Genomic DNA, 72089 nt, shown 5'->3' with positions numbered 1-72089 from the left:
TTGACCCAGAGTCTTGCGAGTGGTGTTCCTTACATGTACTCCAGTTCACCCAGTTTGATAATACTGTTGATTGGGTGCAGGCAGCATCTGCGTTGCATGCGCAGTTTAAGTTGCTGCATCGCTCTAGGTTAATTTCCATACAAATACTATGACTGTAGGTATGATTAGCCCGCAAGACTTGAAAACCTGTACACCAGTCGACCAAAGGTTTAGAGGTGGGATCCGAGTGCTTATGCTCAATCTCCTCTGTACACACAAGCACAACTAGATGAGTACAGTACACAACAAACAAATCTATGGAAACTGTCTAGCTGCTGAAGCAGACAATGCCTGGAGAGTACAGAATCAATGGAAGGAGACCTTTCAAGGTAAGGTAAGATAATTATCAAGAGAAAGCGTTAAGCCATTAAACATAATTACCGGTGAATTATTCTTAAGTTATGCAGTTCCTTTTTATACAGTTGTTACATTCCATAATCTATACATGTTCCTATCGACTTATTTAACCTATTTACACATCCTGATACAGTAGTTACATTCCTTAACTCCTGAACTGTGCAACTACCTGTATTTAAAATTGTTACATCTAGGGGCTCATGACTAAAAAATAGTTAACGTATCAGATGGGGAAAAAATGCACATGACAATTGGAACAGTGTAAGGGGTTAAACTATGTACCTATTTTTAGTCGTATTCATGTTTACTAGAACTGTTTTATTTACTTATAGCATCCTCTATTATTTCATCATTTATTGCAATGTGTAAATACTATCCCAGTCAGAAGTCTTTAGTTGGTCAAATTATTTTGTTTGTGCCTTAGTATATATACAGTACAGTTATCTAGACGATTTTAATAATTGCAATATAAATTATAATCCACAAAGTCCAATACTGGAAGAAAATTTAGTAAAGTGTAGTATTACACTAGCATAATTTTAAAGCCTAGTGCATGTTTTGACCAAAAATTTAAGTTACATTAAGTACTCTACAAGATTGTAATAGTGAAAATATAATGGAAAGTAAAGGGATGTAATAATTTAATATTGCACAACTAGTTGTTAAAATAATTCACAATGCAGGTGTGAAGACAAGTGAATTGTTTTATGAAGCAGCATTATAAATCAAATTTATAATGACATGAGATACAAATCAGATCTGTTTTGTTTTAAGTTGTTTATATAAAGTAAGATTTAATGAATGGTATATTTATAGTTTTATTTTGAAAACAAAAACTACTATTGTAGACATACGGTATTAGAATATCCATTTTAAAATATTGTTACAGTATAATTATAAAGAAAATACTATTAAAATTAAATGCTCTTTTTGTTTGTTTATATTCACAAACCTTACACAATCTTTTAACAGTTTGGGAGGAATAAACATACTAAATGAATTTAGTGTTGTAATAATGAAATATTAGTAAACATATTGAAACAAACTGTACTTAAAACATAGTTTTAGAAACTTCAAAATTTAAAAATGTTTAAATTTTTAGTTTTAAAGTTTTTAAAAGGTTAAAGTTTTAAACTTTTAAAACTTAAAACTTATTAAACTTGATTCTTTAACAGTTTAGAAGGACTAAACTTACTATATTCATTTAGTGTTGAAGTAATGAAACTTTTAGCAGCATTAATAAACATAAAGAAACAAACAAACTACACTTAAGTCATAGTTTTAAAAAACTTTAAAAAAAGTAAAACAGTTTTAAAAACTTAGTTTTAAAAATGTGTTAATTTTTAAAGTTTAAAGTTTTAAACTTTTATAACTTAAAAACCTAATAACTTAAAAACTTTAAACTTAAAGTCTTAGTTTTAGAAATGTTTTAAAAACTTCAAATATAGTTTTAAAGGACTGGGAAACAAAAAAAATATTTGAATAATAAGAAAATTACTTGGAAAATGTCTTGCAAATCTCAAATTATTTGGCATCAGTATCGTGAAAATTTCATCCCAATATGTTAAGAAATAGATTTTATACGAATTAAAAAAAAAAGTGATGATAAGGAGAACAGCTCCTATTAACTGGAACTGAGGAATAATGCAGTAATAAAGAGATGCAAGCACCTGTCCAACACACTAAGAAGAATAGTAGTAAGAAGTGTCCACAAGTGTATATGCAGCTAGCAACCCATCCTCCGAATTGACAGTACGATTTAATACTAAGTGTAATAAGTACACTTTCGTACTGTCATAACCAGTGCATAATTGTACTTATGGGGCTGTTACATTTACCCAACTCTGCAGCTAGTGCCTTTCTTATCATATAAATATATCATATAAATACATTGCCCAATGCCAATATCTTATTTCCACCAATGTCCAACAATTTATTTTCTCTTTATTTATAAATCTGATTTTGTTGTAGCTTCTACATCTTGGAGAATGCATACCTGTCGCTGTGTATGTGAAATCTGAACGAAATTGGTCAACAAGTAAATCGGTCACAGGTGGCAGAAGTTGTGATTTAGAATTTATTTGGCCAATTTTTTTTTACAGATTTCAAACTATTTTCTTTGTTTCATTAGGTTGTTTTGATGAATTGGGACCAGATTAGGGATTTATCACTTATATAAAGTATACATTTACATCCCCCAACTCATAATAATTATCATTATTTTTTTTTTTTTTTGGGTTATTTTTTCTTGACTTTATTTCAACACATATTGACCTACAACTTTCACATATTCGTGTATGAATGCAAGGCAATTTTTATTAAAACATACAAGAACATTAATAAATTAGGACTACTATATTTGTTGTATTCGATAATTTTAACTATCTTTAAAACTGGAATTTCAACTTTGAGACAGCTTCAAAACTCCAGTTTCTGACCGATTCTCACCATTTTCACATACTGTATGTGCAAAGCTGTTCATTTTACAATATTAATCTTCTTCTTTTTTTCGTATATGCCTAACTTTGCAAGTTATAAATATTTGTGTCTAAATTTGGTGCATATTTAAAATGCCACATTGACAAATTTTTGTACAGTAAACTATACTGCAAAATTAAATTCTAAAAGATAAAAAGGGAAGATCATATGTTATTCTTGGACCATAATAATACCAAAAGAATAAGTTATGATTTTTTTATATATTTAAAGTTCGTTTGAAACCTTAAAATTTTATAATTATTATTTTTTTAATTCTTTGCATGTTCATTTTACGATGTTGATCCATTAAAAAAAGTTGAAGCATTTACCATGTAGATTGAGCAGATATTTCGAGAGTGTGAGGAAATTTAAGAAAACCATTTCCCGGTCCTGTGAAGTGAAATAAATCACTATCTGGAAACTATTTAATATTGTAATGTACAGTATGGATTCATTTAATATCTTTTTGACTAGTTGTTAAGGATTGATGGTCCGATATGTGGGGTCTAGTATTATTCTGGAGTAGGGTCGGCAGTTAGAATTAAGATGTATCACCATTAAGGGAGATTATAAAGGCCCGGCCCCCAATAAAATATAAACAGTGTTACTAATTGGCTACAAGACAATGTCAGCCTAGAGGTAGATCATTGATCTCCTACATAGGAAGAATAGATACTCCTTTAAAACTAACTTATTTATTAAACCCTCTTAACAACCCCCCATATACATTCACAACAATAACAATAATTACTTTACCACACTATCTTACGTTAAAAGCCTTGGTCCACATAAGCAGGATACAAGGTTTTACAAAGCACAAGCTAGGGTAAAGTCTACTAGTGAAGAACTTGAAGCTTGAGGCAGCTTAGGGTAGGGAGCCTACGTGGGGTACCCTAACACAACACAACACTTAGGGGTACCCAAAACACTGGCAAATACTACCCAAGGTCTACACAAGTCTTACAGTTCCAGAGTAGGCACGATTATTTACAAAATACAGTACTTATCTTAGTGGTTACAGGAAATTAAGGTAAGGGAAAGAAGTAGGAGGAAGGGTAGAGGGGTGCAGAGCAACTCAGTAGAGATGATGACACCATGAACGCCAGCCAGAGAAGGAGGATCGTCTCCAGTTTCAGCTTCCTCCAGCCGACTACTCAGCTAATCGTACAGCAGCCCTATATCCAAGTTTACTTAGATCTACTTTACTAATACTTTCTAATCATTTGTAAACATAGTTGATGCCTATTTTATTAATTAATAATCAACCACAAGCTCAGTCTTTAAATGCTCTGTGAGAAACAAGAATCGTCTTACGTCTGGCAGGGAAGATACAAACAACACACGTCGACAAGCACATCAAATAATATAAAGTAGTTTATTTAGCTCAATTTGACTTCTGGTTTCCAACTGAGGAACCCAGGGTCGTAACACTAGTCCATATGATCTCCAATTTTGTTGATGAGAAACTTATAATAAACTGCTTCTCCCTTCAACCACTTGGGCTGGACGGTAGAGCGACAGTCTTGCTTCATGCAGGTTGGCGTTCAATTCCCGACCGTCCCCAAGGAGATGGCCACCATTCCTTTTCCTTGTCCCATTCCAAATAATTATCCTGACCCCTTCCAAGTGTTATATAGTCGTAATTGCTTGGCGCTTTCTCCCTGATAATTCCCTCCCTCCCTTTATGTAATACAGCATTGCAGTTTGCAACTCGTACAATATTCCAGCTGTGCTACTCTTAGTACAGTTTCAAGCTGTGCCACATGTAATACGATTTCAAGCTGTGCCACATGTAGTACAGTATTCCAGCTTTGTCAAGCGTAGAATAGTATTCCAGTATTCTAACTATGCCACTCATATTTAAGTATTTCTAGCAGTTACAAGAGCCAACATAAGGGAGGAACTGAAACTCTCCACTATATACACAAAAAAAACCTGTGCAGCTGAACACGACCATCTGTACCATAATTCATGAGATATTTAACATCATCACGTCTGCTTATGGACACATTGTCTGGTGTTGTTGGCAGGCCGCTAACTACTGTAAACACACCATCAGGTAGTCTACTCGGGTAGTACTGTTCTTTCAGATACAGCATCCACATCAGCATCCACTCCTGCAATGCCAGCCACTAGTACTGTTCCTTCAGATATAGCATCCACTTCTACATCTATTTCTGCTACCAATTATCCAGTTTCAGCAGACATACTATCAATGCCTGTTGCTGCTGCTGGTGACATTTTACAAGAGGAAATACCCAAATCTTTAACGGTAAAGGAGTTTGCAATCTAGGAGACAGATCCGGGGCTATGGAACATTAATGATACTAACACAATAGATTACTGGATTCGTAGTGGTCCCTCATTATGTCAGAATCATGATAACAACCTTTCAAACTCATGCAGAGTGTATAAAACAACTAGGGTAGAGAATATGAAGGCAAGGCATATTTTTCAATTTTTGTCTTATTTATTTATTTTTATTTTATTTATTTATTTATATACAAGAAGGTACATTGGGTTTGTGAGAATACATAGCATATTACAGTAATTGCACTCTTGTAAAGTCACTAGTACGTGCAGCGTTTCGGGCAGGTCCTTAATCTAACAGATAATTTTAAGTAGGTAAATTCTATCAGAATTAATAAAATGATAACAAATACATTGCAAGAAAAAGAAAATGAGATGAGAGAGATTAGTAAGTATATTAAATCACATTGGTATATTAAAGCTCTGGGTGATTACATTGACAGCTTGATTGGTAATTTAAACAAGATTAATAGACACCATACAGCAGATTGACAGTACATATAAGAAGACAGCAATGATTGCAATGATAAAGATGTTCAGATTGGGTACATAAAGATTGGGAGATTGGGTAGCAATAGATACAGTGTAGTTTTAAAGCAAAAGGTAAAAAAGCTATGAAGATGAAATTAGGTACTTTTTAGTATTGTTTTTGATGATGCAAAAGTTGGACAGCTTTCAATTCAATAGGGAGTGAGTTCCATAGACTGGGTCCCTTTATTTGCATAGAGTGTTTACACAAATTAAGTTTGACTCTGGGGATATCAAAGAGATATTTATTTCTGGTGTGGTGATAATGGGTCCTATTACATCTGTCCAGGGAGAGTTTCAGAACAGGATTTGCATTTAAGAACAGGGTTTTGTAAATGTAGTTGACACAAGAGAATTTGTGGAGTGAGATCATGTTTAGCATATTTAGGGAGTTAAACAAGGGGGCTGAATGTAGTCTGAAAGCAGAATTTGTTATTATTCTGATAGCAGATTTTTGCTGGGTAATGATGGACTTGAGGTGGTTTGCAGTGGTTGAACCCCATGCACAGATACCATAATTAAGATAGGGATAGATTAGTGCATAATATAGAGAGATGAGAGCAGAGTTAGGTACATAATAACTGATTTTGGAGAGTATACCAACTGTTTTAGAGACTTTCTTAGTTATGTGTTGTATGTGGATACTGAAGTTGAGTCTCTTGTCTAGGAATAGGCCAAGAAACTTTCCATCATTTTTATTGCTAATGTTTACGTTGTCTATCTGAAGCTGAATTGCATTTGTAGATTTACTTCCAAATAAGATGTAGTAGGTCTTTTCTATGTTAAGTGTTAGTTTGTTGGTTGACATCCATAAGTGGACTTTTTTTAGTTCATTATTAACAACATTATTTAGTGTATGTGGGTTGGGGTTAGAGTAGATGAGGGTAGTATCATCAGCAAACAAAATAGGTTTCAGAATGTTAGAGACGTTAGGCAGATCATTGATGTAAATAAGAAATAAGAGAGGTCCCAAAATGCTGCCCTGTGGCACTCCAACGGTTATTGGTAGAGTGGGAGAGGTTATATTATTGATGGCTACACATTGGTGTCTATCACTAAGATAGGATTGGATATAGTCCAGTGTATGGCCTCGAATTCCATAATGATGGAGTTTACCTAAGAGGTAATTGTGATTAACAGTATCAAAGGCCTTTCTCAGGTCAATGAAGAGTCCAATCGGAAACTCATTTTTGTCAAGGGCTGAGTAAATTATATCAAGGAGACTAATAATTGCATCGTTGGTACTCTTTTGGAAGCGGAAGCGAAACTGACAGGGGCTAAGAATGTCAAATTTTATGAGGTAGGAGTAAAGCTGTTTGTAGATAATGTTTTCAAATATTTTTGATAGTATGGGTAGGTTTGATATTGGTCTATAATTGTTTATGTCTGCCAGATTACCTCCTTTATGAACTGGTGTTACTCTTGCTTTTTTAAGGATATCAGGGAAGGTATGACACTCAAGGGATTTGTTGAACAGCAGAGCTATAGGTGGGGCAAGGGCGTGGGAGGCGCTCTTGTATATAATGGATGGTATTTCACTGATGTTCCCAGCTTTGGTTTTTAGTGAGTGTATGATGGACACAACATCTGTCGGGCTGACTGGTGAGAGGAGAAGAGAGTTTGGATATCTGCCTGAGAGATATGTGTTGATATGTGTCTGAGTCTGTGGGATTTTACTGGCAAGGTTAGCACCAACCGATGAAAAGAAGCTATTAAATTCATTTGCCATTTCTAAATCAGATGACGGTGTAAGGCCATCCTTAGAGAGTGTTATCTGGTTGTGGGAGTATTGTTTAGTTCCTAGGATATTAGAGATGGTTTTCCATGTACTTTTCATGTTGCCTTTTGCTTCTTTGAATCTAGTCTCATATATGAAAGTTTAGCTTTTCTTATGATACTGGTAAGCACTGATGAGTACCTCTTAACTACTTCCTTTGTAACTAGGCCACACCTAAATTTCTTTTCACATTCGTGTTTTTTGTTGATTGATTTGATTATGCCACTTGTGAGCCACGGGTTCTTTTTTCTTTTTTCAGTTACTTGTTTGGTAAGGGGGGGACAGTGAGTGTTGTGGAGGCTTGTAGAGTTTTGGAGAGAAAGAGGTTAGTTAATGAGTTTATATCCTGTGTATTATTAAGTTCAGATTCCCAGTTAACATTGCGAAGTGCATTAGAAAGATTGCCTAAAGCTGATTCACTGTGTAGCCTGAATGAGAGTTTCTTGCTTTCTGGTGGTGCTGTGTCCATGTTATTTATTTATATACAAGAAGGTGCATTGGGGGTTAAGAGAGAACATAGAAATGATGTTGATTTTACATTTTTGTAAAGCCACTAGCACGCATAGTGTTTCGAGCAAGTCCTTAAACTAACAGATAATTTTAAGTTAATAATTTACAGTAAAATTGACAAAAAATGTTTACAGGTACTTTAAAGCTTTACTTTACAGGTACAGGTACAGGTAATTTTAAGTAGATAAATTACAGTAAAACTGAAAAAAAATGTTTACAGGTACATTGTCAAAAAATTTGACACAAAAACAAAGATTAGAATAATACACAATAATAACAATACAATATAATGAACAAGGATTACTAGGTACATTAGGATCAAATTTCAGGATTATACATGGGTTTACTGTAGCACAATTTGAGGATCATTTCAAGGAATAATGCAGTAGAATATGCACTCAATATAACCCATGATATCAGATGATATCAAAGATTACAATGGTAAAGTAATATGGTTTAGGCACATATAGTGGGGGATTGAGTAGCACTAGATACAGTGCGAGTTAAAACACTAGGTAGGAAACTAGGAAGATGAAATTAGCTACTTTTTGGTTTTATTTTTGAATAAGGCAAAAGTTGGACAGCTTTTCAATTCATTAGGGAGTGAGTTCCATAGACTAGGTCCCTTTATTTGCATAGAGTATTTACACAGATTAAGTTTGACTCTGGGGATATCAAAGAGATATTTATGTCTGGTGTGGTGAGTATGTGTTCTATTACATCTGTCCAGGAAAAGTTTCAGAACAGGGTTTAGACTTAAGAAAAGGGTTTTATAAAGGTGATTGACACAAGAGAATGTATGGAGTGAATTTATGTTTAGCATGTTTAGGGATTTAAACAGCTGTGTGTTGTCTGAAAGCAGAGTTTGTTATTGTCCTGATAGCAGATTTTTGCTGGGTGATGATGGGCTTGAGGTAATTTGCAGAGGTTGAACCCCATGCACAGATACCATAAGTTAGATAGGAATAGATAAGTGCATAATAGAGTGAGAGGAGAGCAGAGCAGGGTACATAATATCCATACTATCTGATCTTAGTGAGTATACCAACTGTTTTAGAAACATTTTTAGTTATGTGTTGTATGTGGGTGCTGAAGTTGAGTCTCTTATCTAAGTATAGGCCAAGGAACTTTCCATCATTTTTATTGCTAATGTTAACATTGTCTATCTGAAGCTGAATTGCATTTATTGATTTGCTTCCAAATAAGATGTAGTAGGTCTTTTCTATGTTTGTGTGAGTTTGTTGGTCGACATCCACAAGTGGACTTTTTTTAATTCATTGTTTACAACATTATTTAATATGAGGGGGTTGTGGTCAGAGTAGATGAGGGTAGTATCATCAGCAAACAATATAGGTTTAAGCATGTTAGAGACATAGGCAGATCATTGATGTATATAAGAAATAGGAGAGGTCCTAGGATGCTGCCCTGTGGCACCCCTATGATTAATGGTAGAGTGGGAGAGGTTATATCATTGATGGCTACATATTGGTGTCTGTCACTAAGATAGGATCGGATATAGTTCAAGACAAGGCCTCGGATTCCATAATGGCGGAGTGTAAGTGCTAATTATGGTTAACAGTATAAAAAGCCTTTCTCAGGTCAATGAAGAGTCCAATTGGAAACTCACTTTTGTCAAGGGCTGAGTAGATTAAGTCAAGCAGACTAACAGTTGCATCATTGGTACTCTTTTGGGAGCGGAATCCGAACTGACAGGGACTTAGTATATTGAATTTTACGAGATAGGTGTAGAGCTGTTTGTAAATAATTTTTTCAAATATTTTTGATAATAATGGTAGATTTGATATGGGTCTGTAATTATTTATTTATGTCTACAGGATTGCATCATTTATGAACTGGCGTTACTCTTGCCTTTATAAGGATATCAGGGAAGGTATGACACTCTAGAGATTTATTGAATAGCTAAGCTATGGGTGGCGCAAGGGCATGGGAGGCACTCTCGTATTCCATGGATGGTATACGTATCACTAATGTTCCCAGCTTTGGTTTTTAGTGAGTGAATGATGGACACAACATCTGTAGGGCTGATCGGTGAGAGGAGAAAAGAGTTTGGATAGCTGCCTGAAAGATATGTGGTGACATGTGTCTGAGTCTGTGGGATTTTTTGGGCAAGGTTTGCACCAATCAATGAAAAGAAGCTGTTTCTATGCTATTTCTTATGAAATGATAAAGCTATCCATTTCACTATGTATGAGTTATTTTTTTTTAATTTGAGTTAAAACTAATGTAGATATATGACCGAACCTAACCAACCCTACCTAACCTAACCTATCTTAACCTAACATAAACTAACTTAACGAAGTTAAGTTAGTGTACTATACACTATGTGTACTTGTGTACACATATGTGTACTTGGATGAAAAAACGATTCTTCGCGGCAGGGGATCGTATTCCAGGGACCATAGGATTAAGGACTTGCCCGAAACGCTACGCGTACTAGTGGCTGTACAAGAATGTAACAACTCTTGTATATATCTCAAAAAAAAAAAAAAAAAAAAAAAAAAAAAAAAGAAGTCAACATTTTATGTTCTTAATATAATATAATAATAATATTTCGAATAAACCAATTGGAAACAAATTTTTTTAAAGAAAATCACTCGGTCTATTAGGCAAATCGGGCTCTACATAGTAGGCCGAGAAGTGTGTTCTGGCTACTAGGTACGACATATATAGTACGCTACTATAGGTATGAACAAAGGGTTTTGTTCATACCTAGTAGCGTACTATATAGCTAAGGTATGAACATATATAAAAGTGCATAATAGCATATTTGATAAGTTGTAAAGAAACTGGAAGTATAGATTCTTTATTACTTGAGCAACATAGCTCAGAGCATCTTGCAGATATATTGGTATGAAATGTTGACAAATGTGGTTTCTGTAATTCACTTTCTTGCCTCTGGAGGTTTGCCATTTTGTGGAGAAAATCAGATTATTAGTCAGCAAAAAATGGCAACTATTTAGGAATACTAGAGCTGCTGAGTGAATTTGACCAATCATGTCGTGGTCAGTCATACGATAATGCCTCAGATATGTCTGGACGATATACTGGATTACAAGCACAGATTCATCAACTCAATGAGTTTGTCATCTGTCTTCTCCACTACATCATTTGATAATCTTAACAAGTCTGAGCAAGTGAGTCTAACATAACGGCCTATCTTGAGATGATTTCGGGGCTTTAGTGTCCCCGCGGCCCGGTCCTCGACCAGGCCTCCACCCCCAGGAAGCAGCCCGTGACAGCTGACTAACTCCCAGGTACCTATTTACTGCTAGGTAACAGGGGCATTCAGGGTGAAAGAAACTTTGCCCATTTGTTTCTGCCTCGTGCGGGAATCGAACCCGCGCCACAGAATTACGAGTCCTGCGCGCTATCCACCAGGCTACGAGGCCTACTCAACAATGCGTCCAATAAGTACCATTATGGTACTTATAATGTGTATAGTATATAATCTAAACTTCACCGTATTGGCGTCAAAACCAGGAAGTAGTCAGTTTCCTTCACCCTGATGATCCTGTTCACCTAGCAGTAAATAGGTACCTGGGAGTTCGACCGGGCCGCGGGGACGCTAAGCCCCGAAATCCTCTCAAGATAACCTCAAGATGGAATCTATTTAATTATGGACTAAGTGAGTGAAGTTTAAATATTTTGAATAATAAGGCCCAATTTAATGGGCCAAGAAAAAATTATTTAAGACTCATTGAGTTGTTCCCCTCCACGGAAATCTTTAGTAAAAGGCGAAAGATTTATGCGTTTTGAAGGGAAACCAGAGTTACCATGTTGAGAAAGTTTGCGATACCGGCGACACAGCGCTGAGGCAAAAGATGTAAGAGTATTTCGGGACTAGAAGGGCATTGACCGGTAACTATAACAAATAATAATTTTTATTTTTTTTGATAATTTGATTTTTTTATTTCACATACGTCATCTGAAAGTTAAAAACTTAACCGTACTTTAACATCAGATCTTTAGTGGATTATGCTGCACCTCTGCTTGTTTTGATGCCTGAAAGAAAGCTTGGAGGGCTTGAAAAATTGCAGAACGAAGCCTTGAGGATAATCCTTGGGTGCCCTAGTTCGTACCACAAAGATACTTAATATGAGAAAGGAACTTAATATTCTGAGCGTTGTTGATCGTGTTACTGAAATTAACTGTCAAATTGGTATAAAAATGCTTAGGCTAACTCATCCTAATCCTTGCACAGAAGCCCTCCAGAATTTCTTTATTGAAGATCAGCATTGTTCCAAATGGATAACAAAAACTGGAACTCAACTCAGAATGTATGGGGTTCATGATTTGTACCAAGAGAAACAACAACGGCACTTTCCTGCACCGTGGGAGGTTACACCCTTTCCAGTTTTAATCCCTCCCTTTCCACCCAAGAAGCAAATTAGAGATCAGCCCAAGCTTCGTCTTGAGGCAAAGCTCAACGCCTTAAGCCATATTGATGCTCTGTCCACAGAGCATTCTCTCTCTCAAATTATATACACTGATGGTTCCCTACACCGCACCACGGGTGCAGCTGGAAGTGCAGTTGTCCTGACAATGGGCGATGGCCTATACTTTGAGTGGGGAGTCCGTATAAACAACTGGGCCTCTACCCTTCAGACTGAACTATTTGCCTTGATCCTTGCACTGAAATGTGTACAAGTCTCAAAACTTGATACATTAATTGTAAGTGACTCCTTATCATCCTTAAATGCTCTCAACTCTTTAAGACATAACTGTAACATATATGCTCGTGTCCGAAGCTAGACACAAATACAACAAAATTATTAAGGATGGTAACAGAGTCCATTTCATGTGGTCTCCATCTCATGTTGGCCTCCGAATGCATGATAGAGCTGATAAGTTAGCCAAAGATTCTGCCTTTAAAGGAGCCGTTGAGTGTAACCTTGGATTGTCAATGAGCTATCTGAGAGCAGCAGTACACCGAGAACTTCAACAAGATCTTGTAGATCTGAGGCAAAGTGAAATTGACACCAGTAATTCCATCTATCATCATACTATCATGCAAGAAAGGTTACACCCTTTCCAAGGGTGTTACACCCTTAACCAAGGTTACACCCTTAACCAAGGTTACACCCTTAACCAAGGTTACACCCTTGTATGTAATAATACAATTTCTCCCACCCTACCCATCAACATTGGTGTTCCTCAGGGCAGCATACTTGGCCCTCTCCTCTTTCTCATCTACATTAATGACCTTCCAAATGCCTCCCAACACCTCAAACCAATTCTATTTGCTGACGACACAACCTTCATTTACTCCAGTCCTGACCCTCTTGCTCTAAATGCCACAGTAAATACTGAGCTAAATAAAGTCCATCTTTGGCTAACTGCCAACAAACTCACCCTTAACATTGACAAAACCTTCTATATTCTGTTTGGCAATAAATCCTCTAGTCTTATAAATCTCAAAATAAACAATACCCAAATTTGTAACAAATTAGATGGCAAATTCCTTGGCATTCTCATTGACCACAAGCTGAATTTCCAGGGACACATTCTAAATATATCAAAAAAAGTTTCAAAAACTGTGGGCATTCTTTCTAAGATCAGATATTATGTACCACGCCCTGCTCTGGTGACTCTCTATTACTCCCTTATCTATCCTTATCTCAACTATGGTATTTGTGCTTGGGGTTCTACTACCCAAAATCACTTACGTCCTCTAATTACCCAACACAAAGCCGCTATTAGAACAATATCCAACTCTGGCCCCAGACATCACTCGGTACCCCTACTCAAATCTCTTAATATGTTAGATATTAAGTCACTGCACATTCTCTCATGTGTATTATACATATATAAAACACTAAACTATAATGCCAATCCTGATCTTAAAAGCTTCATAGAAGGTTGTAACAGAACCCATGAGCACCACACCAGAAATAAATACAGTTTTGATATTCCTAGAGTACGTCTTAATCAAACTAGAAATGCTCTGCAAATCAAGGGGCCCAGAATGTGGAATGACCTTCCCAACCATGTTAAAGACTGTACCTCTCTCAACCAGTTTAAGATAAAAACTAAACACTACCTAATAAATTCCCTGTAATCTACCTCACTCCTCTATTGTCAACCCATGTCTGTTATTTTCTTTTTTTTTCTTTTTTTTTAATCAACACTGTTTGTCAACCTATTGTATTTGTGCTGCTTTTTCAGTCATGTTCCCCCTTTTTTTTTATCTTTATTTGTATTTGTTCTCAACATCTTTTATTCTTTATGCTCGCAGCACTCGAAACTGCGCCGCGCTGCGCCTCAAGTGACACGTGGACCAGTACTCAGTCCTGCATTCATCAGTCTGTCGATACGGCAGGGGCCCCCTGCCCTACTCATCCTACTCTAAGGTAATGTAAAAATTTTCTGTTAAAGTTTAGTCAGGACTGTCCACGTGTCTGGCGTGTGTTGGCGCCTTCCCCCCGCGGTCCGTGTGGGCCGCCTTAGTTCCCTAGGGCCTTCTGCACGTTCGCCTGTCTTGAGGTATGGATGCGCGCCTTTCAGTCTGTGCCAGGTGCTGCAGAGGCTGCTTTTTGCTTGGAGGCGCCCCCACGTGGACAGGTTGCTGTGGTCCTATGCCAAGGGCCATGGAGCATGCCGCGCGCGGACGTGCGTGCACGGCGGGCTCCCTGTGAGCGGCCTCCAAAGGATACCTGATCAACCAGGCTGTGACTCATACGTCAGGCTGCGAGCAGCCGCGTCAAACAGCCTGGTTGATCAGTCCGGCTACCAGGAGGCTTGGTCGACGACCGGGCCGCGGGGACGCTAAGCCCCGGAAGCACCTCAAGGTAGGCCCTTGGCGGGGGCGCCACGAGGCCAGGTTGCAGTGGTCCTATGCTCCTTGGGCCCGACCATTGGGGCCCATGCCCGGTCGGGGTCGCCCTCGTGGCATGGCGCTCAGAGGAGCGCTTGCCCTGGGTTGTGTCTCGCTTCCTTCCTGTCCCTCTTGGGTGCTAAGCCACGCGGATTAGCGGCGTGGCCTTCCCCGGGGCGGGGGTCTGTCTGCATTCATGTCATACCCGGGCGTGCCCGATTGTGGGGGCCTGCCTCACGCCCACGGGCTGGAGACGCCCACGCCTGGTGGCGGTGTCCCGGTCGGCAGGCCCTGAGGCTTCTTTGCCTAGGGGCTGCCTCGACGTCAGGTTGGGCTTAGCCGCGTGCCTCCCCGTCTGCTGTTTTGGCCCAGGCTGTCCACCGTTCTATGGTCCGTTCTGTTCTGTTTGGGGGTGTCTTGGTGAGCCAGGGCGCGCTCAGGCGTGTTTTGCATTCATCAGGTATGCAGGTATGTTTGTATGGTAGGTATGGTAACATACCTGCAGGTTTGTTTGTCTCCAGACGTCTCGTCTGGCCGGTGTAGCCCGGCACGTTCGTACCCAGATGTTTTCGCCTGGCCGGTTTAGCCAGCACGTTTGTACCCAGACGTTGTCGTCTGGCCGGTGTAGCCCGGTACATTTGTTCCCAGACATTTCGTCTGGCCGGTGTAGCCCGGCACGTTCGTACCCAGACGTTTCGTCCGGCTGGTATAGCCGGCACGTTCATACCCAGACGTTTTCGTCTGGCCGGTGTAGCCCGGTACGTCAATTCCACCACGTTTCGTTCGAACGCTGTAGCACAGTACTCCCGTGGTTTTCCTCGGTTGCGTGTACCAGATGTTGGTCTGCCTGGAGTGCCCGGTTATGCGGCCCCTTCCCCATCACAAGTTTTCAGCGTCCAGCCCAACGCCTGGCCGTGCGGTTTGCCGCTTGAGCGACTTCAAATCAAATGTTTATTTAGGTAAGGTACATACATACAAGAGATTTTACAAAGAGTGATGGATTTAATTCTAATTATTGCAATCATTTATTATTTAATTCTGTTCAATTTTAATACATTCCTTTATTTAGACTTTCAGCTTGATTAGTTTCATTACGCGGCAAATTTAGGAAATTTATAGCATTGCTTACACCTCTTGCCTTAAAAAAAAAATCTATTTTCGTAAAAGAATTCGTATTTTCATGTCAATTTAGTGAATGGGAGCCCGCTCCTGTTTTGGTGATTTATGTTCCTCCATCATTAACTATACGCTTACTTATATAGCTTGTTATATTCTTAGTCTTTCAGTCATGACGCATATTAAGACTTGCCTCATTTATTCCTCAATTTAGCATTGTGCAAGTAAGTAAGTAATTATCAAAAGAAGGCACCAAACCGGGAAGGCTATGTAGCACCATCAAATACGCAAAATAATCAGAGGGCGCTAAATATCACCAAGGATGCCAATACGAGAACAAAAACGCATAAGGCGAACGATATCAAAAGTAGCCGAGTCACCAAGAATTCTACCGAGGGACAGGTGACCGCGAGGGGCGGTCGGAAAGCAAGACACACGCTCGTCCTGGAAGTCAGGACATTCAAGAAGGACATGCACGACCGTAAGAGGGACAATGCAACTAGGACAATAAGGAGCAGGGCGGCGCTCCATCAAGTGACCATGGGTTAAGCGAGTATGGCCAATACGCAACCTCGCCAGAGCTGTTTCCCACCGCCGGTTACGGTGGAAGGAGGACGGCCACGAGGAAACACAACATTTAAGAGTACGCAGCTTGTTACCAGTAACAGACAACCAAGAAGCCTGCCAACGGGTAAGGACTGAGGAATGGATAACCTGGTAAAAGTCGGAATACGGAATGCCTTTACGAGAGATGGGACAAGAGCGGACAGCTTCCTTAGCGGCAGCATCCGCACGCTCATTTAAAGACACACCAATATGGCTGGGAACCCAACAAAACTCAACCGACTTAAATTTACTGTGAACGAGAAACAGCCAATGCTGGATCTCGACAACTACTGGATGAACCGGATTAAAGGACCCGAGAGCCATGAGGGCACTACGAGAGTCAACAACAACCACAAAGGAAGACTGACAACGAGAAAGCAGGAGACGAAGAGCATAGAGAATAGCATAAAGTTCCGCTGTAAAGATGCTAGTCTCCGGAGGCAAGCGACACATATAAGTGCGATCAGGAAAAACAACAGAGTAGCCAACACCGTCCGCTGACTTAGATCCATCGGTGAAGACAGAAACGGAGCGGGAGTGAGAAGAAAAGTGCTCGAGGAAAAGGCGTTTTAGAACCGTAGGAGCTTTAGTGATACGGGTCAAGGAAGCACAAAACCGCGGAAGAGGGACCCTCCACGGGGGCAAAGAAGGAACAACACGAGGAGAAACATCAGAAATACGAACGGAGAGAGAATCCTGTAGGCGAGATAACCGGACAGAAAGAGGGAGGTGGTGAAGAGGAACAGGAACCGCAGGAGGGGTAAAAGTTAAAGCACGACAGAGGCGAGAGGAAGGATGTTGCAAGGACCGCGCAAGATAGCGAAGACAGTAGCGATCACGGCGGTCCTGGAGAGACAGGAAGCCAGTGTCAACATATAAGCTAAGGATGGGAGTCGAACGAAAGGCACCAGAACTGAGGCGCAACCCAGTATGGTGCAAAGCATCAAGACGGCGAAGAGTAGAAGGAGAAGCAGACGAGTAAGCAGGGCAACCATAATCGAGCTTAGACAGGACGAGAGAGGAATGTAAAGCAAGGAGAGTGCGCCTATCTGCCCCCCAAGAAGTATGGGACAAGACCCGAAGGAGGGTAAGGGCCTTAGAGCACTCAACACGGAGGTAAGAGATATGGGGAGACCAAGACAAACGAGTGTCAAGGAATAACCCCAAAAGCTTCGCGGAATCTTTGTATTCAAGGGGATGACCATAAAGTGACAAAGAGGGACGAAGAACAACTCGTTTCCGCGTAAAAGTCATGGCACAAGTCTTAGAAGTAGAGAACTTGAAGCCATGACCTGTGGCCCAAGACGACACGGCATCAATTGCAAGTTGAAGCCGGCGTTGAAGGAGAGGCGAATCATCACCCTGACAACAAAGGGTAAGATCATCGACATAGAGAGCGGAGAAGACACCAGAAGGAAGAAAGGAAAGAAGACCATTGAGGGCAACAAGAAAAAGAGTAGTGCTCAGAACACTACCCTGGGGCACACCTTCGTATTGCTGAAAAGAGGGAGAGAGAGCGGTACCAAGGCGCACCCGAAAGGAACGACGAGAGAGGAAGCTGCGGAGAAAGAGAGGGAGATGACCACGAAGGCCAAAAGAATGAAGTTGAGACAGGATATGATAACGCCAAGTGGTGTCGTAAGCCTTTTCTAGGTCAAAAAGGACGGCAACAACGGAGGTCTCCGCAGCAAAAGCAGTACGAATATAGACCTCCAAGTTCACCAGGACATCTGTCGTGCTGCGGCACTTGCGGAAACCAAATTGAGAAGGGGAGAGGAGGTGATGGTGTTCCAGGAACCACATCAGACGAACGTTAACCATACGTTCAAAGAGTTTGCAGACACAACTTGTGAGAGCAATAGGGCGAAAGTCCTTAGGGGAAGTACCCAGAGACCCCGGTTTGCGAACAGGGAGGACAACGGCATCGAGCCAGTCCTCAGGGATTGACGACGACTCCCAGATCCGATTATACAGACTCAGTAAATACTGAGACGTGCTCGGAGGGAGATGGCGAAGCATCTCATAATGAATACCATCGGAGCCCGCCGCCGTAGAACCGCAGAGGGCCAGGGCAGAACGAAGTTCAGAGAGAGAGAAGGGATCATTATAGGGAAGCTGAAGATGAGTGCAGAAATCTAAAGGACGAGACTCAAGGACAGGTTTACGAAGAAGGAAAGATTGGGGAAGATGAAGACCAGAGCTAACAGAAGAAAAGTGGGAACCCAGTTCGGAAGCGACCTGCAACGGGTCTGCCACAAGAGTATCATGGAGGTGAAGGACCGGTGAAACATCGGGAACGAACTTACCCGCTATCTTGCGGATACGCTTCCAGATCTGGGCCAGAGGGGTCTCGGACGTAATTGTTGAGACATAAGATGCCCAACATTCACGTTTAGCCGTACGGATGGCCCTACGGGCCACCGCACTCGCTTTCCGAAAGAAAAGAAAAGAATCGGTCGTCTGCCTACGGCGGTGCCTCTTCCAGGCTGCACGCTTACAGCGGACAGCCCGAGCACAGTCCGCATTCCACCAGGGAACGCACTTCCGTGGACCCCGAGAGGAAGAGCGAGGAATAGAGCGGAGGGCAGCGTTGAAGACAGTGTCATGAAAAAGGAGGAGAGCGCGAGAGAGAGGCAGAAGGGAGAGGTCAGGGAGAGCAGCACTGAGGGTAAATAGGGTCCAGTCTGCCTTAGCAAACTGCCACCTAGGGAAAGAGAGGGAAGGGCGAAAAGAGAAAAAGGAAACAAGGATGGGGAAATGATCACTTCCATGGAGGTCATCAAGAACCTGCCACGTGAAGTCTAAGTAAAGAGAAGAAGAGCAGAGAGAAAGATCAAGACAAGAAAGGGTGCGAGTCCGAGAGTCCAAATGAGTGGGCTCACCAGAATTCAGAAGAGACAGGGAAGAAGAGAGGAGAAACGGCTCAAGGAGGCGACCCCGGGTATTCGTCAGAACGTCACCCCAAAGAGAATGACGACAATTGAAGTCACCCAGCAGGAGCACAGGCTCCGGCAAGGAGTCCAGGAGGTGTTTCAAATCAGGAAGAGAGAGCGGGACACTCGGGGGGAGATAAATGGAACAAACTGTGTACCATTTCCCCACAAAGATACGAGCAGCAGAACAATGGAGAGGCGAAGGAAAAAGTAAAGGAACAAAGGGAACATCAGCCCGAATCAAGAGAGCAGAAGAATTAGAAGCCCCAGCAATGGCTGGGGGGGGGGAGAGAAAGGAATAGCCACGAAAACGACCAGGACGAGCACCAAGCATTGGCTCCTGGAGACAGACACAAAGGGGCGAAAACCGCGAAATCAGAAGTTGGAGTTCGAGGAAATTGGCGTAATAACCTCGAACGTTCCATTGAAGAATGGACAACGACGAGAAGAGAAAGGACAAAAACAGAGAACAAGGAAGAAACAAAGGCGAAAGAGCAACAGAGCACGTTAAAGAATATCAGGGTCGGGATCAGGGTCAGCAAAGTCAGGGTTAGGGGGCATGGGTAAACTGAGCAAAGACGGAGGGAAGGAAACGGGAGAACAGATCGGAGGTGGGCGGGCAGGGTCCGGAGGAGGAGGAGGAGGAGGAGGAAGAGGAGGAGACAACGGAGAGGAGCCGTCAAGGACAGCAGCAGGAGGAGGGGGAGTAGAAAGAGGGGAGCGCACCCCAGCAAGAGCAGCAACCGAAAGGGAAGCAGGGGCCAAAGAAACCTCCATAGCAGGAACAGGGGGCGCAAGCACTGAAACGGGAGGGGAAGGAGCAACAGAGCCAGAAGGAGGAGCTGAGGAAGAAAGCGAAGCCTTCTTACCCGCCGGGGAAGAGGAAGGAGAGGAGCCAGGCTTACGCTTCTGACTTAAAGAGACCGGTGTCCCAGCAACTATGTACCGGGCAACGGATTCCAGTGTCTCAACAGGAGAAGCCGAACGAGAGCACACATGACGGCCGTTAGGAGAGCGATGGACATCCGCCCGCACCGACAGGCGGTGGGGAGAGCCGATAGATGGAGGAAGAGGATGGGAAGGAGGATCGGAGGGGGACGAGGAAGAAGACACAGAAGACACGACAGACCGGGTAGAAGGAAGGGGAACCCCAGACAGAGGACCAGGAGGAGGATCCTTCGGGAGAGAACCCAAAGGAACAGAGGAGGGGGCAGTGGGCGCATCAGGGTCCAAGGCCCGGAAACGGTTGTGAGTCTGATGAAGGCGGGAAGGACGAGGAGAGGAAGAGCGCAACACGCGAGCATAAGAGATATTAGCATAAGGCGGGAGCCGGCGAACCTGGCGCCTCGCCTCAGGAAAAGATAAACGCTCCCGGTGCTTCAGGTTCAGGACAGCTGCCTCAAGCTTGTAATGGACACACGCACGGGAGAAGGTAGGATGGGCCTCACCGCAGTTGAGGCAACGAGCCTGGGGAGAAGTGCACTCCGACTTAGAGTGACCTTCGCCACCACACAAAGGACAGAGAGAGACAGTCCCGGAGCAGCGGAGGGCACCATGCCCAAACCTCCAGCACTTGTTGCAGAGCCGAGGAGAAGGAATGTACTCCTGGACAGAGCACCTGGCACCAGCAAGAATGACAGAGGGTGGAAGGGTCCTACCATCAAAGGTAATCTTCACAACCCGGAGGGGTTGACGGCGACTACCACGAGGGGGACGAGTAAATGTGTCCACCTGGAGAATAGAATGGCCCTGGGCAGCGAGGATATGTCGAATATCGTCGTGGCAGTCGCGCAGGTCCCGAACACCGGTTGCAACATGGGGCGGGAGCAAAATAGTGCCAACACTGGCATTCAACTGAGCGTTCTTCGAGACCCGAACGGGGGTCTCGCCAAGGCAGGATAAGGCAGCCAAGCGGGAAGCAGCATCCTGAGAAGGAGCAGCAGCGACACATGTACCGAGACAAGTGGGGTTGAAAGTAATGGAGGCATCCACGGAATCAATGAGATGTCGATGAAGGGAGAAATCGTCAGGAGGCGCAGAATCAAGAGGGAGGAGATCAAAATATTTGGCCCACGAAGCGGGACCAAACAAGGCTTGATAGGTAGCAGAACTGGAAGGAATCGAGCGAGGGCGGCCGTGACGAGGACGGCGGTGAGAACCCCCAGAGAGAGAGGGGTTAAAAGGCGCAGTAGTTACAACTAGAGAAGGAGCCGCGCCAGGGGACGAGGTAGTCACCACTGGGGGCTTGGGGCTCGACCCAACCACAGAGGAGGGAGGGGAGCCAGGGGAAGGAGTCAGAGAGGCCAAAGGAGGAGCAAGGTCGGGGCCCAATGCAGCGGAGGCTACAGAGCCCGGTCTTCCAATACGGACCGACTCGGGGGCTTGGTCGCCCACCCCACGAGCCTGAGAAGGTAAGCCAGAAGCAGCCGAAACAGGGGTTATCATCTTGACGAAAAGAAGAATTCACTCACGAATGTGCCCCCACACCCACCATGGAGCCACAATTAGAGGCAGGACACCCAACAAGAAGCTATCGCCGATCTTGTCGGGGCCTCCTAGGGGTGCGTCGTGAGTATACGCCCCACAAACACCACCTTAAGAAACCGACAGTCCGTCGAGATCGGGTTCAGTGACGAAGTGGGGATTGACAATAAAAGGTTCCCCTCGCTCTCGACGTCGGGTACTGCAGTTCTACGGGTGCATGAGTATGCCTCCTCAAGCACCCGGGCGTCAAAATAGAAGAAGTCCATGGAAGAACCAGAACGAGCAAAAGGTCGGCAGGAAACGGCAAGCAGATAGAAGAAGAGGGGAGAGAAAAACGAAACAGAAGGAAACGGAAAAGGTGCCCAGCAGAATTGGAGAGGACGGCAGCAGGAGCACAAGGCTAGAAAAGGACAGAGAACTGTCCTAAGGAGCATCACACTCCGGCAGCCGCCCACGAAGCCCCCACACGGCGACAACGAGCTGAGCGGGGAGGGGGTAGCATTGTGCAAGCCTCAGGATTTGGATCCTTTAGTTTTAGAGGTAATTAGGTATTCGTTTTTCATGTCAATTTAGTGAACGGGAGCCCGCTCCTGTTTTGGTGATTTACGTTCCTCCATCATTAACTAGTTAGTTTAGTTCATTTATTATGCACCCCATACCCATCTTGTGGGCGGTAGTGGAAAGGGTTACAGAGGCACATAATGGGTTCAGGGGCTGAACCCCACAATTCATTTAGCTAAGCAAGTTACAATCTTGATGAGCTAGTTACAAAATTCAATGTAAGTCGTCACATCAACAATGGGTTCGAGATCGACCACAAGTACAGTTGCTAAATTAAGCAACTGACATGTGGAGAGCTAGTGTCATAATTGATATGTTTGTCCTGCACACCGCCCCCCATCCAGTGAGCAGCGGTGGATAGATTAGTCACTTAGTTACTACCTACAGTTAGCAAACTGGGGATATTTGGCTAAAATTTCTGGTAGCAGATAATTTTTAATTAAATATTTACACATCGTTGGACCATTGGTTATAGAACTGTCTCTGAATTCATGTATCTTTTCGCACTCCATCACATAGTGACAGAGGGTGTGCGAATAATTTTGTTGACACAGTTTACATTTGGTCAGGTCTACATCGGCAGATAATGAGAATTTTCAGAGATACTTGTAACCAAGTCTAAGCCGAGCAGTAGTAACATCCAGAAGTCTGCTGATTTTAATTTAATGATCCATAGATGTGTGGCTCCTCTTGCATGATAGTATGATGATAGATGGAATTAGTGGTGTCGATTTCACTTTGCCTCAGATTTACAAGATCTTGTTGAAGTTCTCGGTGTACTGCTGCTCTCAGATTGCTCATTGACAATCCAAAGTTCAACGGCTCCTTTAAAAGCAGATTCTTTGGCTAACTCATCAGCTCTATCATGCATTCGGAGCCCAACATGAAATGGAGACCACATGAAATGGACTGTTACCATCATTAATAATTTTGTTGTATTTGTGTCAAGCTTCGGACACGAGCATGTTACAGTTATGTCTTGAAGAGTTGAGAGCAATTAAGGACGATAAAGAGTCACTTACAAATAATGTATCAATTTTGGAGACGTGTACACATTTCAGTGCAAGGAGCATGGCAAATAGTTTGGTCTGAAGGGTAGAGGCCCAGTTGTTTATACGGATTTCTACTCAAAGTATAAGCCATCGCCCATTGTCAGAACAACTGCACTTCCAGCTGCACCCGTGAGGCGTGGAAGGGAATCATCAGTGTATATGCCACAGTAAATACTGAGCTAAATATAGTCCATCTTTGGCTAACTGCCAACAAATTCACCCTCAACATTGACAAAACTTTCTATATTCTGTTTGGCAATAAATCCTCTAATCAAATAAATCTCAAAATAAACAATACCCAAATTTGTAACAAATTAGATGGCAAATTCCTTGGCATTCTCATTGACCACAAGCTGAATTTCCAGGGACACATTCTAAATATATAAAAAAAAGTTTCAAAAACTGTGGGCATTCTTTCTAAGATCAGATATTATGTACCACGCCCTGCCCTGGTGACTCTCTATTAATCCCTTATCTATCCATATCTCAACTATGGTATTTGTGCTTGGGGCTCTACTACCCAAAATCACTTACGTCCTCTAATTACTCAACACAAAGCTGCTATTGGGACAATATCCAACTCTGGCCCCAGACATCACTCGGTACCCCTACTCAAATCTCTGAATATGTTAGACATTAAGTCACTGCACATTCTCTCATGTGTATTATACATATATAAAACACTAAACTATAATGCCAATCCTGATCTCAAAAGCTTCATAGAAGGTTGTAACAGAACCCATGAGCACTACACCAGAAATAAATACAGTTTTGATATTCCTAGAGTACGACTTAATCAAACTAGAAATGCTCTACAAATCAAGGGGCCCAGAATGTGGAATGACCTTCCCAACCATGTTAAAGACTGTACCTCTCTCAACCAGTTTAAGATAAAAACTAAACACTACCTAATTAATTCCCTGTAACCTACCTTACCCCTCTATTGTCAACCCATGTCTGTTATTTTTTTTTTTTTTTTTAATGAACACTGTCAACCTATTGTATTTGTGCTGCTTTTCAGTCATGTTCCCCCTTTTTTTTTATCTTTATTTGTATTTGTTCTCAACACATTCTATTCTTTATGCTCAATTAGTATTAAGTTCTAGATATTAATGTTCTTCTGATATTAATGCCCGAAACGCATTGCGTAATAGTGGCTTTAGGCATTGTATGTACTAGCTCTATCTATATATTGATCCATTAATGTAACATCACTTGTATGTATGTACCTTACCTGAATAAACATATTTATATTTATATATTTATTTTATTTATATGATTTGAGAGAGAGAATGCTCTGTGGACAGAGCATCAATATGGCTTACGGCGTTGAGCTTTGCCTCAAGACGAAGCTTGGGCTGATCTCTAATTTGCTTCATGGGTGGAAAGGGGAGAGTTTAAAATTGGAAAGAATGTAACCTCCCACGGTGCAGGAAAGTGCCGTTGTTGTCTCTCTTGGTACAAATTATAAATCTGATACATTCTGAGTTGAGTTCCAGTTTTAGTTATCCATCTGGAACAATGCTGACCTTCAATAAAGAAATTTTGGAGGGCTTCTGTGCAAGGGTTAGGATGAGTTAGCCTAAGCATTTTAAACCAATTTGACAGTTAATTTCAGTAACACGATCAACAACGCTCGGAATATTAAGTTCCTTTCTCATGTTAAGTATTTTTGTAGTACGAGGGCACCCAAGGATTATCCTCAAAGCTTCGTCCTGCAATTGTTCAAGCCCTCCAAGCTTTCTTTCAGGCATCAAAACAAGCAAAAGTGCAGCATAATCCACTAAAGATCTGATGTATGCAAGGTACATAATTTTGACAATTCTGACATTGCCACATTAGCCTGAGTGATAACCTGCAACAGCCTTGAGAGCTCGGAGCCTCTCTTTATACTGACGACAGAGTCTGAATACAACAGGACCATACAGTGGCACCTCAAGGCCAAGGTATTTGAATCTGTTTACATAGTCAAGCTGGGAGCCATCAGACAGTTGCATCTTGCGAACAGCTCCTCCCTGCCTGGGTGGGCGCCGATTTAGTATCTTTGTTTTCTCTGCTGAGATGACTGAACCTAGGTCCTGACGTGAGTCTAATACAGAGTTAAGAGTACAAGTCGTGTTAGCATACCCAGTGCTGTGTATCATTATATCATCATCATCATCATACCCAGTGGTGTGTATCATTAAGGACTATCTTACAGGTAACTATCCACAGTCTCTGTACCTAAAGCCTATTAATTCCACTGACGTCAATGAGATAATCCTTTCCCTTAAAATCAAGTCTAGTGCCCTTGAGGAGATACCAACTTTAATTTACAAAAAAGCCTCCAGATCTTTAGCCCCTGCTATTGCTTTGCTCTTCAACAAGTCACTTGAACTCCAAACCTTTCCAGATATTCTAAAAAAACCGAGAGTAACGCCTGTCCACAAATGTGGTGATCTCACAGATGTTAACAACTACAGACCTATATCAATCCTGCCAAACTTGTCAAAATTTTTTGAAAAACTAATCTATAAGCAGCTTTACTCATATCTAGCCAAACACAATATACTTAGCCCTTGCCAATATGGCTTCAGACCCAAAAAAAGCACTAACGATGCACTTATTAGTATGCTTAACTTGATTCATACAGCTCTTGATAAAAATGAGTTCCCTGTTGGGTTATTTGTGGACCTGCGTAAAGCTTTTGACACTGTCAACCACCAAAACCTTCTTCTTAAATTACATCATTATGGAGTCAGAGGACACTCCCTGCAATACCTCAAATCCTACCTTACTGACAGGCTCCAGTATGTTTCTGTGAATAATACAATTTCTCCCACCCTACCCATCAACATTGGTGTTCCCCAGGGCAGCATACTTGGCCCTCTCCTCTTTCTCATCTACATTAATGACCTTCCAAATGCCTCCCAACACCTCAAACCAATTCTATTTGCTGACGACACAACCTTCATTTACTCCAGTCCTGACCCCCTTGCTCTAAATGCCACAGTAAATACTGAGTTGCATTTGTCTACGCTTCACTTGAACAAAATCATCTGTTATATAAGGGAGTAGGAGGTATGTTAATCAATTCATTAGAGAGGATCTTATCTGTACCAAAAAGAATAGCGTGAGGTGTGTCACCTGTAGAAACATTAATTGAAGAATTTATAGCACACTGAATTAAGGGCATAAAATCATCCCAATTGTTGTTATCAAAATTCAATGTGACTCTCAAGGCATCTAACACTTTCCTGTTAGTACGTTCGGCTAGTCCTTTACTAGCTGGGTGGTAAGGCATGCTATTACATTTTTTAATGTTATATAAATCACACAAGCTAGTTAAAATACTGTTACTGAATTCTGGACTATTATCTGAAAGGATTACTTCAGGCATATTATATCTACAAATTATTTGGTCATGGAATGCACTGGCTATAGTTTCTGCTGATTTGTTCAAGATAGGAACTAGTTTGCAATACCGTGAAAAATTATCAACCTTTACAAGCAAATGTTTGTTCCCTTTCTCTGTTTCCGCAAAATTTGTCAATAAATCCATCGATACTCGTTCCCAAGGAGCTTTAGTTGCTGGGTACACCTGAATTGGATTAGGTCCTGAAACATGTCCCTTGTGCTGTAAGCAAGTTAAACATCTGTCAACATAATGAGCAATCTCCTTAGCCATTTTTGGCCAAAAATACTTCAATCAACCTTGCTGGAGTGTACGAGCCTTTCCTGGATGTGCACTTGCGGGAGCGTCATGGATAATTTTTAACATTTATGCATATATTTATTTATGCATATACAAGAATGTACATAAGGAATGTGAGGATACAATTATGGTAATTACAGTCTTGTAAAGCCACTAGCACGCGCAGCGTTTCGGGCAGGTCCTTAATCTAAGAAAATTTTAAGGAGGTAAATACTTGCAAAATTTATAGACAAAAAAATGATAACAGATTACATGGAATGAAAAAAAAAAGATGAGAGAAAATTATAGGTACAGTATATTAAAGCACATAGGTAGCTATGATTGATTGCAATGACAGCTTAAAATGGTAGTTGACAACAAATTGGTAGGCACAATACAGCAGAAACAATATAAGATTGATTGCAATGACAGCTTGAATGGTAGTTGACAAAAATTGGTAGTCACAATACAGCATATGGCTAGCACATAAAAGAAGACAGCAATGAACACAATGATAAGGTTGTTTGATATTACATAAAAATTAGGAGATTGGGTACCACTAGGTACAGAGCAAATTTAAAGCTCAGTGTAGGAAACTAAATAGATGAAGTTAGGTACTTTTTGGTTTTGCTTTTAAATAAGGCAAAAGTTTTACAGTTTTTCAATTCACTAGGGAGTGAGTTCCATAGACTAGGTCCCTTAATTTGCATAGAGTGTTTACACAGATTAAGTTTGACCCTGGGGATATCAAAGAGATATTTATTTCTGGTGTGGTGATAATGGGTCCTATTACATCTGTCCAGGGAGAGTTTCAGAGCATGGTTTGCATTTAAGAACACATTTGGTACCAACACAGTTGGTACCAAGACAGCTGGGACAACTAACTGACAACATTTCCTCGGGGCTGTCCCTTGCTTTACTACTCTACACAGTAAATTGTCTAACATCACTAATTCTTTCAATGGTACTGGCGGTTTATGAATCGGGAGAGTGTCTTGCTTAGTCAAAAATTTAATGACGGGTGCCCATATGGGGTCTTGTCTTTGTTCCGTCTCGACTACTGTAGCATCTAATGCTGGGTAATTTAACTGAATTGCAGCTATGTGTCGAGAAAACGCATCGTTTTAGTTTAGTTCATTTATTATGCACCCCATACCCATCTTGTGGGCGGTAGTGGAAAGGGTTACAGAGGCATCGGCTACAACATTTTGCTTTCCTGGAATATATCCAAGTGTGGGATTTCATTCTTGAATTGTGAGCAAATATCTAGCAAACTTTCCAACTGGATTCTTATTTTTGAACGAGGGAATTAATGGTTGGTGATCTGTAAGAACATGAACTGGATAATTATAAAGTGTATGCCTGAAATGTTTAAGTGCCCAGACAACTACCAAGGCTTCTCGTTCTGTTGCGCTATAATTTTTCTCCTTTAGATAATGTACGGCTTGCATAAGCTATCGCATGATCTCTGTGACCTTCTGTTTGAAGTAATGCAGCACCTAGACCTGTCACTAGCATCTGTAACCAACGTAAGAGGTTTAGAAAAATCTGGGTACCTAAGGACAGATGACGAAATCAAGGCTGCCTTGAGTTTTTTGAATGACTGATCCTGGGCCTCTCCCCCAAACAAAGGGTTCATCTTTTCTTTGTAACTTGTAAAGTGGAGCGGCTATAATAGAGAATCCAGTAATAAATGAACGATAAAATCCCACAAGACCTGTGAACTGTCTTACGGCTTCTGCGGTACGAGGCGTTGGAAAATCACGGGCAGCAATAATTTTTTATTCATTCAATGTAATACCTGAAGGTGTAACTGTATGACCTAGGAAATTAATCTTCTCCTTTAAAAAGGAACATTTTGCAAGCTTTATTTTTAAATTAGCTTCAGCGAGCTTTGCAAGTACTTTCTCAAGGTTCTGGAAATGAGTCTGAACATCTTGCGACATGATTATGAGATTATCAAGGTAAACTGGAAGAGTACTTCCTATCAATCTACGAAATAGATTTGTCATGAGCCGTGAAAAGGTTATTGGACTACTCCGCAAACCAAATGGCATTCTTTTGAAATGAAAATGACCATTAGGAGTACTAAAGGCTGTCAATTGTTTACTTTCCTCATCAAGGGGGATTTGCCAGAATCCCTGCAACAAATCTAACGTTGAGAATACTTTATTTCGACCGATACTTTGCAACAAATCATTTAGAACTGGAAGTGGGAAACGATCAGGTATCATTACTCTGTTAAACTTCTGATAATCGATTACAGGCCTCCAAGTCCCATCTCGCTTTGGTACAAGAATCAATGGAGCATTCCATGGCAAATTACTCGATTCAATTACATCACTCTGTAACATTTCCTCTATGAGTCTATCAGCTTCTGCTCTCTGAGAAGGGGGAAGATGGTAAGCTGGTACATAAATAGGCGTAGTTCCTTGTTCAAGAGGAATTTTATGTGTAATAAGAGGAGTGAGACCTAACTTTTCTCCTGGTAGAGCAACAACGGCTCTATTCCTGTTCAAAATTTCCAAAAGCTGAGCTACAGAGTCAGGAAAATCAGTAGGACTGAAGTGTAGCGCTTGCACCTCTGGCTGAGATCCCTGTTCTCCTGGTGTGAGAGTACAAACAGTATGATCCATGGAGACATCATCCACAACTCGCACCGGTAACGAGTAATGGGCAAAATCTACAACATGAGTGCCAGACTGGAGATGGATGTCGGCATTACTAGTGTTTGCAATATACAATGTAACAGTATCATCCTGCACTGTGTGCCAGGAGGGTTCAACGAATGTACCATTCACTTTACACATTTCACTTTCCGCAATCACATCCGACAACTCAGGCACTCCCTGAACCTTAACTCTTATTCTGGTGAGAGAATGAGAGTGCAGCACAGTGTCAGCAGCCGTGGAACCACTGACTTCAGAGATGGAAGCTGCCAGGCGAGCGAGACAACGAGAATCCGTTAGGGCGTCCCCTTCTAGAAAGTCCCGATACACACTCTCCCTAAGAACTGCACAACTACGATGTTTCAATCGAGTACCCATTTTCTCAGGTATGCTACCACGACAAGGATCTGACAAACCTATGCTAGCGAGGCGGGTGTCAACAAAATTACCGTAGTCTGATTGAAGGTTGAACTCATGGCCCTGTCCATACATGCTACACAAGGGTATGATGCGGTCTTTGATACTAATGTTCCAACGATGGGGAAACAATGCAATATTTTCATCAATAATGGTATACAGACCTAAGAGAATGTCTCCAGGAAAATGAATAATGTCAACAACTAAACATGTTATAGACAGTGACATCATCTAACTTGAGTGGGAGTTCAATTTCACCCTGAACTTTTACTTTATTTCCTGAAACACCACTTAGAAAAGGTATGGGTGACTGTTTTAAAGTAGTAGGGTGCTTACTTTCAATGTCTCTAAGAGCTGAGGGCTTGACAATATTAACTTTTGCACCTGAGTCAAGAAAAACTTTTAAAACTCTACCATGGACAATGGCTGAGACAAGGGGACCATCACTTGAGACTGGACAAGTTACTACTTGTGACTGATGTTGTCTGGGGTATCTGCGTCTTGTCTGGGTCAAATTCACTGTGGTTCCGTCAACATCTACAACTGGTCTAGAGTCAGTGTCCTCTGTCAAGTGTCCAAATCTATTTTGGGTAGCTACTGAATACACAGGGAGGGCACTAGGATTGGCTAGCTTGAATTGGTTAGCAGATGACCTTGGGGGTTTCCCGACGACATGGAGTGAACATTCTGAACTCCAGCATTCTGTGACCGAGTATTATAATTCGAAGTTGCATTATAGCTGGGCCGGGAGTTGTAATTACGCGAGTTCTGATAATGTCTTGGACGCTGTGCGCCTCACCAAGACTGACTGTGGGAGTTACGAGTTGGGGATGCCCTTTGCCTAGCTCTACACTCCGCAGTGTGGTGACCAACTTGTTTATGGTACTTGTAATATGGGAGCCTAGAATGATTAGATTGACGAGGGGACCGAGAGAATTGTCTAGGGGGTGATGATCTAGGGGCGGACCAAAAGTCCCTTGCGAGGTGGTTACTCTTACCACAATGCCAACATGAGGGAGTGGATGGTTGTGGACTATGGCGTCTCGGCAACTTATGAGGAGGCGAATTTGACTGGGGGCTACGACCATGGGTACAGTTCTGCGACCAAGAGTTTTGAGAGTTTGTGGGAGGAGGCTGAGAGCTTGTTACTACATTTACAGTATCAGAGGGTGGCAACAGTTGAGCACTTCGGGGAGCTTGTTTATAGGCGGCATTCTTAATAACCTCAAACACTTCACCAATTTCATGTTTAACTCCAAAATTTTGTTGTTGCTCAATGATCGGTTTCGTATGCTCTGGGGCAAAATGCATTAAAGTTCTGAATGCTATCATCTTGGCCATAGCATCAGAGGACAGATTATTGTCTTTATCTACCCAAGACGAACTAATCATAGCAGACACTAAGGCATACAGATACTGATCGAGACGGCTAGTAAATGCATTAAATGATTCACCAGGCTGCATGGTGGCATTGGCAATTTTTTTGACTAACCTATATGGGTCGAGGTCTCCTTTGTTAACAAAGCGCCGGCGAAAGAAATCCTTAAATTCAGACCAAGACTGGAGGCTAACAATGGCTTTCTCATCAAGAACAAAACGTGCATCACCTTTGGTTGTGTCCACAGCTGACCGTGCAATTGCCAAGTATTCGGCATCAGTAGGCTTAGAAAAACGTGCAACTGTTTTCCCTTCAACCTTACTAAACCATGACTCTAATAAGTGGGATTCACTAGCAAAAAGAGGAATAGCCATTATCTGAGCTGACCTCTGGACATTGGGACAAGCAACTGTTCCCGTTGAGTCTGAAGGGGTTTCAACAGTGGTAGGCATAGTCACAGCCGTGGAAGTAATGTTTGAACGCAGATTATAGTTAAGTGCACCAGGCATCAGAAATGGTATACACAAAAATAAACACTCAAAAAAATATCAAGTTGGCTAAAGTAAGAAAATGGCAGAAATAAAATTATTAAATTGGGTTAGGCAACAAATAATTAAGAACAAGCAAAATTGTGAATTAAATTAGCAATCTTTCATGAAAATGGCTGGAATTAGAAGCATGTAAATTAATTTGACCAGGCTAAGCACAGCAATTTAGAATAAAAAACTGGAAAGTGCAATTGCAAAATTTCATTAAAATGATTCAACACAAGTGGCAAAGCAAGAAATATGGATGTAGCACATAAACTGGACACACATATGTATATAACTGCTATGGTAAAAATTATAATATGAAATGTTGAAGGAATAAATTTCAATTTTAGGCCTGGAGGAATTAAAAAATTATATTGTACAAATCCTTAACTACTACTAAAACAAGAATTTCTTACTTCTCTTGACTTTGAATTTGCTAATAACACTCTATCACCACAATTAATGCACAATGAAATTACTGTGAGAAGCATGAATGTTGAAATCACTCAGGGAAACTGTGGGAGTGGAGTACTGAACCAGCCCCAATATTTAATGTCACTGAATGGTAAATTCATAAGATATTGTGGATATATTTACGTTAAACCTCTTTAAAACATAGCACACGATATCTTAGCTCTTAATTACTTAACTCAGGGCTGCAGGATCTGCAATATAACAGTGGCCAACACGAAAAACGGCGACAAGGCGTGTGAAGAGGCATATGCACGCGGTCCGTCTAATTACCGCAAGCCACCACAAGCTAAACAAGCTTCACAAAGCTTCCTGGCAATACGTTAGTAATGAATAAATATGATATATTTACTCATTATAATGTTGGTGCTGAATGTACAACACGAAAAAACATAATTTTAATCAGAAAAAGTATCTTTTTTATAAAGAAATTAGACGATAATAAAGAGCTGGTGAAAATCAAGTCGACGATCCAAGCGTCGGTTGGGTTAGGTCAACCTAACCTATCATATTTATTCATTACTAACGTATTGCCTGGAAGCTTTGTGAAGCTTGTGTAGCTTGTGGTAGCTTGCGTTAATTAGACGGACCCCATGCACGGTTTGTTTACAATCTGGTGCGACGGCAGCGCTCCTGGCAGCAGTGGCGCGAAGCTCGGGAGACCCCACACTAGAATGATGTTGGGAGCACGAAGATAAACTCTGAGACGACGATATTGCGTCGATGGCGGTGGAGGAAGCACGATTTGCTAGGCAGGAGTTCACAGCAGAGTGGTGTAGCAGGAGGCTGTAGCGATGGTGAGAGGAGGCAATGTGGCGGTGCGAGTGGGAGCTAGCGACGCTAGTCAGACGGTTGAAGTCTTTTTTTTTCCACCAATTCCTCTTAAATAACAATACAACACACACAATGATCAGTTGACACTTGTGACGATGACGACGATTGCAGTAGCTTGAAACACTCACAAGACTTGATGCTATATAACTGGCCAGCCGAGGTTCCAACCTACTCTGAGTCTGTGAGAATACTGAGCCCTGCTGCAAGCACTGCTGGTGCTCCTCTGTCTGGCATGACGTCAGATGCCTACTCGCCTGTGATTGGTTATGTCTCAACCGCCTTATAATTTGAGTATTATACAGAGAGAGACAGAGACAGAGAGAGAGAGAGGGGGGGAGAGAGAGAGAGAGAGAGAGAGAGAGAGAGAGAGAGAGAGAGAGAGAGAGAGAGAGAGAGAGAGAGAGAGAGAGAGAGAGAGAGACAGACAGACAGACAGAGAGAGACAGAGGGACAGACAGAGAGAGAGAGACAGAGAGAGAGATAGATAGAGAGAGAGAAAGGGACAGAGAGAGTCATTAATTAACAACATACTTTAGCTGTGATAACCAAGGACATCAGAGAGAGGTTCCGGAGCCTCCCCACAGGAGTCACGATGCAACCACCACGACGTGAGCCCAAACGTTTCACTCACTTTATGGATGGCCAAGCTGAGATTTAGATCCAGATGCACGTCCATCTTGGCATCCTGTCCCCTTATACAAAGAACGTTGCTTTTCGATCGTATATGCAGCTGTCTAACTCCAGGGAACCTATTTATTGTTAGGTGAACAGGCACGTCAGGGTGAAAGAAACTCTGCCAATTTGTTTCCGCCTCCACCGATGATCAAACCCGGAACCTTAGGACTACGAATACCGAGCGCTGTCCACTCAGCCGTCAAGGGCCCCCATTGTTGAATTTTGATTCCCTGAATTTGTTGTCAATAAAACCTTTAAAAAGTCAAAAGAAAAAACGCCAAACCAATAACTTTCAATATCAACAAAATCCAACAATCTGAAAATCACCGTTGTCTCTGGTGGGGTCTGTGTCTGTTGTCTGAGGTGGGATCTGTGTGTCGGGAGAGGCGGCACTGGAGGGTTGAGGTGCAACCTGCGGACTGTTCCGGCAGTGAAGGGCTCGGGTGGCAGAGTCCTGGTCCAATGTACCAGAGACAACAACTCCTGGGGAGAAGCAGTTGAACTACACGTCTACGGTAGATGAGAAGTGGACCAATATCCCAGTGTAAGGACAGGCGACATTCGCTGAATCCTGTCTGACCAAGAGAGGAACTGTGAGGTAGGGAGCAACCTACCCGTCTGTGGAGGAGACCAGCCTTGCCACGTCTGAGGGAGGACCCAACAGAGAGACCTACTTCAGCATCGTGCGGTCCATGAAAGACCTAAACTTCAGCATCGTGGAGTCCACTTTAGCATTATGAGGTCCTGCAGTGAGCTAAACTTCAGCATCGGCCGCCCCCAGGCCAACCGGAATCCGGGGGCCAACCGGAATCAGGGGGCCAACCGGAATTCGGGGGCCAACTGGAATCCGGGGGCCAACCGGACTCCGGGGGCCAACCGGACTCCGGGGGCCAACCGGAATCCGGGGGCCAACCGGAATCCGGGGTCCAACCGGAATCCGGGGGCCAACCGGAATCCGGGGGCCAACCGGAATCCGGGGGCCAACCGGAATCCGGGGGCCAACCGGAATCCGGGGGCCAACCGGAATCCGGGGTCCAACCGGAATCCGGGGTCCAACCGGAATCCGGGGGCCAACCGGACTCCGGGGGCCAACCGGAATCCGGGGGCCAACCGGACTCCGGGGGCCAACCAGAATCCGGGGGCCAACCGGACTCCGGGGGCCAACCGGAATCCGGGGGCCAACCGGACTCCGGGGGCCAACCGGACTCCGGGGGCCAACCGGACTCCGGGGGCCAACCGGACTCCGGGGGCCAACCGGACTCCGGGGGCCAACCGGACTCCGGGGGCCAACCGGACTCCGGGGGCCAACCGGACTCCGGGGGCCAACCGGAATCCGGGGGCCAACCGGAATCCGGGGGCCAACCGGACTCCGGGGGCCAACCGGACTCCGGGGGCCAACCGGACTCCGGGGGCCAACCGGACTCCGGGGGCCAACCGGAATCCGGGGGCCAACCGGAATCCGGGGGCCAACCGGACTCCGGGGGCCAACCGGACTCCGGTGGCCAACCGGACTCCGGGGGCCAACCGGAATCCGGGGGCCAACCGGACTCCGGTGGCCAACCGTACGCTGGTGACCAACCGGACGCTTGTGGACAACTGGGCGTCCAGCCCTTCAGATGTAGGGTTTCACACGCTGCCCTTCAGGTGTAAGCGTGTCATAGGGCGGGCTGGTGATAGCAGATATATCCGATGTACTTATGTAATTTCACTTCTCCGCGGCACCAATTGCAGAGGTTATCATAGTTGACCTTTTTCCTATCGCGCACCTCAGATGGGGAGAGGCCTGGGGTAGGTTTTGGCCGCCCCCAAGGCATTTTGGGCTCTTCCTTCTTCTTCTTCTTCTTCTTCTTCACTTTGGGTTCTTGTATCGCAGTTGTCTCAGGTGGGGTCTGTGTGTCTGTTGTTTCAAGTGGGGTCTGTGTGTCTGTTGTTTCAAGTGGGGTCTGTGTGTCTGTTGTCTCAGGTGGGGTCTGTGTGTCTGTTGTCTCAGGTGGGGCCTGTGTGGCCTGTGTGTCTGTTGTTTCAAGTGGGGTCTGTGTGTCTGTTGTCTCAGGTGGGGTCTGTGTGTCTGTTGTCTCAGGTGGGGTCTGTGTGTCTGTTGTCTCAGGTGGGGTCTGTGTGTCTGTTGTCTCAGGTGGGGTCTGTGTGTCTGTTGTCTCAGGTGGGGTCTGTGTGTCTGTTGTTTCAAATGGGGTCTGTGTGTCTGTTGTCTCAGGTGGGGTCTGTGTGTCTGTTGTCTCAGGTGGGGTCTGTGTGTCTGTTGTTTCAAGTGGGGTCTGTGTGTCTGTTGTCTCAGGTGGGGTCTGTGTGTCTGTTGTCTCAGGTGGGGTCTGTGTGTCTGTTGTCTCAGGTGGGGTCTGTGTGTCTGTTGTCTCAGGTGGGGTCTGTGTGTCAGTTGTCTCAGGTGGGGTCTGTGTGTCTGTTATCTCAGGTGGGGTCTGTGTGTCTGTTGTCTCAGATGGGGCCTGTGTGACCACAACCCCCCATGGCATTTTGGGCACTTCCCTCTTCATCTTTCTCTTCTTCTTCATTTTGGGTTCTTGTATGTCCCTTGTCTCAGGTGGGGTCTGTGTGTCTGTTGTCTCAGGTGGGGTCTGTGTGTCTGTTGTCTCAGGTGGGGTCTGTGTGTCTGTTGTCTCAGGTGGGGTCTGTGTTACTTTTGTCTCAGGTGGGGTCTGTGTGTCTGTTATCTCAGGTGGGGTCTGTGTGTCTGTTATCTCAGGTGGGGTCTGTGTGTCTGTTGTCTCAGATGGGGCCTGTGTGACCACAACCCCCCATGGCATTTTGGGCACTTCCCTCTTCATCTTTCTCTTCTTCTTCATTTTGGGTTCTTGTATGTCCCTTGTCTCAGGTGGGGTCTGTGTGTCTGTTGTCTCAGGTGGGGTCTGTGTGTCTGTTGTCTCAGGTGGTGTCTGTGGCACTGTTGTCTCAGCTGGGGTCTGTGTCCTGGTGGACGACAGCTCGTCTGTACCCGACGATTCACTCGTCCTGGTAGAGGACGTATCGTCTGTACCCGACGATACACTCGTCCTGGTGGAGGACAGCTCGTCTGTACCCGACGATTCACTCGTCCTGGTAGAGGACGTATCGTCTGTACCCGACGATACACTCGTCCTGGTAGAGGACAGCTCGTCTGTACCCGACGATTCACTCGTCCTGGTGGAGGACAGCTCGTCTGTACCCGACGATACACTCGTCCTGGTAGAAGAGAGATCGTCTGGACCCGACGATACACTCGTCCTGGTGGAGGACAGCTCGTCTGTACCCGACGATACACTCGTCCTGGTGGAGGACAGCTCGTCTGTACCCGACGATACACTCGTCCTGGTAGAAGAGAGATCGTCTGGACCCGACGATACACTCGTCCTGGTAGAGGACAGCTCGTCTGTACCCGACGATACACTCGTCCTGGTAGAGGACAGTTCGTCTGTACCCGACGATACACTCGTCCTGGTGGAGGACAGCTCGTCTGTACCCGACGATACACTCGTCCTGGTAGAAGAGAGATCGTCTGGACCCGACGATACACTCGTCCTGGTGGAGGACAGCTCGTCTGTACCCGACGATTCACTCGTCCTGGTAGAGGACAGCTCGTCTGTACCCGACGATACACTCGTCCTGGTAGAAGAGAGATCGTCTGGACCCGACGATACACTCGTCCTGGTGGAGGACAGCTCGTCTGTACCCGACGATTCACTCGTCCTGGTGGAGGACAGCTCGTCTGTACCCGACGATTCACTCGTCCTGGTGGAGGACAGCTCGTCTGTACCCGACGATTCACTCGTCCTGGTAGAGGACAGCTCGTCTGTACCTGACGATTCACTCGTCCTGGTGGAGGACACCTCGTCTGTACCCGACGATTCACTCGTCCTGGTAGAGGACAGCTCGTCTGTACCCGACGATTCACTCGTCCCGGTAGAGGACAGCTCGTCTGGGTCCAACGATACAATCGTCCCCGTAGAGGACAGCACGTCTGGGCTCGACGATACCCTCATCAGGGCGGAGGACACCTCACGATAGCGCGAGTACGCCCGCTGTCCGTAGGAGATGAGTATATTGAAGGCCTTGAGGAAGACCAGCCAGACAGTAACCACGAGGAGGAGCGTGATCACGCCCACGCCCAAGGACCACCAGGTCAAGGAGCTGCTGGGGCGTCGGGACGCCAGCAGCCTGACCACGGGGACGCGGCTCAGCCACCCCCGCCAGCTCAGTTCCATCATCCAAGCTCTTACTATTAAACTTATCATTTGTTCGTAATTTATATATATATTTTTTTTAAGATTAAGAAGTTTGTATTCTTTTCCTTCAGCAATGAATGAAAAGGAGATTTGACGGTTTGTGTCTGTGTCACTGGTGACTGAGGTGGTAGACTGTGTCACTGGTGACTGAGGTGGTAGACTGTGTCACTGGTGACTGAGGTGGTGGACTGTGTCACTGCTGACTGAGGTGGTGGACTGTGTCACTGGTGACTGAGGTGGTGGACTGTGTCACTGGTGACTGAGGTGGTGGACTGTGACACTGGTGACTGAGGTGGTGGACTGTGACACTGGTGACTGAGGTGGTAGACTGTGTCACTGGTGACTGAGGTGGTGGACTGTGACACTGGTGACTGAGGTGGTGGACTGTGTCACTGGTGACTGAGGTGGTAGACTGTGTCACTGGTGACTGAGGTGGTGGACTGTGACACTGGTGACTGAGGTGGTGGACTGTGTCACTGGTGACTGAGGTGGTGGACTGTGTCACTGGTGACTGAGGTGGTAGACTGTGTCACTGGTGACTGAGGTGGTGGACTGTGACACTGGTGACTGAGGTGGTGGACTGTGACACTGGTGACTGAGGTGGTGGACTGTGTCACTGGTGACTGAGGTGGTGGACTGTGTCACTGGTGACTGAGGTGGTGGACTGTGTCACTGGTGACTGAGGTGGTGGACTGTGTCACTGGTGACTGAGGTGGTAGACTGTGTCACTGGTGACTGAGGTGGTGGACTGTGTCACTGGTGACTGAGGTGGTGGACTGTGACACTGGTGACTGAGGTGGTGGACTGTGTCACTGGTGACTGAGATGCTTGCGTGGGTTGAGCTTTGGCTCTTTGGCCCCGCCTGTCTTTGGATGGTGAATCTCTAGGGTACACAGCCATCTGGGCACTGTCTTGGTGACCTATAGACATGATCTTGTCAGTCATCTATTGTCGAGGACCGGGCCGCGGAGACGCTGAGCCCCAAAAACATCTCAAGGTAGGTAAAGTTGCTCTCTGGATAGGCATATTGACCCGTGATAGTGCAAGGGTTATTAGTGTGTTACGACCCTTGTTACTGAGACAAGCCTCCATGTTGAAGTAGTCAGGTTGTAAGTGTAGAGTATAGTGATGTGTGTGTAGAGTATAGTGATGTGTGTGTAGAGTATAGTGATGTGTGTGTAGAGTATAGTGATGTGTGTGTAGAGTATAGTGATGTGTGTGTAGAGTATAGTGATGTGTGTGTAGAGTATAGTGATGTGTGTGTAGAGTATAGTGATGTGTTTGTAGAGTATAGTGATGTGTGTGTAGAGTATAGTGATGTGTGTGTAGAGTATAGTGATGTAAGTGTGTGTTGAATATAGTGATGTGTGTGTAGAGTATAGTGATGTGTGTGTAGAGTATAGTGATGTGTGTGTAGAGTATAGTGATGTGTGTGTAGAGTATAGTGATGTGTGTGTAGAGTATAGTGATGTGTGTGTAGAGTATAGTGATGTGTGTGTGTAGAGTACAGTGATGTGTGTGTAGAGTATAGTGGTGTGTGTAGCGTATAGTGATGTGTGTGTAGAGTATAGTGATGTGTGTGTAGAGTATAGTGATGTGTGTGTAAAGTATAGTGATGTGTGTGTACAGTATAGTGATGTGTGTGTAGAGTATAGTGATGTGTGTGTAGAGTACAGTGATGTGTGTGTAGAGTATAGTGATGTGTGTGTAGCGTATAGTGATGTGTGTGTAGAGTATAGTGATGTGTGTGTAGAGTATAGTGATGTGTGTGTAGAGTACAGTGATGTGTGTGTAGAGTATAGTGATGTGTGTGTAGAGTATAGTGATGTAAGTGTGTGTAGAGTATAGTGATGTGTGTGTACAGTATAGTGATGTGTGTGTAAAGTATAGTGATGTGTGTGTACAGTATAGTGATGTGTGTGTAGAGTATAGTGATGAGTGTGTAGAGTATAGTGATGTAAGTGTGTGTAGAGTATAGTGATGTGTGTGTAGAGTATAGTGATGTGTGTGTAGAGTATAGTGATGTAAGTGTGTGTAGAGTATAGTGATGTGTGTGTAGAGTATAGTGATGTGTGTGTAGAGTATAGTGATGTAAGTGTGTGTAGAGTATAGTGATGTAAGTGTGTGTAGAGTATAGTGATGTGTTTGTAGAGTATAGTGATGTGTGTGTAGAGTATAGTGATGTGTGTGCAGAGAATAGTGTTGTGTGTGTAGAGTATAGTGATGTAAGTGTGTGTAGAGTATAGTGATGTAAGTGTGTGTAGAGTATAGTGATGTGTGTGTAGAGAATAGTGATGTGTGTGTAGAGTATAGTGATGTGTGTAGAGTATAATGATGTGTGTGTAGAGTATAGTGATGTGTGTGTAGAGTATAGTGATGTAAGTGTGTGTAGAGTATAGTGATGTGTGTGTAGAGTATATTGATGAGTGTGTAGAGTATAGTGATGTAAGTGTGTGCAGAGTATAGTGATGTAAGTGTGTGTAGAGTATAGTGATATAAGAGTGTGTGTAGAGTATAGTGATGTGTGTGTAGAGTATAGTGATGTAAGTGTGTGTAGAGTATAGTGATGTGTGTGTAGAGTATATTGATGAGTGTGTAGAGTATAGTGATGTAAGTGTGTGCAGAGTATAGTGATATAATTGTGTGTAGAGTATAGTGATATAAGAGTGTGTGTAGAGTATAGTGATGTGTGTGTAGAGTATAGTGATATAAGAGTGTGTGTAGAGTATAGTGATATAAGAGTGTGTGTAGAGTATAGTGATGTAAGCGTGTGCAGAGTAAAGTGAAGTAAGTGTGTGTAGAGTATAGTGATGTAAGTGTGTGCAGAGTATAGTGATGTAAGTGTGTGTAGAGTATAGTGATGTAAGTGTGTGTAGAGTATAGTGATGTAAGTGTGTGTAGAGTATAGTGATGTGTGTGTAGAGTATAGTGATGACATTCTTCATATTGAAGATTTAGCGCTGGCTTATAGGAGCTCTACTGCCTCCTATTTACATCGAATTTTCTTATAAAATTAGTATATTTCGAAGCAAAACAATGTTTTTCAACTTCTACAGCCAGCACCGACATTGTAGTAAACAAATATGTTACATTTGTTGTTTACCTATGTAATTCAAAGAGATACTGTGTAGCTGTCCTTGTTGCTCGGAAGATGCGCTGACAATTATTGTATATATTTACTGAATTTACCCAAGGGCCACTAACTATCTAGTGACCTCGAAGAGGACAGAAAGCCGGCGGCTTGTTAATTGGCCCGCCAATTGTCTTAATGATATTTTTTACCTGAAATTTGGCATTTACGGCTTCAGCGGGTAGGCGGTTCCATGGGTTTATAGCCCTCTTGGTGGAAAAAAACATCTGTTTTCAGACCTTCTTGAGAGAACATACTCTCCAACACTATATCTGTGATTGTCCTGTTATCAGTGACTTCATACCAAATGGTATGAGGTACTTTGAGCTCTGTAATTACTTCATACACTCAGGAATATTGGAAGATATTCTTGTGCTGCACCCAGATTTTGCCAGTGGAGGCTAATAGATCAGCATTAAGTATTTTGTTCTCTCCTAATTCCATGTATGACTGGTCATCCTGTGAGGTGAGGATGTTGGATGAGCTTGTAGCTGGTTTTTGATCTACACTGTGTGGTCCTTTATACAGAATAGGGAAGCAGCACATTGCTGTGTTTACCTAAACATGTTTAAAAATACATTGTTTGAGAGGAGTCTTGTAGAAACTGGTAAGAGTAATTATAATATAATGTTTCCATGATTCAGTGCTTACCTCTTGTGAAAATTGCTTAGAGTTGGTAAGTCAGAGTTGATTTGTTTTTTGTATTGAGGCTGGTATTTTCTAAATTGATTCCATGTACAGTATGTCTAACCATCCTGTGAGATGGGAGTATTAGATAAACTTATAGCTAGTTTTTTATCTACACTGTGTAATATTCCATATAGAATAGGGTAGTAGTACATTGCTGTGTATACCTAATCTTCTTAATAAAAAAAAATCAGTAATAAAGATTTTAAATTATAGTTTGTATTATTACAAATTGAGTACTGTATTATCCTTATTAAATCATGTTGACCATGGATCATTAAGATCTCATGTTGATATGTAATAGTCATATTTCTTTTGAACTGCTAATCCATGCTAATCATTCATTAAATTGTGCATTATGTCTCAATTTTTCACTTCCTTGGATATACTGTACAGTACAAAAAGATAGAATAAAAATAAACCAGTAATATTTCTTTCATTATATTTTTCATTTAAATAACTGCATCAATATTTTTACAGCTGACAGGATTTGTTTTACCATACAGGTGCATTATTTGTTAAAAAAAAATTGGTTTATTGTTACACACAATGGTGCTACATAGCCTTCCCAGCTTGGTGCCTTCTTTTAATACTTACTGATTAAAAAATTAATAATAAATACATTTTATTCAGGAAAAGTACATACAGTTGATTTACAAACATAATGTTGGATTTATAGACAGAGCTATTACGTACAATACCTAAAGCCACTAATACTCATAGCATTTCGGGCAAGGTGTGGGGGGAAAAACACAGACTAAAACTTAATAGTAATCGGGATTAGGTATAAATTGTATTGAAAGAAGGAATAAAAAATACAAAAAGGGAGGTTAACATAGCATAAATCAGCAATTGCACATGTTGGTGAACAGCGTTGTTTAAAAATTAGCAAGACATGGGTTGACATTTAGGAGGTAAGTTAGGTTACATGGAGTTAATTAGGCAGTACTTGGTTTAACTCTTAAACTGGTTGAGAGAGGTACAGCCTTTGACATGATTCGAGAGGTCATTCCATATTCTGGGTCCCTTGATTTGTAGATCACTTCTAGTTTGGTTACACACAGCCAAATTGAGTAACAGGAAGAGGTCTTGGACACAAATTTGTTTCATGCTAAATGTAGAGGAATCAGCTGAGTATTCCTCAAATAAAATAAGTTGCCTCAGCTTATAAGGTAAATAAAATAAGCATTTCTCAAATAAGTAGCTGCCTCACCTCACTGCCTTACTGCTACATAGCCTTCCCGGCATGGTGCCTTCTTTTGATAATTACTTGTTCCACACCCAAATTGTATAACAGGAAGAGGTCTTGGACCCCTACTTCCCTCTCTCTTTTTTAATAATCTATATAGTCATAATTATAGCTTTAAGTATTCAATGAATAAAGTTTGTGACATTTTTACCCTTCTCCTTACCTAACATCATTTGTGCAGCATATTTTTATTTTATGTCTCACCCAGATTTAATTTCAAAATAAAACCAAACTAAGTAAATTAGAAATGGGTATGTATAGCTAAGGTACACCCTTACTACTAGGTGAACAGGGGCATTTGGTGATAGTAAATGATCCCATCAGGCAGGGCTCATCACCTTCTCTCATATTTCATGTTCACCAGTGTTTATTTACTTAATAACTACGGGTATAATATCTTGCTATTATAAAACTAATTCTTCTATCATCAAACACATATTTACTTCAAGTTTCAAGCAGAGAATGCATATATAACTCACACGAAGGACTCCTCTTCACTAGATTCACCAGCTATAATATTTTGGTCATGTTCCAATATCATAAATCGATCTCAGTGTTATGTAGTAGAGAAAAAATGACTTATATCCAGTTTACGTAAAGCTATGAGTGGTCGAAACCACACTTAAACCCCGGAATGAACTTACGAAGGTTTTTCCACTTAGGGTAGCTACTTGAATACGGACGTAGCCACCACGAAGGCGCTAAGAGGGAAAACGTTCTTAGCTAAGAGGAAAAACCTTCATAAGTACCTTCCTGAATCCGGCCCCAGGTACTACCCACATGCATAATTCTTTAACTTATAAAACCTGTGCTTATTGTATTTGAGTTATTAACTAAGCCAGCTAGGTTGTGCTAGTTGCCGTGTCACAGGCCTCATGCCTCTTGCTTCAGTTTCCCTGGCTTCGCATTTACCACTAGCCTACTCACTTTATTTCCGCTCAGGACGCTTTGTCTTGTTGCATGTTTACTTTTACTGTGTTTACAGTATGTTGGTTTAACTTTTGCTTTGCCTTATGTTATTAAGTAAAGTCAGTTAGGATGTGCTAGTCGCGGTGTTACGGGCCCTTGTCTCCTGCTTTAAGTTTCTGGCCCTGCATTTATGTTTAGTTTCCTCTGTAAATTATTACTGTTATTACGTGTAGCCCTTGCGGCATATTTGTTGTTTCTCCTGGTTACGTTATGTGGTTTATCATTTATGGCCTAAATGTTTACATTTAGCCTATCACAATTTAATTCTTCAATTGATGCCCTCCCAACACCAGCTGCAGGTTTTACTTCCCGGTGGAAATTTATGCTTGTTCGCTCGACTTTGTTTAAGTTGTTAGGTAAGGCTAGTTAGGCTGAGCGAGTTGCTTCGCTGTTTCAGTTATCTCTAACTTAAGCTTTGACGCCCTGACGGCGTGCGGCCCGCCGTTTTGGTGATTTATAATTTATATTATTTGTGAACATTTATAAAATATATCTTATGATTGCTAGACTTTCAGTTATGAGTTGTATTACTTCCGCAATTTATAGCATTGCTTACGCCTCATGCCTAAAAATTTTTATTATTGGACTCGCAATTATGATTCGTATTTAACACGGCAAATTTTTCCCGCAATTTACACTTTGCTTAAGTTTCACGTTTAATTTGTTATATTAAGGGACTTTCAATTAGGATTTGTATTAATCTATTGCTTTCCCTCTGCGCCATTAAGTTAATTTCAGCTAGGGTACGCTAGTTGCAGTGCATTCGGGTTGGGTCCCCCCCCCATTTTTTCCTCTGGTTATTTCGTCCTATTACACTCGTTTCCCTCATTATATATTCTAAATATTGTGCATTATATTTGACCACCCATTCTTCATCGTTTCGGCAGTACATTAAGATACATTTGGAATGCTACAGAGAAGTTTAGCATGGCCTCGCGCAAGGTGTCATGCAAACTGGCCATTCGGCCTTCCATACGGCAAGCATAAGCCAGTCAGTCAGCATGATGTCGGCCACCATGCTGTTGGTCAGCAGTCAGCCAGCATGTTGTTGGCCATACGGTCGCTAACGTTCTTTGGCCATTCGGCCTTCTGGGCTAATTTAATCTTCTTGTTCCTTCGCCATTGTTGTTTCTTACTACGTAATAGTATTCTATTTAATTTAACCTCATCTATCATTAGGTTAGGGGCCCTTACCTCCAACTGCTATTCCTTTCCCTGTGCTCTGCCCGCTTGGCGCACAACGTCGGCTTCTTATGTTCCCTTTTTTCGCAGCCACGACAAGCCGGAACCCCCCCCCCCCCTCCTCACCCTACTGCGGCGAGAACGCGAGCCGGATATTCCTCTTATCACCGTTACAACGCGCCCCGTGCCTGCCTCCTGCAGTACCTGCCCTGCATCGGGTTCCCAGTCCCAGCAACTAGTCTTGGAGGGACTAGCGGGAGCTTTCACCCATACTCTAGTGTTACTAGGCAACGCAGCGGCGCCGGGATGCAGCCGCCCAGGGCCTACGTTAATATTATTATCTTCCCATATTTGCTGGGCTATATTGTAGTATTAATATTATTCCGTATCGTTACTGTCATTCCAGTATTATTTTATTAAGAATAAATTGTTATTATGGTTTGGCGTTGCTTTCTTAATTTCTTCTATTCTGCGGCACTTGCCGTCATCGGTTATTTACGATATTACATTGTATTCTTACATTGTACGGTTATTTACGACAATGTATTCTTAATATTATCCTTACTACAGTTGCTGGATGCCAGTTCCCTGCTGTCGATTTCACTTTGCTCCTGTTCTACAAGATGTAGCCGAAGTTCACGGCGTACTAGCTGCGGCTTGCAGACGCTCATTGACAACACAAGACTACACTCAGCGGCCACTTAAGGCAGACTCCTTGGCTTCTATTCAGCTCTATCACCCGTCTGGAGGCAGAGATCGGAGATATAAGCTCTCTTCGGATCTCGGTTACTAACTTTAAACCAGCAGAAACCTCTAAGAAGCAAGAAGAGATGTTACAAAAGTTAGAGAACCACTTTAACTCCCTACAACAGCAACAAACTGCAACCCAAGACGAATCAGACCAACTTAAGCTCCTTGATTCTGTCATCATCTCATCACAGGATTTTCCCCATGAAACTGACAGAGAAGACTGTACTGCCATCGTGATCCAGGAATTGCGTACTAAGTTGAATTATTCAATCGAAGCAAGAGACATTAAGTCAGCTTATAGAGTGGGTACCAAATCATCTGGTGCAAACAACAGAAGGATCCGCGTGAAGTTAGATAGCTGCTCCCGCAAGTCAGACCTTATCACTGCTGCAGTCGCTAGGAAATCCAAGGTTTATGTGAACGAATGTCTTACCAGATTCAGACAAAATCTCTTATTTAAACTACGTGGAATTCGCAATAGATCCACTGCTATTAAACATTGTTTTGTGCGCGATGGTAAAATAATAGCTAGGAAGACTGACTCTGGAAAAACTTATGTCATAACCACTGAAGCACACCTCACTTCTTTCCTGGATGACTGTGGGATATCAGCTGAATAACCAGAACATAATTTGTAGTCTCACATACAACCAAAGTGTACTTAAGCTCTGCCTTTCCTTTCCAAAGGTGTTTATTTTTATTTTTATTTTAATTTTTACTTTATTTTTTGTTTGTCATCTTTGCCTGTTTTATACTCTTAATTATTTGTTCTTAGTTAATTCCCTTGTCACTAAACCTAGGGCTTTTTATTACCCTGTTAATTAACCATTACTAAGCTAATTATCTTCAAGATCATTTTTTTTTATGATTATTATTTTTCTTATTATTTTTTATTTTACATTTATATTGTCAGTCTCTACTGATTTTTTGTGTTTTATTTAATGTAACTTCTGTGTCCTCCCTGGCTATCTATTGGATCTTTATTTTACTTCTAAATTGTTACTATTTTATTGTATCTGCTCTTATTCTTGTGTTTTGCTTTATCGTGTATCTTGTATCGTGATCCCTCTGCATCTCTATGCACACTGATATTGATCCTGATCAAAATCTTCTGTCTCATATCTATACCAACCAGCACATTGATCATCATTATTGTAAGTATTTCACAGCACACCAGGCTAAAAACAAACTCCAAAATAGCACCTGTCTATCAGTTTATAACCAAAATGTTAGATCACTTGGTAAACATTTTGACGATTTAAATGCACTACTCACAGCACTAGGTACTAACCTATCGTTCATTATTTTAACAGAAACTTGGCTAAATAAAGACTATACCCAACTCTACAACTTAGCTGGTTATAAAGCCATTCATAACTGTAGGCCTAATAAAAAAGGTGGTGGCACAGCTATATATTACCGAGATACATTTATCTGCAACAGTGTTATTAGTGACAGAGATGACTACTGTGAATATACTTTTGCTCAGTTTACAATTAAATCCCTTAAATCCTCTTTGACTATTGGAGCCATCTATAGATTTCCTAATACTAACATAGCTTCTTTCTCAGACAACCTAAGGAATCTTATTATAAACAACAATCTCAACAAAAACCACATCATTCTGGGAGGAGACTTTAATATTGACCTGGGTCAACAAAACTGCTCTCAAGTTGACTATTTCCTTAACAGCATGAACTCCTGTATGCTAATCCCCACTATCACCAAACCTACCCGAGTCACTCAAACATCAGCCACTACCTTGGACCACATATGGACAAACATAACAGCTCCCCTTGTATCTGGTATAATCTACGACAGAACAACTGACCACTATCCTACCTTTCTCATAGCGAACATGGACATAACACCACCAAAAAGCAAGAAACTTTCATTTAGGCTACACAGTGAATCAGCTTTAGACAATCTTACAGAGGCACTTCACAATATTAACTGGGATTCTGAATTCAATAATACCCATGATATAAATTCATTAGCTAACCTCTTCCTCTCCAAAACTCTAAGCCTCTACAACCTTCATTGTCCCCTTCTTACAAAGCAAGTAACTGACAAAAGATTAAACAATCCATGGCTCACAAGTGGCATTCTCAACTCAATCAACAAGAAACATGAATATGAAAAGAAAGTTAGGATTGGCCTAGTTTCAAAGGAAGTAGCTAAAAGGTACTCATCAATGCTTACCAGTATCATAAGAAAGGCAAAACTTGCATATTATGTGAATAGATTCAATGAAGCAAAAGGCAACATGAAAAACACTTGGAAAACTATCTCTAGTATCCTAGGAACTAAACAACACTCACATAACCAAATAAAACTCTACAAGGATGGGGATATACCGTCAACTGATTTAGAAATGGCAAATGAATTTAATAGTTTCTTTTCATCGGTTGGTGCTAATCTTGCCAGTAAAATCCCACAGACTCAGACGCATATTAACACATATCTCTCAGACAGCTATCCAAACTCTCTTCTCCTTTCACCAATCAGCCCGGCAGATGTTGTGTCCATCATACACTCTCTAAAAACCAAGGCAGGGAACACCAGTGAAATTCCGTCCATTGTGTACAAGAGAGCCTCCCATGCCCTTGCCCCACCCATAGCACTACTGTTCAACAAATCTATAGAGTGTCACACCTTCCCTGATATCCTCAAAAAAGCAAGAGTAATGCCAGTCCATAAAGGAGGCAATCCGGCGGACATAAACAATTATAGACCAATATCAAATCTACCCATTCTATCAAAAATATTTGAAAAAATTATTTACAAACAGCTCTATTCCTACCTCGTAAATTCGACATACTCAGCCCCTGCCAGTTTGGCTTCCGGTCCCAAAAGAGTACCAATGATGCAATCATTAGTCTCCTTGACATTATCTACTCAGCCCTTGACAAAAATGAGTTTCCGATTGGACTCTTCATTGACCTAAGAAAAGCCTTTGATACTGTTAATCACAACTACCTCTTACTTAAACTCCAGCATTATGGAATCCGAGGCCTTGCCCTTGACTACATCCGATCCTATCTTAATGACAGACACCAATATGTAACCATCAATGATACAACTTCTTCCACTCTACCAATTACCGTTGGAGTGCCACAGGGCAGCATCTTAGGCCCTCTTCTATTTCTTATATATATAAACGATCTGCCTAATGTCTCTAATATTCTCAAACCTATATTGTTTGCTGACGATACTACCCTTATCTACTCAAACCTCAACCCACATACACTAAATAATGTTGTGAATAATGAATTAAAAAAAGTCCACTTATGGATGTCAACGAACAAACTAACATTAAACATCGAAAAGACTTACTACATCTTATTTGGAAGCAAATCATCAAATGCAATTCAGCTACAGATAGACAACATTAACATCAGTAATAAAAATGTTGGCAAGTTTCTTGGCCTATTCCTAGACAAGAGACTCAACTTCAGCACCCACATTCAACACATAACTAAGAAAGTCTCTAAGACAGTTGGTATACTCTCCAAAATCAGATATTATGTTCCTAACTCTGCTCTCCTCTCACTATATTATGCACTAATCTACCCCTATCTTAATTATGGTATCTGTGCATGGGGGTCTACCACTGCAAACCACCTTAAGCCCATCATCACACAGCAAAAATCTGCTATCAGAATAATAACTAACTCTGCTTTCAGACAACACTCAGCTCCCTTGTTTAAATCTCTAAACTTGCTAAATATTAACTCCCTCCACACATTCTCTTGTGTCAACTACATTTACAAAACCCTGTTCTTAAATGCAAACCATGCTCTGAAACTCTCCCTGGACAGATGTAATAGGACCCATTATCACCACACCAGAAATAAATATCTCTTTGATATCCCCAGGGTCAAACTTAATCTGTGTAAACACTCTATGCAAATTAAGGGACCTAGTCTATGGAACTCACTCCCTAGTGAATTGAAAAACTGTAAAACTTTTGCCTTATTTAAAAGCAAAACCAAAAAGTACCTAACTTCATCTATTTAGTTTCCTACACTGAGCTTTAAATTTGCTCTGTACCTAGTGGTACCCAATCTCCTAATTTTTATGTAATATCAAACAACCTTATCATTGTGTTCATTGCTGTCTTCTTTTATGTGCTAGCCATATGCTGTATTGTGACTACCAATTTTTGTCAACTACCATTCAAGCTGTCATTGCAATCAATCTTATATTGTTTCTGCTGTATTGTGCCTACCAATTTGTTGTCAACTACCATTTTAAGCTGTCATTGCAATCAATCATAGCTACCTATGTGCTTTAATATACTGTACCTATAATTTTCTCTCATCTTTTTTTTTTTTTCATTCCATGTAATCTGTTATCATTTTTTTGTCTATAAATTTTGCAAGTATTTACCTCCTTAAAATTTTCTTAGATTAAGGACCTGCCCGAAACGCTGCGCGTGCTAGTGGCTTTACAAGACTGTAATTACCATAATTGTATCCTCACATTCCTTATGTACATTCTTGTATATGCATAAATAAATAAATAAATAAATAAATAAGATGGGATGGAGACCAAGGGTAATGTTCCCCGCTCACATTCTTAATTTTTTTTTTTTTTTTGTATTGGACCCGCTTAGGACACAAGTATGTTACAGATTTGGCTTTAAGAATTGGTTCTTATTCCATTTATTGTTTATGTATATATTGCTTTGTTGTATATACCCGTTCTTGGTATATGTATTGTTTATATTATCAAGATTTACAGTGTTTCGTATTATCCCTGTTTATATAGTTGCTTTGTGCTTCCTTGCTGTTCTCCTACTGGCTTTCTCCCACCTTTGCTCCTAGCAAAGGTACTTCGCCCTTCCGTTTGCTGGAAGATTCTTAGAATTGTTAGCCCCCTTCATTGCTACAGTATAGTTATTCGGAAAACTCTTATTCATCCAGGATTGTTTAATTAAGGAATCTTTTAATTCCTGCTGCTGGGCCCCCTCCTCCTCCCCCCGTTTTTCCGTCTCCTCCGTATTGATTCAGCTAGGGTTTACCTCTCGTCTGTGCTCTTGCCTGTCACGATAACACTGCATGCCGCTTCTGCCCACCCTTACTGCCTTATATCTTTCAGCCCGGGGGAGGTGATCTACGCGACATAAAGTCGACGCACGCTCCGACTGGACCAGGTATCGTTTACATGGTCAGGAATCAACACTCTTTGGATCCTACAAGCACAGCGTGGGACGCATGCATACCCTAGCCCAGCGAGCGCCACCCCCCCCCCCCAACCCCCCGACAAGTTCTACCCGGCCCGTGCCCAGTGAACAGGAAGACTTCTCCAGGGCGCTTAATTCGCGCCGCCCTCGCAGAGCTAGGCTCGCCTCCAGCCGACCACGCCCTCTTACCTTTAGAATTGGCAGGGCCACTCAGCTCTCTTGACGGGCTCGCCAACGGAGATAATGGCGGGTCCAGCAACCAGCTGGAACCCCCAGCTGACTACGTCCGGGACGTTGTTGCTCTGCCACTCTGAGGCCTCCTTGCGGCCAGCGGGCCTCGCCCTTCGGGGGGGGGGGGGGGGTCCGGCCAGCTGGCCTGCGGTGGGGGTGCAGCGCCGGTCCCCAAGTGTCCCGCTGTCCGCAGCTAATCCTTTGCCCAGTCTAGGTGCTAGTAAGAGTAAGGAAACCCTTCTCCTTATTCCTTGGTAGCCGGCCCCACGCCCTGGGAAAAACTTCTCCCATTTGTCATATCAGTTTTCCCCAGTCACTAGGTATTTTCTGCCCGCCTGTTAATTCTAGGATTTCCCATTATGTCTTGGTCGGGCTCCGTTAAGTGTTGTGTCTATACACTTTATTTCCCCTTTGTGTCCTGACTGTTATACCTAGTTCTAATTACATTTCATCTGCCATTAGGTCTCTGCAGAACGTGTTTGCCATGTCTAGGCTATGCTTACTACTACGGGGGTACATTTTAAGTTAAATATTAGTCCTCAGACATGGACATGTTACATTTGTTAATTCCTACTTATATTATTTACATGTTCTGCAGAATTTAATTTACTAATAAATTTAAGCCCCAAACGGCTTGTGTATTTTTCCCCCTGGTCAGAAAATTATTTTCTGTATCCCATAGAAAGACCTGATCTACATCTGATTGGAGATTTGCCGTGTCCTCTATGTTGCCAACTCTCATGAAAATCCTAGTGTCATCTGCAAAGGATGATACAGTGCTGTAGGTTGTGTTCTTGTCTATGTCCGATATGAGGATGAGAAAAAGTACTGGAGCAAGCACAGTATCCTGGGGGACTGAGCTCTTCACGGTTGATGGGCTGGATTTTATTTTGTTGACTATTACACATTGGGTTCTGTTAGTCAGGAAATTGTAGATCCGTCTGCCTATTTTCCCGGTAATTCCTTTTGAACGCATTTTATGTGCAATAACACCATGGTCACATTTATCAAAAGCTTTTGCGAAATCTGTGTAAATTACATCAGCGTTTTGTTTGTCTTCCATAGCATCTAATGCCATATCATAGTGGTCCAGCAACTGCGACAGGCAAGAGCGCCCTGTTCTGAAACCATGTTGTCCGGGGTTATGGAGATGCTGTGATTCCATGTATTTTGTGATCTTCTTAGCACTCTCTCAAAAATTTTTATGATGTGCGATGTTAGTGCTATCGGTCTGTAATTTTTTGCCTCTGCCTTATTTCCTCCTTTATGGAGTGGTGCTATCTCTGCTGTTTTTAGTATGTCAGGGATAACGCCAGTATCTAGGCTTTGTCTTCACAGAATGTGGAGGGCCTGCGATAGTGTTTTTTTTTACAGTTCTTGATGAATATGGAGTTCCAAGAATCCGGGCCTGGTGCAGAGTGTATAGGCATACTGTTTATGGCTTCTTCAAAATCTAGTGGGGATAGGGCGACGTCTGATATATGATTTGATGTTGGTATCATATCCATGAAAAATTCATTTGGGTTATCAATCTTTAGTGCGTTTAATGGCTCGCTGAAAACAGAGTCGTACTGCTTCCTCAGTAACTCGCTCATTTCTTTGTTGTCATCGGTAAAAGTACCATCTCCCTTTCGCAGGGGCCCGATACTAGATGTGGTTTTTGATCTTGATTTTGCATAGGAGAAAAAATATTTCGGATTTCTCTCTATTTCACTGATGGCCTTTTGCTCTCTTTGCCTCTCCTGGGTTTTGTATGATTCTTGTAGCTTGAGTTCAATTGTTTCTATTTCTCTACCTAACCTTCTTCGCCGTTCTTGAGATAGGGTGCGACTCTCAAGTTGTTCCGCGATTCGTTTTCTTCGCCTATATAGGGAACGACGTTCCCGTTCCAATCTGCATCTCTTTCTCTTTTTTCTTAGGGGTATGCGGTTTGAACATATTTCTAGTGCTACTGAGCTTATTTTTTCCAGGCACTGGTTCAGGTTTGCATTTACTTGCTGTTCTTCACAGTTTATTTCTGTGAATAAATAATAATAATTTATTATTATTTACATAATGCATAATAAATGAAAATGAATCCCGGGCGGGACAGAAAAGATTGGGCATATTTCCTTTCACCTAATGGGCCTGTTCATCTAGCAGTTTTTTTTTTTTCTACCACAAACGTGGCCACACACTTACAATGCTAACCAGCATATATAGATTTTCTTCTGTCCTCCATAGACAGGGTTAGAGATCAGTTAAACATATAGTTCAGGGATTTATTGAACATTCAACCACAGAAGGTGATTCGGTACTTTTAAAATGCTAAGCTAACCTACATATGTAAATACATAGATACACAGATTTACGTATGCCCTACATAAAGTGTTCGAAGTGTCATTAATGTGCATTTACAAAGGTGAAATGCAATTCTGATCAGCTTCCATATGTACTTTATACACATACATATACATACACACACATATATACGTACATATACCTATATACATGCATATATACACACATGCATTCACATACATTTGTCTCTTTTACTCTGACAGGGTGAGATAGCTGACAGAGAAACTAGTGTGCAATTAAGCACTTAATCACTGAAGGTGATTAAGGTGCTTTTACAAGCTCAGGTTATATAGTTACATCACATACATTGTATAAATGATACATTACATGGTTAATCTTGGGTACAAGTCCAATATATCATCAAGTGTTCCAGTACTCATATAGTAATTACACAGTTCAGCATACCTCAGCCCAGGAGGGCGAAAGTCAGACAATATGGGACATTCTACAATATATTCATCTTGACAGTCTCTACTGATTTTTTGTTCTCTCCACCAAACTTGTGTATCCTCCATGACTATCTAGTGACCTTTATTCTACCTCTAATTGTTTCAATTCTTTTGTTTACTTGCATTTATTGTTGTGTTTTGCCATAATTATTCTCTAATTTTAGCAGACTCAATACTTTGTAAGCTCTTATTGTATTGTTATATTATTATATTGTTGTGTTTTGCTATAATTACTTTCTATTTTACAGCAGATTTAGTTTTCATCTGTTCCTGTAATTGCTTATCTTATTGTATCGTGACATTATCTTATCTATATGCTTACTGATATTGATCCTGATCGAAATCTTCTGTCCCATATCCACACAAATCAGCACATTGATCATCATTATTGCAGGTATTACACAGCAAATCTTGCAAAAAACAAACTCCTAAATAGCACCTGCTTATCAGTTTACAACCAAAATGTTAGGTCACTTGGTAAACATTTTGATGATATAAATGCACTACTTACAGCATTAGGTACTAAATTATCTTTCATCATTTTAACAGAAACTTGGCTAAGTAATGACTATACCCAACTCAACAATTTAGCTGGTTATAAAGCCATTCATAACTGCAGGCCTAATACAAAAGGTGGCGGTACAGCAATATATTACAAAGATACCTTCATTTGCAGTAGTGTCATTAGTGATAGAGACGACTATTGTGAATATACCTTTGCCAAGTTCTCCAGTAAATCCCTTAAATCCTCCCTGATAATCGGTGCCATCCATAGATTTCCTAATACCAACATAGCTTTATTCTCTGACAATGTAAGGAATCTTATCATAAATAACAATCTCAACAAAAATCACATCATTCTGGGAGGTGATTTCAATATTGACCTGGGTCTTCAAAACAACCCTCAAGTTGACTATTTCCGTAACAACATGCACTCCTGTATGCTAATCCCCACAATCACCAAGCCCACCCGAGTCACTCAAACATCTGCCACTACCCTGGATCACCTATGGACTAATATAACAGCTCCCCTTACATCTGGGGTAATTTATGACAGAACAACTGACCACTATCCTACCTTCCTCATAGCAAACATGGACACATCACCACCAGAAACCAAAAAAACTTTCATTCAGGCTACATAGTGAATCAGCTTTAGGCAATCTCTATAATGCACTTCACAATATTAACTGGGAATCTGAATTTAATAATTCACAGGATATAAACTCATCAACTAACCTCTTTCTCTCCAAAACTCAAAGCCTCTACAACACTCACTGTCCCCTCCTTACCAAACAAATAACTGATAAAAGAAAAAATAACCCGTGGCTCACAAGTGGCATAATTAAATCAATCAACAAAAAACATGAATACGAAAAGAAATTTAGGAGTGGCCTAGTTTCAATGGAAGTAGTTAAAAGGTACTCATCAGTGCTTACCAGTATCATAAGAAAAGCAAAACTTTCATATTATGAGACTAGATTCAAAGAAGCAAAAGGCAACATGAAAAGCACATGGAATACCATCTCTAACATCCTGGGAACTAAACAACACTCCCACAACCAGATAACACTCTCTAAGGATGGCCTTACACTGTCATCTGACTTAGAAATGGCGAATGAATTTAATAGCTTCTTTTCATCGATTGGTGCTAACCTTGCAAGTAAAATCCCACAGACTCAGACACATATCAACACATATCTCTCAGGCAGCTATCCAAACTCTCTTCTCCTCTCACCAGTCAGCCCGACAGATGTTGTGTCCATCATACACTCACTAAAAACCAAAGCTGGGAACATCAGTGAAATCCCATCCATTGTATACAAGAGCGCTTCCCATGCACTTGCGCCACCTATAGCTCTGCTGTTCAACAAATCCCTTGAGTGTCATACCTTCCCTGATATCCTTAAAAAAGCAAGAGTAACGCCAGTTCATAAAGGAGGTAATCTGTCAGACATAAACAACTACAGACCAATATCGAACCTACCCATACTATCAAAAATATTTGAAAAAATTATCTACAAACAGCTCTACTCCTATCTCGTAAAATTCGACATTCTTAGCCCCTGTCAGTTTGGCTTCCGCTCTCAAAAGAGTACCAACGATGCAATTATTAGTCTCCTTGATATAATTTACTCAGCTCTTGACAAAAATGAGTTTCCAATTGGACTCTTCATTGACCTGAGACAGGCCTTTGATACTGTTAATCACGATTACCTCTTAAGTAAACTCCATCATTATGGAATCCGAGGCCATGCACTGGACTATATCCAATCCTATCTTAGTGATAGACACCAATGTGTAGCCATCAATAATATAATCTCTCCCACTCTACCAATAACCGTTGGAGTGCCACAGGGCTGCATCTTGGGACCCTTACTATTTCTTATATACATTAATGATCTGCCTAATGTCTCTAACATTCTGAAACCTATTTTGTTTGCTGATGATACTACCCTCATCTACTCCAACCCCAACCCACATACACTAAATGATGTTGTTAATAATGAACTAAAAAAAGTCCACTTATGGATGTCAACCAACAAACTAACACTTAACATAGAAAAGACCTACTACATCCTATTTGGAAGCAAATCTACAAATGCAATTCAGCTTCAGATTGACAATGTAAACATTAGCAATAAAAATGATGGAAAGTTTCTTGGCATATTCCTAGACAAGAGACTCAACTTCAGTACCCACATACAACACATAACTAAGAAAGTCTCTAAAACAGTTGGTATACTCTCCAAAATCAGATATTATGTTCCTAACTCTGCTCTCATCTCTCTATATTATGCACTAATCTATCCCTATCTCAACTATGGTATCTGTGCATGGGGTTCAACCACTGCAAACCACCTCAAGTCCATCATCACCCAGCAAAAATCTGCTATCAGAATAATATCAAATTCTGCTTTCAGACAACACATAATCTAAACATAATCTCACTCCACAAATTCTCTTGTGTCAACTACATTTACAAAACCCTGTTCTTAAATGCAAATCCTTGTCTGAAACTTTTCCTGGACAGATGTAATAGGATCCATTATCACCACACCAGAAATAAATCTCTTTGATATCCCCAGAGTTAAACTTAATCTGTGTAAACACTCTATGCAAATAAAGGGACCCAGTTTATGGAACTCACTCCCTACTGAATTGAAAAGCTGTCCAACTTTTACATCATTTAAAATCAATACTAAAAAGTACCTAATTTCATCTTCATAGTTTTTCACTTTTTGCCTTAAAATTGCACTGTATCAATTGCTACCCAGTCTCCCAACCTTTATGTTCCCAATTTGAACATCTTTACCATTGTGATCATTGCTGTCTTCTTATATGTGCTGCCAATCTGCTGTATGGTGTTTATAAATATTGTTTTCTGAGGTTGGAAGAAAACGTGCTCAGATTGGGGACTTGTTTATTTTATAATGGTAAATAATAAATTAATATATAATAAATTAATAAATAATAAATGAATTATTATTATATAATAAATAATAATAATAATAAATAGTATAATGATAAGCAATTATTTTTAATGAATCAAATAGCTAATTATTATGAACGATAAATAATTATTGACTAGTGCATAACAATAAAGTATTAAGGAATAATTATAATGAATAATCCTTAATGATAAAGTAGAAATCAATTACAATTATTAACTACATCCATAGGTAGTAAATGAAAGTTGCATTAATTTAATTACACTAATTACAATTCATGGGAATATTTCTTATCAATCTGCAGGCTTATCACTTTGGGGGTTCCAGCGGAGCACCCCCAAAGATACAGCAAATGCTTAGCATGCTAGAACAAGTGCCCCTTGAGCACGTCTGTGGGCCGTCCCTTTCAAAAATAAAACAGAGGATGCAAAGGATCCCGGGAGGAGGGTGGGTGTTTTGTAAGAGAGCACCTGCTGGCTTGTCGGGAAGAGGGGCCACGCAGTCTGCGTCCGGGTTTATATAACCTCGGCTCGTTGCGCGCGCAGCTTGGGGCGGTTAAAGTCAGCTTCCAGACATACGTTTTCTCTTCCCCTCAGAAAACCCACCATTTTTGGGAAAAACAGTGTTCTTTTATCTGTATCTTTTGCTACCCAATCTCCCAATCTTTATGTACCCAATCTGAACATCTTTACCATTGTGATCATTGCTGTCTTATATGTGCTGTCAATCTGCTGTATGGTGTCTATTAATCTTGTTTAAATTACTAATCAAGCTGTCAATGTAATCAATCAGAGCTTTAATATAACAATGTGCTTTAATATACTTACTAAGCTCTCTCATCTCATTTTTCTCTTGCAATGTATCTTTATCATTTATCAATTCTGATAGAAATTACCTACTTAAAATTATCTGCTAGATTAAGGACCTGCCCGAAACGCTGCGCGTACTAGTGGCTTTACAAGAATGTAAATACTTGTAACACCACCAATTGTAACACCACCAATAATGGTTACTAAACTAATAATGTAAATATTACTTATCCTGAGTAACACTTCCCCATCGGTTGCACTTGGTAACACTGTTATGAGCTGACATATGATGGTTACACCGGAACTAAAAAGTACACTGCCCACAAGGAAATGCTAACACAAGGATTAAATACGCTGCCACCATCTGCCTTTGACCATTGAGACTATATCAAGCAACGAGGCAAGAAACATTGCTTGACTTGGAGAGTACTTTCTATGACTGTCATTAATTATGGAAACGGTTGTCAGCCACTATATCCAAAAGGCTAAGAGGATTCAACAATTGACACAGACGGGAAATTTAACATGAGTTTATTAAAGACCAAAATTATGTCAATCACCACTTATAAATCCTACTCTAACACTGGCAAAAATTTAAGAAATTTGGACATGGAACAAAACCTCAGAGATCACACGCAGTACCTTAAGTCCTCTGTCTCTCCCTGGCTGAGATGTTCTTCACAGCCCTCTCTGGACCCCGGTGTCCAGAGAGGGCAGGACCACTATATACAACCCCCACAGGGGGGAGGGGGGAGATCTGCTGTTGCTACCTACCCCAAGAATGTAAAAGATCGGCCACACGTGTACAAACACTCAAGAAATATTTCAATAAGCTTGTTTGACATTCACCATACACTCTTCAAGAGAGGAGTTATTAATTACGTGTGTGACTGACCTCTGACCTGGCCAAAAGGGGGAGATCCAGGGATGTTTGCACATAAGAATCTGGAGTCTAATTCCCTTGCATGAAATATTACATACTTGAAACTATGCTGACTAAGACTAACCCAGGAATTTTTTTTAATCAACATACAAGATAAACCGGATGTCATCTGGGCTGACCTCTTGGAGAAGGCTTCCCTGGGTGTGAACTCTAAGGGGGAGGGGGGTTCATGGGTGTTACATACTGTACTATCCAATGTATTCTCACAAACCCAATGTACCTTCTTGTATATATATAAATATATATATATATATATATATATATATATATATATATATATATATATATATATATATATATATATATAATATATATATATATATATATATATATATATATATATATATATATATATATATATATATATATATAATATATATATATATATATATATATATATATATATATATATATATATATATATATATATATATATATATATATATATATATATATAACTGAAAACTCACACCCCAGTGGCGTTCAATTCCCGACCGTCCCCAAGGAGATGGCCACCATTCCTTTTCCTTGTCCCATTCCAAATAATTATCCTGACCCCTTCCAAGTGTTATATAGTCGTAATTGCTTGGCGCTTTCTCCCTGATAATTCCCTCCCTCCCTTTATGTAATACAGCATTGCAGTTTGCAACTCGTACAATATTCCAGCTGTGCTACTCTTAGTACAGTTTCAAGCTGTGCCACATGTAATACGATTTCAAGCTGTGCCACATGTAGTACAGTATTTCAGCTTTGTCAAGCGTAGAATAGTATTCCAGTATTCTAACTATGCCACTCATATTTAAGTATTTCTAGCAGTTACAAGAGCCAACATAAGGGAGGAACTGAAACTCTCCACTATATACACAAAAAAAACCTGTGCAGCTGAACACGACCATCTGTACCATAATTCATGAGATATTTAACATCATCACGTCTGCTTATGGACACATTGTCTGGTGTTGTTGGCAGGCCGCTAACTACTGTAAACACACCATCAGGTAGTCTACTCGGGTAGTACTGTTCTTTCAGATACAGCATCCACATCAGCATCCACTCCTGCAATGCCAGCCACTAGTACTGTTCCTTCAGATATAGCATCCACTTCTACATCTATTTCTGCTACCAATTATCCAGTTTCAGCAGACATACTATCAATGCCTGTTGCTGCTGCTGGTGACATTTTACAAGAGGAAATACCCAAATCTTTAACGGTAAAGGAGTTTGCAATCTAGGAGACAGATCCGGGGCTATGGAACATTAATGATACTAACACAATAGATTACTGGATTCGTAGTGGTCCCTCATTATGTCAGAATCATGATAACAACCTTTCAAACTCATGCAGAGTGTATAAAACAACTAGGGTAGAGAATATGAAGGCAAGGCATATTTTTCAATTTTTGTCTTATTTATTTATTTTTATTTTATTTATTTATTTATATACAAGAAGGTACATTGGGTTTGTGAGAATACATAGCATATTACAGTAATTGCACTCTTGTAAAGTCACTAGTACGTGCAGCGTTTCGGGCAGGTCCTTAATCTAACAGATAATTTTAAGTAGGTAAATTCTATCAGAATTAATAAAATGATAACAAATACATTGCAAGAAAAAGAAAATGAGATGAGAGAGATTAGTAAGTATATTAAATCACATTGGTATATTAAAGCTCTGAGTGATTACATTGACAGCTTGATTGGTAATTTAAACAAGATTAATAGACACCATACAGCAGATTGACAGTACATATAAGAAGACAGCAATGATCGGAATGATAAAGATGTTCAGATTGGGTACATAAAGATTGGGAGATTGGGTAGCAATAGATACAGTGTAGTTTTAAAGCAAAAGGTAAAAAAGCTATGAAGATGAAATTAGGTACTTTTTAGTATTGTTTTTGAATGATGCAAAAGTTGGACAGCTTTCAATTCAATAGGGAGTGAGTTCCATAGACTGGGTCCCTTTATTTGCATAGAGTGTTTACACAAATTAAGTTTGACTCTGGGGATATCAAAGAGATATTTATTTCTGGTGTGGTGATAATGGGTCCTATTACATCTGTCCAGGGAGAGTTTCAGAACAGGATTTGCATTTAAGAACAGGGTTTTGTAAATGTAGTTGACACAAGAGAATTTGTGGAGTGAGATCATGTTTAGCATATTTAGGGAGTTAAACAAGGGGACTGAATGTAGTCTGAAAGCAGAATTTGTTATTATTCTGATAGCAGATTTTTGCTGGGTAATGATGGACTTGAGGTGGTTTGCAGTGGTTGAACCCCATGCACAGATACCATAATTAAGATAGGGATAGATTAGTGCATAATATAGAGAGATGAGAGCAGAGTTAGGTACATAATAACTGATTTTGGAGAGTATACCAACTGTTTTAGAGACTTTCTTAGTTATGTGTTGTATGTGGATACTGAAGTTGAGTCTCTTGTCTAGGAATAGGCCAAGAAACTTTCCATCATTTTTATTGCTAATATTTACGTTGTCTATCTGAAGCTGAATTGCATTTGTAGATTTACTTCCAAATAAGATGTAGTAGGTCTTTTCTATGTTAAGTGTTAGTTTGTTGGTTGACATCCATAAGTGGACTTTTTTTAGTTCATTATTAACAACATTATTTAGTGTATGTGGGTTGGGGTTAGAGTAGATGAGGGTAGTATCATCAGCAAACAAAATAGGTTTCAGAATGTTAGAGACGTTAGGCAGATCATTGATGTAAATAAGAAATAAGGGAGGTCCCAAAATTCTGCCCTGTGGCACTCCAACGGTTATTGGTAGAGTGGGAGAGGTTATATTATTGATGGCTACACATTGGTGTCTATCACTAAGATAGGATTGGATATAGTCCAGTGTATGGCCTCGAATTCCATAATGATGGAGTTTACCTAAGAGGTAATTGTGATTAACAGTATCAAAGGCCTTTCTCAGGTCAATGAAGAGTCCAATCGGAAACTCATTTTTGTCAAGGGCTGAGTAAATTATATCAAGGAGACTAATAATTGCATCGTTGGTACTCTTTTGGGAGCGGAAGCGAAACTGACAGGGGCTAAGAATGTCAAATTTTATGAGGTAGGAGTAAAGCTGTTTGTAGATAATTTTTTCAAATATTTTTGATAGTATGGGTAGGTTTGATATTGGTCTATAATTGTTTATGTCTGCCAGATTACCTCCTTTATGAACTGGTGTTACTCGTGCTTTTTTAAGGATATCAGGGAAGGTATGACACTCAAGGGATTTGTTGAACAGCAGAGCTATAGGTGGGGCAAGGGCGTGGGAGGCGCTCTTGTATATAATGGATGGTATTTCACTGATGTTCCCAGCTTTGGTTTTTAGTGAGTGTATGATGGACACAACATCTGTCGGGCTGACTGGTGAGAGGAGAAGAGAGTTTGGATATCTGCCTGAGAGATATGTGTTGATATGTGTCTGAGTCTGTGGGATTTTACTGGCAAGGTTAGCACCAACCGATGAAAAGAAGCTATTAAATTCATTTGCCATTTCTAAATCAGATGACGGTGTAAGGCCATCCTTAGAGAGTGTTATCTGGTTGTGGGAGTATTGTTTAGTTCCTAGGATATTAGAGATGGTTTTCCATGTACTTTTCATGTTGCCTTTTGCTTCTTTGAATCTAGTCTCATATATGAAAGTTTAGCTTTTCTTATGATACTGGTAAGCACTGATGAGTACCTCTTAACTACTTCCTTTGTAACTAGGCCACACCTAAATTTCTTTTCACATTCGTGTTTTTTGTTGATTGATTTGATTATGCCACTTGTGAGCCACGGGTTCTTTTTTCTTTTTTCAGTTACTTGTTTGGTAAGGGGGGGACAGTGAGTGTTGTGGAGGCTTGTAGAGTTTTGGAGAGAAAGAGGTTAGTTAATGAGTTTATATCCTGTGTATTATTAAGTTCAGATTCCCAGTTAACATTGCGAAGTGCATTAGAAAGATTGCCTAAAGCTGATTCACTGTGTAGCCTGAATGAGAGTTTCTTGCTTTCTGGTGGTGCTGTGTCCATGTTATTTATTTATATACAAGAAGGTGCATTGGGGGTTAAGAGAGAACATAGAAATGATGTTGATTTTACATTCTTGTAAAGCCACTAGCACGCATAGTGTTTCGAGCAAGTCCTTAAACTAACAGATAATTTTAAGTTAATAATTTACAGTAAAATTGACAAAAAATGTTTACAGGTACTTTAAAGCTTTACTTTACAGGTACAGGTACAGGTAATTTTAAGTAGATAAATTACAGTAAAACTGAAAAAAAATGTTTACAGGTACATTGTCAAAAAATTTGACACAAAAACAAAGATTAGAATAATACACAATAATAACAATACAATATAATGAACAAGGATTACTAGGTACATTAGGATCAAATTTCAGGATTATACATGGGTTTACTGTAGCACAATTTGAGGATCATTTCAAGGAATAATGCAGTAGAATATGCACTCAATATAACCCATGATATCAGATGATATCAAAGATTACAATGGTAAAGTAATATGGTTTAGGCACATATAGTGGGGGATTGAGTAGCACTAGATACAGTGCGAGTTAAAGCACTAGGTAGGAAACTAGGAAGATGAAATTAGCTACTTTTTGGTTTTATTTTTGAATAAGGCAAAAGTTGGACAGCTTTTCAATTCATTAGGGAGTGAGTTCCATAGACTAGGTCCCTTTATTTGCATAGAGTATTTACACAGATTAAGTTTGACTCTGGGGATATCAAAGAGATATTTATGTCTGGTGTGGTGAGTATGTGTTCTATTACATCTGTCCAGGAAAAGTTTCAGAACAGGGTTTAGACTTAAGAAAAGGGTTTTATAAAGGTAATTGACACAAGAGAATGTATGGAGTGAATTTATGTTTAGCATGTTTAGGGATTTAAACAGCTGTGTGTTGTCTGAAAGCAGAGTTTGTTATTGTCCTGATAGCAGATTTTTGCTGGGTGATGATGGGCTTGAGGTAATTTGCAGAGGTTGAACCCCATGCACAGATACCATAAGTTAGATAGGAATAGATAAGTGCATAATAGAGTGAGAGGAGAGCAGAGCAGGGTACATAATATCCATACTATCTGATCTTAGTGAGTATACCAACTGTTTTAGAAACATTTTTAGTTATGTGTTGTATGTGGGTGCTGAAGTTGAGTCTCTTATCTAAGTATAGGCCAAGGAACTTTCCATCATTTTTATTGCTAATGTTAACATTGTCTATCTGAAGCTGAATTGCATTTATTGATTTGCTTCCAAATAAGATGTAGTAGGTCTTTTCTATGTTTGTGTGAGTTTGTTGGTCGACATCCACAAGTGGACTTTTTTTAATTCATTGTTTACAACATTATTTAATATGAGGGGGTTGTGGTCAGAGTAGATGAGGGTAGTATCATCAGCAAACAATATAGGTTTAAGCATGTTAGAGACATAGGCAGATCATTGATGTATATAAGAAATAGGAGAGGTCCTAGGATGCTGCCCTGTGGCACCCCTATGATTAATGGTAGAGTGGGAGAGGTTATATCATTGATGGCTACATATTGGTGTCTGTCACTAAGATAGGATCGGATATAGTTCAAGACAAGGCCTCGGATTCCATAATGGCGGAGTGTAAGTGCTAATTATGGTTAACAGTATAAAAAGCCTTTCTCAGGTCAATGAAGAGTCCAATTGGAAACTCACTTTTGTCAAGGGCTGAGTAGATTAAGTCAAGCAGACTAACAGTTGCATCATTGGTACTCTTTTGGGAGCGGAATCCGAACTGACAGGGACTTAGTATATTGAATTTTACGAGATAGGTGTAGAGCTGTTTGTAAATAATTTTTTCAAATATTTTTGATAATAATGGTAGATTTGATATGGGTCTGTAATTATTTATTTATGTCTACAGGATTGCATCATTTATGAACTGGCGTTACTCTTGCCTTTATAAGGATATCAGGGAAGGTATGACACTCTAGAGATTTATTGAATAGCTAAGCTATGGGTGGCGCAAGGGCATGGGAGGCACTCTCGTATTCCATGGATGGTATACGTATCACTAATGTTCCCAGCTTTGGTTTTTAGTGAGTGAATGATGGACACAACATCTGTAGGGCTGATCGGTGAGAGGAGAAAAGAGTTTGGATAGCTGCCTGAAAGATATGTGGTGACATGTGTCTGAGTCTGTGGGATTTTTTGGGCAAGGTTTGCACCAATCAATGAAAAGAAGCTGTTTCTATGCTATTTCTTATGAAATGATAAAGCTATCCATTTCACTATGTATGAGTTAATTTTTTTTAATTTGAGTTAAAACTAATGTAGATATATGACCGAACCTAACCTAACCTATCTTAACCTAACATAAACTAACTTAACGAAGTTAAGTTAGTGTACTATACACTATGTGTACTTGTGTACACATATGTGTACTTGGATGAAAAAACGATTCTTCGCGGCAGGGGATCGTATTCCAGGGACCATAGGATTAAGGACCTGCCCGAAACGCTACGCGTACTAGTGGCTGTACAAGAATGTAACAACTCTTGTATATATCTCAAAAAAAAAAAAAAAAAAAAAAAAAAAAAAAAAAGAAGTCAACATTTTATGTTCTTAATATAATATAATAATAATATTTCGAATAAACCAATTGGAAACAAATTTTTTTAAAGAAAATCACTCGGTCTATTAGGCAAATCGGGCTCTACATAGTAGGCCGAGAAGTGTGTTCTGGCTACTAGGTACGACATATATAGTACGCTACTATAGGTATGAACAAAGGGTTTTGTTCATACCTAGTAGCGTACTATATAGCTAAGGTATGAACATATATAAAAGTGCATAACAGCAAATTTGATAAGTTGTAAAGAAACTGGAAGTATAGATTCTTTATTACTTGAGCAACATAGCTCAGAGCATCTTGCAGATATATTGGTATGAAATGTTGACAAATGTGGTTTCTGTAATTCACTTTCTTGCCTCTGGAGGTTTGCCATTTTGTGGAGAAAATCAGATTATTAGTCAGCAAAAAATGGCAACTATTTAGGAATACTAGAGCTGCTGAGTGAATTTGACCAATCATGTCGTGGTCAGTCATACGATAATGCCTCAGATATGTCTGGACGATATACTGGATTACAAGCACAGATTCATCAACTCAATGAGTTTGTCATCTGTCTTCTCCACTACATCATTTGATAATCTTAACAAGTCTGAGCAAGTGAGTCTTTAACATAACGGCCTACTCAACAATGCGTCCAATAAGTACCAGAAAAAGCCAGTGCTTTTAGAGGATGCAGACGGGCTTTACATAAGGTACTTGTGGTAAAGGTGTTGGGGTACCTATCTTGCGGATGTTATACATAAGCACTGTTCGATCCCTGATAGACTACGCAGCACCCGTATTGTCTTACACAGGCCAAGGCAGAATTCAAAAAATAGAGCTGATACAGAACGAGGCTATGAGGATTATTCTTGGATGTCAAAGAAATGCAATGATTGAAATAATGAGAATGGAATTAAATTTACAGAGTGTGTGTGATAGAGTCCGTGACATTAACACTAGAGTATCTATTCGTTTCATGCGGAGAAAAGGAGGGGATAAGCTGTTTGAGAGCGTTCAGACCTGCTTGAGTGACGTACACACTTCCAGGAAACTGAGGGAGACACGCTATACGAGAGGATTAGCTCATGACCTCAGGGAATACGACGTACTTGACTGCTGTAAACCCTCTCGAAAGTGTAATATGTCTGCTCCCTGGAAAGTACAGAAAATAGACGTCGAAATTGTACCCCTCAAGGTGAAAAAGATTCATCATGAACCGGGACAATTACGGTGTTTGTATGGAAGCATGATATCTCGGTTACCAAGAGGCAACAGTTTACATGTATATTGCGACGGGTCGGTGGCGGAGGATGGCAGGGCAGGGTGTGGTGTCCTAATAAGGGATTATACGGAGTTTGGGACTGTGGACAGGATAATTGAACTCCGGCTTAGTAATTATATATCATCCACACAAGCTGAACTGCAGGCCATTCTGGCGTGTTTGGAGGAAGTACGTCATGACGACAAAAATGTTTTTGTATTTGTCGATAGCCGAGGAGCACTGGAGTCCTTAAACAGTCGAAACCCAGTCTTCATGTCTATAGTGGAGGACTGTAAGAGAAGAATAACTGAGATACAGCTGAAAGGTTATAGTGTGAAATTCATGTGGATTCCATCTCATGTTGGAATAGTGCTCAACGAGGTGGCGGATGACTTGGCCAAACGTGCCACATCAAAACCACAAGTTGACATTGAATGTGAATTCACAATGAGACAAATAAGAAGCAAAATCAGAAATATTCAGGCACAGGCGGGAGTGGAGAGGAGAGAGATAATGTATGAGAGTAGTCAAACCATGCAACACTACATGTATGTGAGTCAAAACACCCATTTCACTTATGGTAAAAGGAGAAATGCTTGGAGTGACTCTGTGTACATGCGGCTCAGGCTTGGGTACAAATATTACTGGGAATATGGGATAGATGTTCATGGTAATGACACGAAGTGTAAACTATGTGGTATGTTAAGGTCTCACACCCTTGCCCATTATGTTCTTGATTGTCCGTTGATTAGTGTATATAGAAACACTGAGATAAGGACTGTTCCTGAACAAATAGCCTGGATGTGTCACAACGGAAAGGTTGATGATATTCTTGAGAGATATAAGAATTTTGCACCAAGATTGTAATATTTTGTTGAATTATCTGCAGGTGTCTTGCAAATTGTCTATACAGTATACCTAGGTCATAAAAGTATTTGTGTGTACGTCTGATACCATACTACTTGTGAGGGAGGAAATGTATATTTTTACCTCTCAGAATGTTTGGTAATATGTTTATTGTTTGTGATGTGTGTCTATGTATATAGTAACACGTTGTACTGAATGGGGTGAGAATAGCTTGAGCTACCTCATCCCTTTGTGTGTATTTTACCTCAATAAACTTATTTCAATTTCAATTTCAATTTCCAATAAGTACCATTATGGTACTTATAATGTTTATAGTATATAATTTAAACTTCACCGTATTGGCGTCAAAACCAGGAAGTAGTCAGTTTCCTTCACCCTGATGATCCTGTTCACCTAGCAGTAAATAGGTACCTGGGAGTTCGACCGGGCCGCGGGGACGCTAAGCCCCGAAATCCTCTCAAGATAACCTCAAGATGGAATCTATTTAATTATGGACTAAGTGAGTGAAGTTTAAATATTTTGATATTATGGATAATAAGGCCCAATTTAATGGGCCAAGAAAAAATTATTTAAGACTCATTGAGTTGTTCCCCTCCACGGAAATCTTTAGTAAAAGGCGAAAGATTTATGCGTTTTGAAGGGAAACCAGAGTTACCATGTTGAGAAAGTTTGCGATACCGGCGACACAGCGCTGAGGCAAAAGATGTAAGAGTATTTCGGGACTAGAAGGGCATTGACCGGTAACTATTACAAATAATAATTGTTTTTTTTTTTTTTTGCAATATTGCTTTATTATCGTACTACCATAAGTTTCATTCTGTATCTTTACTGTTTGGATATATTTATAAGTCTGCATTGTTTACATAACATAGCTTGTGTTATCTATTTGACACTTGCTAGAGTTTGGTAATGAGCCTTGATTTGTTATTTACCCTAAATGCTGTGACGCTTGCAGATTGTATGAAACGCTGTGCATATTAGTGGCTTTAAGTATTGTATGTACTAATTCTATCTATAAATCCAACATCATGTTTGTAACTCATCTACTATGTATGTACTTTTTCCTGAATTAACATTTTGATTTGATTTTTTTATTTCACATACGTCATCTGAAAGTTAAAAACTTAATTAAGTTTTTAACTTTCAGATGACGTATGTGAAATAAAAAAATCAAATCAAAATGTTAATTCAGGAAAAAGTACATACATAGTACGGTTAACCGTACTTTACGGTTAACCGTACTTTAACCGTACGGTTAAAGTACGGTTAACCGTACTTTAACATCAGATCTTTAGTGGATTATGCTGCACCTCTGCTTGTTTTGATGCCTGAAAGAAAGCTTGGAGGGCTTGAAAAATTGCAGAACGAAGCCTTGAGGATAATCCTTGGGTGCCCTCGTACCACAAAGATACTTAATATGAGAAAGGAACTTAATACTCTGAGCGTTGTTGATCGTGTTACTGAAATTAACTGTCAAATTGGTATAAAAATGCTTAGGCTAACTCATCCTAATCCTTGCACAGAAGCCCTCCAGAATTTCTTTATTGAAGATCAGCATTGTTCCAAATGGATAACAAAAACTGGAACTCAACTCAGAATGTATGGGGTTCATGATTTGTACCAAGAGAAACAACAACGGCACTTTCCTGCACCTGTGGGAGGTTACACCCTTTCCAGTTTTAATCCCTCCCTTTCCACCCAAGAAGCAAATTACAGATCAGCCCAAGCTTCGTCTTGAGGCAAAGCTCAACGCCTTAAGCCATATTGATGCTCTGTCCACAGAGCATTCTCTCTCTCAAATTATATACACTGATTGTTCCCTACACCGCACCACGGGTGCAGCTGGAAGTGCAGTTGTCCTGACAATGGGCGATGGCCTATACTTTGAGTGGGGAGTCCGTATAAACAACTGGGCCTCTACCCTTCAGACTGAACTATTTGCCTTGATCCTTGCACTGAAATGTGTACAAGTCTCAAAACTTGATACATTAATTGTAAGTGACTCCTTATCATCCTTAAATGCTCTCAACTCTTTAAGACATAACTGTAACATATATGCTCGTGTCCGAAGCTAGACACAAATACAACAAAATTATTAAGGATGGTAACAGAGTCCATTTCATGTGGTCTCCATCTCATGTTGGCCTCCGAATGCATGATAGAGCTGATAAGTTAGCCAAAGATTCTGCCTTTAAAGGAGCCGTTGAGTGTAACCTTGGATTGTCAATGAGCTATCTGAGAGCAGCAGTACACCGAGAACTTCAACAAGATCTTGTAGATCTGAGGCAAAGTGAAATTGACACCAGTAATTCCATCTATCATCATACTATCATGCAAGAGGAGCCACACATCTATGGATCATCCAATAAAATCAGCAGACTTCTAGATGTTACTACTGCTCGGCTTAGACTCGGTTACAAGTATCTCTGGGAATTCTCATTATCTGCTGATGTAGACCTGACCAAATGTAAACTGTGTCAACAAAATTATTCGCACACCCTCCGTCACTATGTGATGGAGTGCGAAAAGATACGTGAATTTAGAGACAATTCTATAACCAATGTTCCAGCGATGTGTCAATATTTCATTCAAAATGATCTGCTACCAGAAATTTTAGCCAAATATCCCCAGTTTGCTAACTGTAGGTAGTAACTGAGTGATTGTAACCTATCCACCGCTGCCCACTGGATGGGGGGCGGTGTGCAGGACAAACATATCAATTGTGACACTAGCTCTCCACATATGTCAGTTGCTTAATTTAGAACCTGTACTTGAGGTCGATCTCGAACCCATTGTTGATGTGATGACTTATATTGAATTTTGTAACTAGCTCATCAAGACTGTAACTTGCTTAGCTAAATGAATTGTGGGGTTCAGTCCCATGAGCCCATTATGTGCCTCTGTAACCCTTTCCACTACCGCCCACAAGATGGGTATGGGGTGCATAATAAATGAACTAAACTAAACTAAACTACCATTCTCGTGAAAATAGGCAGTGAAAGCGTTGATATTTGTTATCAACAGTATCTAAATAATGTAGTACTCATTAGCTTAATAATAACAATATCAGAACCCCGGTAGAACAATCCGGTTTGTTCGCGACGCTCAATCAAGAATTCCGGGTTCCTGCCGCCCACAAGATGGGTATGGGGCTACCTTGAGGTTACCTTGAGGTGCTTCCGGGGCTTAGCGTCCCCGTGGCCCGGTCGTCGATCAGGCCTCCTGGTTGCTGGACTGATCAACCAGGCTGTTGGACGCGGCTGCTCGCAGCCTGACGTATGAGTCACAGCCTGGTTGATCAGGTATCCTTTGGAGGTGCTTATCCAGTTCTCTCTTGAACACTGTGAGGGGTCGGCCAGTTATGCCCCTTATGTGTAGTGGAAGCGTGTTGAACAGTCTCGGGCCTCTGATGTTGATAGAGTTCTTTCTCAGAGTACCTGTTGCACCTCTGCTTTTCAACGGGGGCATTCTGCACATCCTGCCATGTCTTCTGGTCTCATGTGATGTTATTTCTG

The 72089-nt window shown here is 41.2% G+C and overlaps 2 protein-coding genes and 2 non-coding genes across 16 annotated transcripts in view; 2 read left to right on the top strand and 2 right to left on the bottom strand.

The window, feature by feature from the left end:
* Window positions 1-1325, top strand: part of LOC123758423 (uncharacterized) — a 188117-nt gene extending 186792 nt beyond the window's left edge. For all 13 annotated transcript variants that reach the window (XM_069322812.1, XM_045742828.2, XM_045742819.2 and 10 more), the window contains one exon: window positions 1-1325. This exon is cut by the window's left edge and continues 3961 nt beyond it. The gene's annotated coding sequence lies outside the window, so the exon portion shown is untranslated.
* Window positions 1326-11675: 10350 nt separating this feature from the next.
* Window positions 11676-11792, bottom strand: LOC123750852 (U5 spliceosomal RNA). Its single transcript, XR_006772045.1, has one exon. It is a non-coding gene; the product is annotated as a U5 spliceosomal RNA (small nuclear RNA).
* Window positions 11793-31355: 19563 nt separating this feature from the next.
* Window positions 31356-38256, top strand: LOC138363710 (zonadhesin-like). The gene is made up of 3 exons (XM_069323099.1): window positions 31356-31435; window positions 32919-33049; window positions 37142-38256. The coding sequence occupies exons 1-3, from the start codon at window positions 31356-31358 to the stop codon at window positions 38254-38256; spliced, it is 1326 nt and encodes a 441-aa protein (XP_069179200.1).
* A 30855-nt stretch (window positions 38257-69111) lies between these two features.
* LOC123758559 (U5 spliceosomal RNA) lies at window positions 69112-69228 on the bottom strand. Its single transcript, XR_006772902.1, has one exon. It is a non-coding gene; the product is annotated as a U5 spliceosomal RNA (small nuclear RNA).
* Between the last annotated feature and the right edge of the window lie 2861 nt (window positions 69229-72089).

This window comes from Procambarus clarkii, chromosome 11 (genome assembly GCF_040958095.1).
Source record: "Procambarus clarkii isolate CNS0578487 chromosome 11, FALCON_Pclarkii_2.0, whole genome shotgun sequence".
In the NCBI taxonomy this organism is placed as follows: domain Eukaryota; kingdom Metazoa; phylum Arthropoda; class Malacostraca; order Decapoda; family Cambaridae; genus Procambarus; species Procambarus clarkii.
Note: the sequence above shows the minus strand (reverse complement) of the source record. Positions and strands in the feature narration are given on the sequence as shown.

Coding starts and splice junctions, on each gene's coding strand:
- LOC138363710 (XM_069323099.1), top strand. CDS start 31,356: ATGAGGGAGTGGATGGTTGTGGACTATGGCGTCTCGGCAACTTATGAG. Junction 31,436..32,918: donor ACTGGGGGCTACGACCATGG/GTACAGTTCTGC, acceptor TCAGGGCTGCAG/GATCTGCAATATAACAGTGG. Junction 33,050..37,141: donor ACAAAGCTTCCTGGCAATAC/GTTAGTAATGAA, acceptor CTGTTGTCTCAG/GTGGTGTCTGTGGCACTGTT.